The following is a 72,089-nucleotide window of genomic DNA, read 5'->3' as shown; positions in this document are numbered from 1 at the left end:
GGTAAAAGAGATGAAGAAGTAATAACCCTTTTGATTGAACTTATATTCGACCATACACTTCAAAGTGTAAATCGGACGAATATCTTGTTTTATTCATAATTCTTTTCTAGAAAGAAGTCATGAATTAATCTTGCTTTGAATACAAGATTTGCACACATACCAAGAGATTCCCAATCACATGGTTGGGACACTAGTTAAAACTAGTTTCTAAATGCGATTTTCAATAAAGAATTGAAAAATGATTGGGATCACCAACTTGAGTTATAAATATATGACATTTATGTTTAGTTTGAATATAATTACCATGATTTGTATGGTCTCACCATAAACTTAATCGTGGTATGTAAGAGTTCAACGCTTGTTTTAATTGCATAATGGTAAAACCCTTTATCATTTGTACAAAACTTCAAATTATATTCTTATTTAGACATATTATGCATCATAACAATTATTGAGGTATATATCTAATTACAAAACTAAAAAGACTACACTACAACATTCATATGTTCATTGATGAAATGGCAACTACCCTAGTTCTATTCATGCAAATTTTTGAACTTATTCTTGCTAGTCATCATATGATAATGCCAAATATGATGATGAAATCCACTAATCAGTATCAAATACTCATGATGTGGTATTTGGCAAGAATGCTATGTCAATGTCATAGATTAAGAAAGAACATGTTGGTGTCACACGACCAACTTCCTTGATCTTTACTTTATTTAGGAATTTGTCTCTATTAATAGAGTGTCTAACACCTTCTCTTTAAAACCTAGTTCTATCCTTAACAATTAAGATAGATACTTTAGTTCTTATTGCTCCCACTCACTTCAAGAATTTCTACTTGATGAAGACTTATCTTCATATAAATTCTTAGTTAATTCTTCACAAGAATTACTTTTAAAGTGATAATTGGTTAATCTAATCAATTTTATATCGTCATGTGCTTAACAACCTAAGTATTTGATGACAAGTGATTGGTTTGAGCAATAAGACTTTTGAACCATGTATGTATAGAAGATATTATCAAAACATCTTTTGACTAAGTACTACTTGTATTCATATTTCTTCACAAGAAATCATACATAGGTATGTTAGGAATTTAAGATGCTAATCTTGTATTTGCATAGGACGACTCCTATCTAGTTCTATGGAATAGAACAATTCCTATGGAGTTAGTCCACAACCTATGGTACGGTTTAATTTTAGAAAGAGATTCTTTGTCGTTAGGAATAGTGGTTTAATGGAGACTCGTGTTACAATCGAATTGATATCATATATGAGTACGTAGGAGCGATAATAAAGAACAACATAAAACAACGAAATAGTGGGAAAATCAAACATTCATCGTTATATTATAAAACATTTAAGAATATTTTAGCATTTATATAGTGACCTCTACCCAACTATTATAAATGATCCCGAGATCCAAATTCATATCAACTTGGGCACGGTGAGCCGATTCATCCGTTATCAATATAACTCGGTGGATTAACTCTTTAATCGATTCTATTTCTAGAACTCTCGGTCGATAAAATTACTTTAATATTTATCTTTAGCCCGGAACACATGCGACTACGGTCACGAATACTTCCGTTGAGCTCAATCCAAATTTCGATGTAGTAACAATTTACCACCCACTTACCCAACGTAACAAGCTTAGCACCCCGGTGATCCGAGCCTACTTCCTTATGAAATTGGGGCTCATGGTTCTACTATTTGGTAAGGCTAATCCTCAATTATTATTTAGTGAGAGGTCTTGTCAATTTATTATCTATCACGTTTTAAGTGAACTAAAGCGGTGAACTACGATAATTATAATTGACACGGTCGATGACACGATAAAATAATATGCATGTGAAGTTATGGCGATTTGGCTATGCATGCAAACATATAAAACAAATGCAAAGCAAAAACAAAAAAAATCCTAGTATGGCCTTCCTAAAATAGTAAATCAAATAAACTATTTACAAATTCGGAAACCAACTCCTTTGGTCCCTTGAACTTCAATTGGCACGCACTTCAAGGTAACACCGTCTTTGTCGGACCACCTTCTCGAATTACACCGTCTTCAAGGAACTCTGAAATAAATAAATTACATAGCTTTTCTACTTTATACATTATAAAAAGAAAAATAAAACTAAATAAAATAAAAGTGATACGAGATCACATTAATTACAACCAAATCGATATCCCCATTCATTTCGGGAAATACCAATTAAAAACTAAGGCCATACTAAGTACAAATTACATAATTCAAAATTATATAAAATAAAATATGACAATCATACTAAAAATGCAGCATTAATATATGTACAAAACATGCCATGTTATGTGTCAAATCGCCCTATTTAAGCTAATATCGTATATATGGTCCGGTTTTATGGATTATTGTGACAATTAACCTATTAAAATCACAAAATATTACATAAATCGCATCTATGTCCAAGTTAATTACCCCAACCTCTTAGGACTCAAAATTTAGTCTTCACTAAATATTTGACAATAATTCAACTCGATATTTTATTATTGCTCTTTAAACATCTATTATTCATAATAATAAAGAAATAATTCCCAACTAAGTCATAAAAAATTCAAAAATTTCAAAATCATAATTTTGTATATTCTGAAAAATTCCCAACATTCCAAGACTTTAATAAAATTTGCCCTTAGATTATTTTAATTTATTTCACAAATAAATTGTATAAAACATGATTTTATTCCTTTAATTCCAAATTAAACATAAAATTATGCAATAAATCAAAATTAAAATTTTAAATATTCTAAATAAGTTTCTAGAATCTGGAAATGACAAATTTTAAGCCTAAAAGTCGAATTTTATTTTAATGACTATTAAAGTTGCTTTTTATCAACTTATAACCCATAAAAATTGATAACCATTAAAATCATTCGAAATTTAACATGCAACTTTAGATCTGATGTTCATATCATATATACAACATTGAGAAAAAATTTCATGCCATAAAATTTATTTTAGCTATTTTTGCCAAAATTAGTCACTATTTATTCGATTTTTACATCTAAAAATCATAAATCATGCAAAATTAATCCATTTGATCTAAAAATTTACATACAGTGTGTAAATATTGCATATGACAACATACTAAATTTTCATGGGCAGAAACATAAAGTCTAACCATTTTTAACATAAATACCTCTATTATTTAATCGACATTTAATATGTAAAAATCATAAATCATGCTATATAAAACTATTTTATATGAAATTTTAGATACAATTTTTAAAATATGCATGTGAGGTCGTGTAAAAATTTTATGGTCAAAATCATAGTCTAACTATTTTTAGCATTTTAATTGTTATTTTACTCAATAAAATATAATAAAAATACAAATAATCATTTTAAAGAGCAATAAATTACCATAAATCATTAAAATGACCTAAAATCAATTTAGAACCAGAATGTTTAACATGCAAAATTTTCGTGGCAATTATCTTCATAAATCACAAATTTTAAGTTTTATATGTTAACATATTAACTCGGAAAAACAAAACCGATTATGCATGCAACAACTCTTGCTCTGATACCAATTAAAAGATTCATATATCTCTTATTAGACCCTTTTAATAACTAAGTATTTATTAGTTTATTCATAAACTAAAAGGAACTTATGCATGCATAACAAAATTACAAAGCAAGAAAAGAAAATCGATTATTCTTACAATGAGGGCCGAGATAGGGTTTATACTAACTTGGTCTCCTACCAAGTTAGTCTTCTTAAGAATAATCTAAATGCCCCAAAAACCTTAGATCTAATAGAGAGATCTACTCCTCAAGGATTTGTAACAAGGAAATCCTTCTTAATACAAATATTAATTTGATTACTAGAAATTAATATTTGTGACCTTAAAATACTAATATTATGAGATTACTACTTCTAGTAATATAGAAATAATATTATAGATTTTTATGAGTTTTTCTAGTGTTGTTCAAAACTTAAAACTAGAGAGATAAGTTATTCATCAAGTGAATAATCTTATAAGAATGAATTATTAAAAATAGAAGAGAAAACTCTCTCATTTTCATAGGATGGCCGGTTTTTTTTGTATTGGGTAGGATGCCCAATGCTTTTCCAGGCCAATTTGTTCTTCACAAGAGACTAGGCATGCAACCCTATATTAGTAGGGAATGATTGTGTTCCCTTTTAAATAAATAAACAAAACACAACCATCCCCATATCTACCCATTTACACGGCACCCATAAATAAAATGGGTCCATTTTAAGTTTGTCAAATGTCAATTTTGTGTAATGTGACATATTGGACATGTTACTAGACATGTTAATTAAATAATGCATTTTTAACAAATTAAAAAACCATTATATTAACAAAATAAATCACCTACAAAAATTAACTAGTAATTCACAATTACAATTACTTAAAATGGGTCATAGAATTATAAATCATAACTACTTGTACTTATAATAAATAATTCATTATTTATTTTAATTGTTTCATAAATTATAAATAAACCTTAAGTAATAAAACAATTTAATTACTTAGTATGAATCTTATTTAATCGAATTACAATAAGATACGTATTATCACTCACAAAATCATTTGTTCAATTTTAAGGAATTAATTAACTTGTATCGTCATACAATTAATTAATTAATCAATTAAGAATGTTTCCCTAGAGGTATGACCTTAAGGGATCAACTGATCACCACCGTCACACGACAGTAATGTCAAACTCTAGTCAGCCAATCATTACCGATTAATGTGGATCAGTTGACAATAAAATATTACTTTCCCTTATGTATTCTTAACATGAGATTTAACATTTGATCGCATTATTGTCGAGGACACATACTCCAACACTTTTTCCGGTTATACGACGATGATGGAGGCCTACGAGAGACTGGCGGAGGAAGAGAAGACCGTCATCGAGCTGGGAGCCTTCGGATCTTTGGTGGGAGCGTGGAGGGCGATCAAGGAGAGGAAGATTTGGGCTAACCTTTGCCTAATTCGAGCTTTCCTCGATCGGTACTGGGATACGACCTCGACCTTTCACATGCCTTTCTGGGAGGTCGGGGTTACTCTGGAGGACTACCGCATAATTTCTGGTCTGTCGTGTGAAGAGGAGGTTGTGGTGTGGCCGTCGACAGCCATGAGAGTGGACTCGGCCGAGGCGAGGAGGCTGATCGGCTGGAACCTGGCAGCGGGTGCTGCCACCGTTCTTGGGTTGGTGCCGTGTACTTATGTCAGGGACTACTTTGCGGGTAGGACCCCGACAACGGTGATGATGGATGGGAGGAAGGTGGCTCCTCCTGCTTGCACTGCTGAGCAGAGGGCTCGTCTGTGGCTCTGGTGGTTCTTGTCTTCGCTTTACCTCGGAGACAAGGGGGAGAGGTTGTCGATGAAGCTTCTTTCGTTCCTTTCTGGCTTGAGTAACCTGGGTCGGTGGGACTAGATCACTCCTGGCTTTGCGGTCCTCACTCGCTACATGAGGGCCATGGTTCGTCCTGAGCTAATGGAGAAGGGGACTTCTCCTGCTACTGTCGGTCCTGGACTGTTGTTGGAGGTATGAACCTTTATTGTGTATCATAAAAGATCATTACTTCTTCATTGCTATCAAGTTGTGATAGATCATTATCGATTGTCTTGTTTTGCAAGCGTGTGTGCACTCCTACTTTCCGGGCTTCGCGCCCAAGAGGACGAAGCCTGAGCCGAGGGCGTACCCGGTCGTGAGGGACTGGGTGGTGTGTCGTAGGAAGATTCAGCGCTCTTCTTACGATGTTTGTCGACGGGGCGTGAACGCCCTGAAGTTGAGCGACGTAAGTATCTTCAACTACCTTTCTTCATTGTTATCTTCGTTTAGGAGCAATCATAGGAATGACTCCCCTTTCCCGTTTAGGGTCGATCATAGGAATGACCTTTCGTTTGCTTGTTTTAGTGGGTGCCCAGACCTTGGGTGGACTACCCCGACGCTCCGGCCTTCGTGGCTGAGGTCCTTCGACCCAGGAGCTCGAGTCGGTTGCTGTTAAGGACGTCCATGGGACCAGTGTGGTACCTGGGCGAGCGTTTGACTCGTCAGTGCTCTCAGGACACTTTCACGGTTCCCGTCGATCCTCCCCGGACAATGTTTAGGGAGCCTTCAGACGTTGAGAGAGAGGCTGACTTGGCGGACGTTGGTGGTGACGCTCTTCTCCTTCCCGGTGAGGAGTACTCTCTGTTTGTTCGCCAGAGGCTGGCGTACTGGCCAATCGTGGTAAGTATTTTACCTCCCTTTTTTGAATTAATTTGATAAACTGACGACTGATCGTCGAATAAAGAATTCATTTGAACTTTGCAGGAGATCGAGGTGGCAGGCGTCAAACCCCCAGCGTACCCAGAGACCCATGAGTACACTGACGCGGCGGGGATGACGACGATCTCCGAGATCCGTGACTTTGGTGAGGAGGTGACGGATGCTGGCTTGGAGGAGTGGCAACACTTAGTGAGGAGGGTAAGCCCCCAGCTTCGGCTGTCTTTTGCTGTTTTCATTGCATAAGAATGAATTTGTTCTTTTTTAAAACCTTTTGTTTATTGAACTGCAGGTGGCACCGTCTTAGCATGTGGCGTTGTGGAGGGTGGCCAACCGGCTGCGGGCCACGGCCATCGAGGCACTTGCTGGTGGCCGAGGATGACAGGTATGAACCCTCATTCTCTTTATTTTGAATTTTGTTGCAATTTCTCGTGTTTGTTTGAAATGGTTGAATGAAATGGTTGAAATGAGGCATTTCTTTATCACTTGCAGAGGGAGCGAGACCTGGAGCGCGAGCTGGCACAGTCCCAGGAGGAGACAGCTCGCCTGTTAAGGGATTTGGAGGTCAGGGACACTAAGATCGCTGCCCTCGAGGCGACCGTAGCCGAGCTGAGTGGCAACCAGAAGTAGCTGCTTTTCCTTTTAGTTGTTGATTGTCTTGTATACACTTGTACATTTTGGACTTTGTTTTGGACTCTTTAGACCTGTTTTGGGCGAGAGCCCCCGGTTTGATGTATATATTACATTTTGGTTGTATGTATGATGGCTTGAGTGCCTTCGATGTTTGGTTGTATGTTGTTCCTGCAGGTTAGCTTAGAAAACAGGTTTGGTAGATGACGGTTTGTGTCGTCATGCTGCCGAAATTTACACAGAATTTACACGTAGAACACATAATATACACGTGACTTAAATTAGCGCAAAATGAGAAAAAAGCAAAAAAGTGCCCGTAAATGAGCAAAAAATTGCCCAGATATGAGCGAAAATGACAATAAGTGCCCAAAAAATGGGTAAAAATGATCGGACGGTAGGGAGGGCTACCCCCTAAAAAAACGTAAAAAGAAATGTATAAGTTTGAAATGAAATGTGAAATGAGGAGTGAAATGATTCCCCTAAAAAAGAAAATAAAATGAAATGGGTAAGTGTGCTTGCTTTGCTAGAATGTCGATGTTGTCTCGAAAAGTGTGTCCGAAAAATTAGGAAACATAAAATTTGGTAATTTGACGGAATTACCAAAATAATAACCTATAGGAATAGGAAATTATAGTCAAAATAAATTAGGAAAGATCCAAAGCTGAAAACCACAGAAATCAGCCTAGGGAAGAGGCGCAGCTAGGGATGGCAACGAATCCTGGATCCGGTCCAGATCCGCTAGACCCTACCCTGATGGATAGGATACGCATCCTTATATTTCGGACCATACGGATCTGGATCGGAGCTGGATCCACGAGTTTAAAAACGGATCTGGATCTGGATCTGGTTGGCTAGACCCGGATCCGGCTCTAAGACCCGTTTATAATATTTAAAAAAAAGTGATAGTTTGACTGAGTTATGCGAACTTACAAAACACAAAATTAGTACATATAACACAAATCCCTTATTCTCTCCCTTGATGAAAACCTAGTTCCCTTCTCAAACCAACCCTCTCTTATCCTGCCGCCTAAACATCAGCTGATCCAGCGCCTGAATGCTTCTCCCCGACGATCGACCTAGCCAATAATTATCCCCGAAGATCGACGAAGCAAATGTACCTTTTTAATTTGTAAAATATCTTGTTAATTTCGTGATGTTGTTTCAATAATTAGTTTATAATTGTTCTTTTACTGATATACGGATATGTCGGGGTATATAGTTTCGTGTTTGTTAATTTTGCTGTGGGTTCTTTTACTGCTATACGAATAGATATGTCGGGGTACCCTATTATTGTCATTTGCCAGTTTTGTTGTTGTAATTTGCTGTGGGTTGTTAGTTTATAGTTTCGTGTTTGTTAATTTCTTGCTAATTTTGTTATTGTTATTGTTATTATCGGATTTGACAATGAAGATGAGATGAATTGAGGATGGGCCACTAATTCATGCTACTGAGTACTGCCAATTCAATTTTTTTTTTTCATATTTTACACATGGGACCCGCAGGTAACCCGGGCCCTACCCGGATCCATAGGGTTCGGATCTGGATCTGTCCATTTTGGACCCGCCGGATTTGGGTCGGATCTGGATCCCGCTTTCGCATCGCGGATCTGGATCTGGATCCTATTGGACCTTATCCAGATCCGACCCGTTGCCATACCTACGCGCAGCTAGAGCTGCGACTCTTCGAAGAGGTGCAGCAGATGCTGCGCCCCTTCCCCAGCTGCTCAGGCCTGACGAAAATTAGGAAACAGCTTTTAGTATAAATAGAGACGTCGGGGAAGCTTTTATTCACATAATTCCTCCGTCTTTCTTCCATCTATCTCATAAAAACTATCCTATCTTCATAAAAAATTTCAAAATATATGGATGCCTTTGAAAACCGTCTCAAGGAGTGGACAAATGAGTTCACAAATGTTGAGAAACATGACATGGGTGCTTTTAATTTGGGATCGATCTTGAGTCTCAAATTGCTGAAAATTGTGAAACCTTTCTTGGATGCTTATCTTGAATATTGGGACCCTAATTTCCACGTGTTCGCCTTTCCTGGAGGCGATATTTGTCCTTTCCCGGAGGAAATAGCTGCTATTGGAGGATGGTATCCAATAAATGCACCCGCTATACCTTTTAGCTCTCAAGGGTATAAGGGTAAATTTAGAGACTTGCTGGGACTGACTAAGGCTGAGGTTGACCGTCTTGTGACCTCAAAAGAGGTCCGTATGTTTGACTTCATTGACCGATTTATAAGCAGGGAAGACCCTTCTCTTTCTTATGTTGCGAGACGCAGGGCATTCGGGTTTTGTTTACTTCACTGTTATGTCCTTCAAGGGCATGTTGACAAGGAGATGAGAGGAGATCCTCGTTTCTTGAGCTTAGTGGAACAAATGGAGTTGCGCAAGAGCCCAGCATGCCTTTGTTTAGGAGAGATCATTCTGGGGCTGGACAACAGAAAAGCCAACCGCGAGCTTCCTTATTTGGGAAGTCCCATCATTTTACAGGTAAGAACCCGTTTTCCTTTTTATATATATATATATATATACATGTGCCAACAGTTTTTTTTCTTTTCTTTTTTTTTTTTCTTTTTTTCTTTTTCTTTTTCTTTTTCTTTTTATTTTTTTTTGTTGATCATATGGGCATTAATTCCCGTCTTCTTTGCAGGTTTGGCTTATGGAGCATCTGCGATTGATCGAGCCCCCAGTTAATGTGCCAGGATACCATGCTCGGTCAATTGCGATGAGAACCAGGCTCTACATGGTGGACTTCACTCGGGTTTGCAACTATTGGGAGAACAAGTTGAAGAATGAAGGAGGTCCCTTGATCCGATGGATTGTGCCATGGTGGCATCTCAGGTCAGTCATCGGAGTTTCATCTTTAGATCCGACTCGGTCAGTTCGCATCCCTAGCTTGGAATTCATGATTTGCATCTTCCCAGAGAGATTGATGAGGCAAGTGGGCCTTAAGCAGAAGATTCCGAAGCTTGACACGGTTCCTCAGACTGCATTGGCACATACTATAGAGATTCGTCGAGAGTGGGCCCTCAAGTGGGCTCAGAGGAACATGTGGTTCATACTTTCTCCTATTGACTCCTTATGGGTATCTGATTCATACTTACATTGGAGGAAAGCTGGCACTCCCGAAGAGCGTGAGAAATTGAGGAAGCACGAGCCTGTTGACTACAAGATTCGCGAAGTAGCAAAGGAGAACCATAAATACTTGACTGAAGAGGAGGAAGAGGCCGGATTCCGAGTCGTTCAATCCATCGAAAAAACCGAAGACCGCTCCTACCGCAGAGATGGTGGTGGATCGAAAAGGTAAGGCTGGACCGCGAGAGAGACCTTTGGTGATTAGGTCAGAGATAGCACAAGAGCGCCCATGTAATACCCCGCATTTTAGACGATATAATTATATTAAAATGTGTTTTAAATGATATTTAATAATTTAATTAATTGGATAATTAATTTGTAAGACGGAAATAAAATAATTAAATAATACTTGAGACGGAAGAAATGTGGGTCGTGGGCACGAGTAAGCCGTGTATGTTGAGTATATAGTCGGGTTTGTAATCGTATATTATTACTAATACTAATATGGGAGTAATTAAAAAGAAAAGGAAAAATAAAGGTAATTGTTTTAAGGAAACTTCCTCCCTCTTTCCTTCCCACACCTATATAAATAAGCTATTATACCTACCCATAAGCATACAAAAACATAAAAACAGAATAATTGATCTAAGGCAAGGGAGAGAAAGATCTAAGGGAGAAAAATAAGAAAATTCATCCAATTATTATTGTCTCAAGGTAAGACCGTCTCAATTTATATTTATATCGTTTTAATCTATTAATACACCATTCACCATATACATACTACGGATTGTGTAGATGACCGACGTTGACCATGCGTAGACTAACCGTGACTCTTGTACCATCGTTGACCGGTGGTTGACCACCATGGTGGATTGGTGTAGCTGTTAAGTCGGTATATATGTGTCTGGTGTAGGCGTCTACTTGGACCCGTTTTACAGCCGAGTTAGGGGTGTCGAAGGGAATGGGGATTAATGGTGGACGAGTCGAGTCATGAATGCAGTGGTGGTCACAGTGTATCGTGGGTTGCGCAGTTGTTGAGTCGTTTTACAGGGGACTGCTGGTGGTGGTTGCGGTTTGTATATGGGGTTAGGGCTTCAGGTTTTGTCGGGCTGTGGGTGGTCGAGTCTGTTGATGGATCAGTGGTATTGGTGGCGGTGGCAGGAGCCTGGTGGTGGTAATGGTTAGGTGTTGTGGTGGCTGACGGATGTTCAAGTGGGTATTCGTTGGTGTAGGTATCGGGTTTTTGTGTTTGGTGGCTGCGGTTGGGGTATTTATCCCTGGGCCGGTTGTGGGAGGTTATCGGGGTGTCGGTTCGGCGATGGTGGTGCTGGGGACGGCGTGAGGTGGTGGTTTTTGGTGAGGGTGATGGTAATGTCGGGAATGGGGGGTATGTATAAGTGTGGTTTGCTGTGTTTTATGTTCATCCGTTTACACAGGATTATATGGGCCATGGGGTGTATGGGTTGGTTGGTGTCCATATATTAATATGTCGGGTTACGTAATCGTTATACGGAGAATTAATTAATTAAACTAAATTGCAATTAATTAAATTAATATAATGAATTGAATAATTAATAATTAAATTATATTATTCGTTTAGGTGACGGTTTTGAAGTGGAGTATTTCTGATTATTTTATTGGACTGCTTTATTGGAGTTGCCGCTGAGGTAAGTTATCTACTCAACTCGAATATGCATTGGTGTGATTTATTAAATAATTGTTAGTTGGAATTGGATGTTTGATTGTTGAATGTTGTGTTTGTTAATTTATTACTACCCATATTGTATATTGTATTGATGTTTTGAAGGCCCGGTCCACGGGTGGCGGGTAAAATGAAGAACCGGTCCACGGGTGGCGGTATATAAAAGGGTGTATCGGGATTGATGTTGATATTGTTTATAATGGTGTCTCGGGTTACTGATAAGGGTGTCTCGGGTTATTTATATGGGTGTCTCGGGTTGTGTATGGAGGATGTGTGGAGATTTGGAGTTGTGATCGGGATTGATCATTTACATGTTTATTCTGTATTATTGTTGTACTGTTCTTTTTGTTTAGATATTCCTACTCAACCGTTGAGTTGACCGTCTATTCGTTAAACACCTGTGATGAATCAATAATTGGGGAGTAGATTGATTTTAGGTAATTGAGCAGGCTTAGAAGGGGATCTGAAGGGCGAGAGGATATGGCATTTACTTAGCTGTCTAGATCACCTTATAAGAACAAACAATAATTATTAATTGTATTATTTAGTTTTCCCCTGCAGTTGTATTTATTAATTTAATTATTTATTTTGGATTATCTAATAAGGCCATTTAAACATTATATTTATTTAAAGTACTGTGGTTCCGCTTACCTTTGTATTCACTACCTCAGGAGACTGAGATGGTAACACGTTTATTTATCTAGGAATGCCTAGTAAAGGCTCTTAAATAAATAGAGGTGTTACAGCTCAGCTCGTGGTCGAGACAAGAAGTATGATAGAAATGACAAAGGCAAAGGAAAGATGGAAGAGTAGCCTTAGTCGTAGTACTATTTATTATTATTATTATTTGTAATAAATGGCGGGGTTTTTAGAATCTTTGCCTAGCATTTATTTTTCAGCATTTTATATTATGTTAATGAAACTATTGTGATTTTTCTTTTATTATTCTTGTCGAATTTCAAATGCAAATGCAAATGTTCTTCTATTTACATTTAAAATAATGGGTTGTATCCTGTAAAGGATTGCCTACGTGTTCATTTAAAAAAATAAAATCAAACCCTTGCGCGTAGTTCGAATAAATGTAAAAGAATAATTATTCTAAGCAAAAGCTTGTAGTGAACTAGAAAATAAGCATGAGCTTTACTTACTCCTAAAATACAACTCAATTTATTTGATGATATGAGGATGACGAATTGTCAAAATGCAAGAGCAAAGTGACATGAGCTTTATTTCAGCGGGCCAAGGGCCATTTTTATTCCGTGCCGTAAGAGCGGCACGTAGGCGTCACGCGAGGCGCGTGTCTTGTCCTACACTAGGCATAATATCATTTCAGTTGATCGAGGTTGGTTGGGTTAGAAAATTCATTCCCATCTAAGTCTGTAATCCTAACCGCACCCCCAGAGAGTGTGGACTTGACTAAGAATGGTCCAGCCCAGTTGGGTTTAAATTTTCCACGTGGATCGACAGGTAGTAGAGCTCTGACTGATTTAAGGCCTAAGTCTCCTTCTTTGATGTTTCTGGGCTTAACCCGTTTATTGAAGGCTCCTTTGATACGTGCCTGATATGTTTGCACATTATGCAATGCGCGCAATCTTCGTTCATCCAAGAGGATGAGTTCTTCATATCTGTCCCTTTTTCCAATCAGCTTCTGGAATTTAACTTTCGAGAAGAATGCGTAAGGATGGGATTTCTAGTTCAACTGATTGTACAGCTTCCATGCCGTATGTCAAGTAGAAAGGAGTAGCCCCAGTGGGCGTCCTAACTGATGTGCGATAACCCCACAAAGCTAATGGTATTTTGCTGGGCCAATCGCGATGATTGTCGATCATTTTCTTGAGGATAGTGACGACATTCTTGTTAACTGCCTCTACCACACCATTAGTTTGAGGTCTGTATGGCGAGGAATGGTGGTTTTTGATCTTATATTTGGCTAGTAATTGCATAGTCTCAGCCTGGAAATATGATCCATTGTCACTGATGATCTCATGTGGGCAACCATATCGACAGATGACATTGGTTTGTATGAACTTTGCCACGTTCTTGGCGGTGAGACTAGTGTAAGATGCCGCTTCGACCCATTTAGTAAAATAGTCGATAGCTACCAAAATGAAACAGTGACCTCCTGTTCCGGCTGGAGTGATTTTCCCAATGATATCGATTCCCCAAGCAAAAAATGGCCAAGGACATGTCATGGTATAAAGTAGTGAAGGAGGAACATGTTGCACATTCCCGAAGATTTGACAGTTATGGCAATGTCTTACATATTTGATACAATCCGACTCCATCGTGGTCCAGTAATATCCCAGACGCATGATTTTCTTTGCCATCATTGGTCCACTCATGTGAGGGCCACATTCTCCATCATGAACTTCTTCCATCACTTTTTGTGCCTGTGAATGATCAAGGCAGCGCAAGACTACACCAAGAGGTGTTCTTTTGTACAATTCTTCTTGCATAAGGAGGTATTGAGAGGCTAGTAGGCGTATGGCACGTTGTCCCCTCTTATCTATATCTGGTGGATATGTACCATTGAGCTTGAAGTTTAGAATGGCTTGAAACCAAGGTTCTCCTAGATTTTCTTCCTCATCTGTAATTTGGTGCACATAGGCTGGTTCTGACCGCCGTTCGATGCATAAAGGCATTTCTACCATGTCATCTGGCATATTAATCAAAGATGCAAGTTTTGCAAGAGCGTCTGCAAATTGATTCTCTTTGCGAAGTAGGTGTAGATAAGTGACCTGATCGAAGAATTGGGCAATTTGATCTATCCTAGCCTGATAGAGTGTTAGACTTTCACTTCGAATTTTTCAAGATCCAGTAATTTGGTTGATGATCAAGGATGAGTCTCCGTGAACTCGAAGATTCTTGATGCCTAAACTTACTGCTGCTTGTAGCCCAATGAGGCAAGCTTCATATTCCGTTGCGCTATTTGTCACCTCGAATTCGAGTTTGACAGAGAGTGGTGTATGCTCACCTTCAGGAGAAATGAGCAACACTCCTATTCCAAATCCTCTTAGATTCGATGCTCCATCAAAATAAAGGTCCCAAGAGTCTACGCTAGTTTGTAGTATGTCCTCGTCTGGAAATGACAACGTGTCTACTGCTTGGGTGTCGTTGATAGGATTTTCTGTGAAGAACTTGGCAATGGCGCGCCCCTTTATAACCTTCAGAGGTACATACTTGAGATCGAAATCTGAGAGCATTAAGGTCCATCTTGCCAAGCGTTCGTTGAGAACGGGTTTTTCGAAGAGGTATTTGACGAGATCTATTTTGGAATACACCTTGACAGAGTAGCTAAGCATGTAGTGGCGTAGCTTCATTGTTGCCCACACAAGAGCGAGGCATGTCTTTTCGAGAGGTGTGTACTTGCACTCATACGCTAAGAACTTCTTACTAAGGTAGTAGATAGCTCTTTCTTCTTTCCACATAGTTTGTGCGAGCATAGCCTCCATGGCTGTTTTGGTCACTGTGAGATATAAACCAAGAGGTTGATCTAGCTGAGGAGGCATGAGCACTGGTGGCTTGGCTAATATCTCCTTAATTCTGTCAAATGCCTTTTGACAATCATCGTCTCATATGGTATGATCTATTTTCTTGAGCTTTTTGAAAATGGGTTCGCAGATCATAGTAAGCTTCGATATGAATCGGCTTATATATTGCACCTTGCCTAAGAATCCTCTAACCTCCTTCTCTTTTTGAGGTTGTGGCATTTCGATCAAAGCCTTAATCTTGGACGGATCAATTTCTATTCCCCTTTGACTGACGACATATCCCAGGAGTTTACCTGATGTTACCCCGAACGCACACTTTTGTGGGTTGAGCCTCATATTGTATTTTCACAGTCTTAGGACGAATTTGCGAAGGTTGTCAATGTGCCCCTTCCTATCCTTGGACTTGACAATCATATCATCAACGTACACTTCTACTTATTTATGTATCATGTCATATAGCAATGTGGTCGCAGTGCGTTGATATGTAGCTCCAGCATTGATTAGCCCAAATGACATAACGGTATAGCAATAGGTTCCCCATTGAGTGACGAAGGCGGTCTTATGCATATCTTCTATGGCCATTTTGATCTGATTATACCCTGCATACCCGTCCATGAAGGACAACAACGCGTGGTCTGCTGTATTGTCTACCAATATGTCGATGTGTGGTAGAGGGAAATCGTCCTTGGGACTTGCTTTGTTTAAGTCTCTGAAATCAACAAAAACTCGGATTCGCCCATCCTTTTTGGGTATGGGTACTATGTTAGCCACCCAGTCTGAATACTCGGAAAATTTGATGAACCCGGCTTTGAATTATTTATCGACTTCTTCTTTGATTTTAAGAGCCCATTTGGTCCTCATTCGATGAGGCTTCTGCTTTACAGGTTTGAAACCTGGTTTAATTGCAATTCTGTGTTCTGTAATATCCCTGTCGATTCCTGGCATGTCTTTGTAGGACCAAGCAAAAACGTCCTTGAACTCGTGTAGAAGGTCTATGAAATTGGCCTTTTCAGTTGGGTTTAAGGTTGTCCCTATCCTCAGTTCTTGGGGTTCTAGTTCGGTTCCTACGTCGATGGGCTCGATGTTCTCTATAACTGGTGCCCTTTCCCCCTCTTGTAATATTTCTTTAGCTATGTAGGGAGGTAATTCGATTGAGTCTGGGTCAGGATCATCCTCATTATCATCGTAAATAGAATTGCATTCAGAATAAAACAAAGAGTAAGCAGAATCTGATTTATTCATATTAAATTTTGAAAAGGGTTAAAACAAAGAAGCCATCTATTCAGTAGTCAGTGGCGGTAGAGGGACCACTGCTGGGGCATTTCCCGAGCTACTGTTACTACTCGATGTTATGCCAGGAGAAACAAGGGGATTGGGAGTGACGACAGGAGGAGACTCTCTAGGGACTTCTCTAGACTCCGACTCTGATTCCGACTCCGACTCCGACTCTAACTCGAATTCGTTGTCTTTAGGTTCTCCTTTAAACATCTCTCCTTCTCAAGTGGTGACTTTGAAGAGCTTTCCTTGGTTGTTTGTCCACTTGATCGACTTTCTCCATCCTTTCTGCTGATTCGAACTGGTTTAGGTGATTAACGCTGTAGGGTTGAAATGGTCATCCTGAAGTATCATGGTAATGATCTCATCCTGTGCAGCTCTAACAAATCGGTCCTCCCCAAACAGAAGACTAACATCCTATTCATTTAAGCAAGGTGCTTGACGAGTTTTGACGGTAGGAACCGTTTCTGAAGGAATGAAGTAGCAATCGTGGAAGACCTCGATTCCAGCTAGTTGCACTCCTTTATAGTGCCAAGGTTCGGGAAACCCGTGGAAGTACTCCTGATTCCCTTCTCTAAAGAAGTATCCATTCAGGGTAGGGAGGTAGGGTCACATTTGGATTCCCTTATTCTTTCGATTTTGAAATTGGGTGAGCATCTCCAAAGCTTCTTCTTTCGTGGGTTTGTATCCCAATCCCAATGGTATCCTTTGAGAGTTTTCTTCTTTGTAAGGTGCAAAGGTATTTTTCTTGGCAGGATTCAGTGGCATTCCCGGGAAGTATCCCTGAGACTTGAGTATGTGGTTGACAACTAAATTGGAGTATGGATCGAAGTATAGAGGTGCCAGTTCACTCTCTACGAGGTTTATGCTATGAAAGCCCCCAAGCTCGTATACTGGATATGTGACTACTTGGTTGCTTGACATCTTCTCTATTACTGCCTTGATAGGTGACGAAGTGATCGTCACTACTTTGCCATCTAGTGGAATTTTGATTTTCTGGTGCAAGGTGGATGCTACTGCTTTGGAAGCATGAATCCAAGGCCTTCCCAGAAGTATATTGAATGATGCTTCGATACCCACTATTTGAAAGTTAACCTTTCGCTCAATCGGCCATGTGACTATGGTGAGGTTGACTAGCCCTACCACTTTACGCCGTGTTCCATCGAATGCTTGAACACCTTGGTTAGTAGGAGTCCAATCTAATTCTTTCATGCCCAATTTGTATGCTGTCTTTAGTGGTATGACATTGACTGCAGAGCCATCGTCTACCAATGTCATTGGCACGTTCTTCTTTAAGCATATGACGGTAATATACAGAGCTAGGTTGTGATTGGCGCCGAAGGGAGGTAAATCCTCATCTGAGAAAGTAACTGGGTTACTTAGCTTAGTTGAATCTTGGAAGACCAAGTTGACTACGTCGTCAGGCGTAGAGTTGTGCGCTACGTTCAATTTAGCCAAGGCTTGCAGTAAAGCCTGGCGATGAGGAAATGAACTTGCCACTAGTTGCCAAACTGAAAGATCAGCCTTTGTCTTCTGTAGTTGCTTTAGCAAGTGGTCAGTAGATGTATCTTCTCCATCATTTGGTGTGATGACATTGGTGTTAGTAACTGGACCATTTGTTATAGGACCATTTTGATATGGACGCCCTGAACGAGTAAGGTGGTCTATATATTGATCTTTGCTAGCTTTGACTATATCCTCACTAATCTTGACTAGATATTGTTCAGTGAGGTATTCATCGTCATCGGCCCATATTCCGTTGACGTTAGTAAGCTCTCTCAATCTGATTATCTCGGCTTCTAAACGGATTATTTGGTCGACTAGACTGTCAAGTACAGCGACTACCTCTTGCATTGTAAAATTTTGAGATAGATTTAGTGGCATGCTCTCCTGGGGTATGGTGCTTGGATTGCGGAGGGATGCTACTACATCTTCCAGTTCTGAAACTTGCCTACTTACACTCTTTGTCCATGCAATAAAATCGGTGATGGTAGGAGAAATGGTGGAGTAACTCCTCTCATCTTCTAATGCATAAATCTCGTCTTCGATTGGAGAAATGAGGTGTGAACAATCCAAGGTGGATTCTTCATCTGTAATCATCAGAACTCAAAGAGGATTTTGAGTATTGTTAGGCTTACCTCTAGGAGGTATAGGTAAACGACCATCTTCGATCATGTCCTGAAGGACATGTTTAAGCTTGAAGCATTTCTCTGTACCGTGTCCCTTACCTCTATGATATTCGCAGTATGTATTTTCGTCCCAGAACTTGGACTTCTTTTCTGGGTCAGGTGTAGGTCCTATGGGTTGGAACTTACCCTGTTTCATCAACCTTTTCAGAGCATTGGAGTATGTATCGCCAATGTTCGTGAACTTCCTTTGTGGGTTATTCTTCTTTGATGATTCGAGAAGGTTAACCTCATCAGTCTTGCTAGTAGAGCCATAATAACGACTTGTTGAGCCTTGATATCCACGACCTACCGTTTTGGACAAGAGCCCTTTACGGATGTCGTCTTCAATTCTCATCCCTAGCACAGTTAGTTCTTTGAAGGTCTTAATGTTTTGGTACCTCAAGTGGTTTGCATAAATGGGTCTCAAGTTATCCACGAATTTTTCCACAAGGGTAGCTTCATCTGGACGTTAACCTAATTGTGTGCTAGTCTTCCTCCACCTACTTAGGAAGTCGGTGAAGCCTTCTTTTTCATTTTGGGTAAGAACCTCTATAGTGCGCATGTTGACTTGGATTTCAGCATTATCCGCGTATTGTTTAGTGAATTCAATTGCGGCGTCATCCCAAGTGGCAATCTTCTTGTGCTCCAAAGAGTATAACCATTTCTTAGGAAGGGTGTCGAGAGATGAAGGAAAGATCCTTAAGAACATCTCAGGTTTGATGCTTTTAATAGACATGTGGTCTTTGAAAGCACGAATATGGTTCAAAGGGTTTTCATGCCCCTTGAATTTCGAGATGTCAGTCATGTTGAAGTTGGTTGGAAATTGAGCATTCACGACCTCATACTTGTGATTATTCTCCCTGTAGATGTCATCTCCCTTAAGGTACATTAGTTGCTCCTCCAAATATTGGAGTCGCTTTTAAGCTTCAGTAAGACCTATTGGAGGGTTGGTTTCTTGTTGTCCAACAAAGGGTGGAAGGTTGTCATGCACAACTTCGCTAGGAATATCGTCTTCTGCAGGAGGGAGCCTAGTTTCTACAGCAACAATTCGGCCTTCAATAGCGTTGAGGCGATCATAGGCTTGGTCTTGGCTTGTTTGGAGACGAGCGAGCGCAGCTAGGATTTTATCATTACCATTTGGGGGTTGACCACTAGCACTTGTGGTACTAGTTTCAGGCATCTTGAGAACTGGTTAAGAGATTGACGACAAATCAAAATACGATCGACCATTCTATCACACTTACTCAAAAAAAAAGACTCGACTTGTGAAGTGGGAGTGTGCCACTGTGTTAAATGGGGTTTAAAAGTGACAAAGGTTTGAAATGCTTGTCTTAGACAACTGTAGTGTAGTTGTAGGAGTGCTGACTCGAGGTGAGATTTTGAAATGGGTTTTGAGGCCCAGATTTTGACTGGAGATTTGGACAGAGTTTCGACTCATTTTGCGATAATTTCAGCCATTTTGAAAGTGTTTACATTTTAAAAAGGTTCTTGATTTTACAAAATTCGTCATGGTTTTGTTTAAAAATGGTGATCACATATGATATAAGCATTCATACAGTTATTATAACTGTATGTTGAGTGCATTTAGAAGGATTTTCGCTTAAAAAGGTGGGTTGCCATACCGAGCAATCAAACCCTGGTCTGTGGAGAGGTCCGTGCCAAACATGAGTAAGGTCGGTTCCTAGTCCATTTCCTCGAGTAGTGAAATCCCTTAATACAAACATGAGTAAGCATCACGGTATGGTTGACATCAATCGCTATCTATCCTTAGGCCCAGATAAGAATTTGGACCGTCCAGACGGGACGATTAGTCGAATGGGTTGGGTTGGGCCTAGGAAGGCCGAATAAAACGACCGAAAAAGGTCGAGTAATGAAAACCGAAAACTGTCTCATATAAACTATTCCCTAACCTTGTTCAAGTTTCACCCTTGGCAACACGTAAGTGTATTACTCCCCAGCAGAGTCACCAAACTGTGGACACGGAAGGCCCACGGGAGCGCTTGGGAAACAAGCGTTTGCATTTGTGGAGTCGCCACCAATTTATTGTGGAAAATTGGAAACCGTTCGAATACCTCGTGCCATGTCAAGACACAAATTAGTGACATGAACACTAAGAACTCGTTACCCTTAGCATTCTATGTCTATAATGACTCTCGTGGATGCCAATGAACACGGATGTTCATAGAGATCTGGAGTAAGGGGTGAGGGTACGTATTGGGAAGTCCTTTTGATGAACACCTAATCCCGCCTGCCTCGATAGCGGCTTCTACTAATGATTAGGGAAATCATTTGTACTCGATATGTTGCCGATTATATGCATGCAATGCAACATCCAACATTTTGATCCTAACATGTGAATTAATACTAAGTCGGTGAACAAATAATTAGCACTTAATTATGTCGAAGTAGGTTTAGAATTAATTATATGTGAAAACAAATAAAAAATCATACATAATAAAATACAACAAATAAATAAATGCAATAATTAAAATTATAATAATTACAACGAATTAATTGATTTACGTCAAAAATATATTTAAGACGGATAATTTGAGAAAAATACAAGAGAAAATAAATTAGGTTAGAAAATACGGACAGGTTAAAGGTGATATTATGGGTTAATAGTTAATTAATACATAAACTAATGAATTAGGTCAAAGCAAGAACGGAAGTTCAGAGACAGAAATCAACCGGAACAAAGCAAAGAATGCTGCGTCCCTGGAAGAGGTGCGGTGGTCACGCGTTCATTTCGAGGTGAGTTCTGGCTGTGAAGTCAGAACTGCTATTCGTTAATGTTCGTTGGTACATTTAATGATTGATTATGGATATTTGACTCGGATGAAAGTGATTTAGCGTATTATTTACATATGAATTTGTCATGAAAGCGATAAAAACGAATTAAAAACGAATTATAAACTAGTTACAAATTAATTAGGGTTATTTATAGAGACGGAAACGAATTAGAAAAACTGGAAATATGTACAAAGGCGATCTTCAGAAACTTGATATGAACGAATCGAGTCTCTAAAAATACGGGTTTGATTTAGTGACGAAAACCCGCAAATATCGATTATAAGGGATTTAAGTCGGAATTAAAGGCGATAATTATTAAGAATACGTGTTAAAATTATTATATACGAATGGAAGAGAAGAAAATAAGAAAAAGAAAACAAAAGAGGACGGATTAACAGAGAGGAGAGGAAGAAGAAAAAAAGCAGGAACTGTGGCAGCCTCTGGACGAGGCGCAGCAGATGCTACGACTCTTCGAAGAGGCGCAGCAGTTGCTGCGTTTCTTCTCGACGTCTACCAACTGTTAATCCGTAAAAACAGTTTAACAAAAGGGTTTTAGAAATCGGTTTTAAGTATACTTTTGACGTAAATCTTATATTAATTAGTACAAAAATAAAATACAGTAATAAAAGATGGGATTTACACCCTCAGACTTACATCTTTGACGAAACTAACTAAGTTAACGTTTAGTGATTGCACGACTCGAATGTATGAATAAAGTGCCCTCGTAAGAGGATTTAGATTAAATTGATTGATTAATTGAGGCGCAGTTGGTCAAATTGGTCGGTCATGCAACGTGACTGGTACTCATAAGGATCCGAGCTTACGTGGTCGATTGATCAAGCACGTAAACTTCAATAAGCTTAGAGCACGGTCTTAAAATGCAAAGGGAGAAGACAAGGGCGGACACTCGCGTGACAAATATGAGGAACGAAGGTCCCTATTTATACTAATCACGCGGAGGAATTATGGAATGACTCAAACTTTGGAATCAAATCTCGAAAAAATCTGAAAATACGCAGAAAAGAGCTGGGGAAGAGGCGCAGCAGCTGCTGCGACTCTTGGAAGAGGTCCAAGAGTCGCGGCAGCTGCTGCGTCCTTTCCCCAGAGGTTTCCTCCTGCGGAAGAAAGATTTCCGCGTTTCTTTTATGGAATTGCGGTAGATCTCGACTTCCTTATTCCTTAAAATAAGATTTTTGGGATATATTTTACCAAAAGGATATAAAATCAAATTATGGAATAAAAATAGCCGGAATATTTTAGAACATTCTGACTCGGCATTTTAAACGGTTTATTAGAAAATACAGCGGTTTTTGACCCGGACTCCAAATGAACTCTAATTACTGTCAAAACGATCGTAATGGAGCGTAGATGACGACCAAGGGGTAGACATAAGTATTTGAGCTATCCCTTGATGATAAACTTACGAACTGTCATAAATCGTTTCGTATACCAAACATGCGGCCCAATCATCACCGGGTGGCTTGCGAGAGGTGCATAAATGAGGTATCTACAGAAGTAAGGAATATGAGAAAATAGTGAGAGTTGTGAAGAAGTAGTGAGAATTGAACACCGAACTTTGGGAAGAGAGTACACATGAGATTTGAGGAAATAGTCGGAAAAGGAAGAGTGAGGTGAAACTTCGGGGACGAAGTTTATTTTAAGGGGGAAAGATTTTAATACTCCGTATTTAATAATTATATAATAATAATATTTTATTGTAATTATACGAGTTATGTTGAGACGGAATAATAATAATAATAATATAATAATATAATATACAAGTATTTATACACTCACCTATACTACACTCACCCCACATATATACTCCCTCATACCTTATCCACCCAACCCTATCCATTTGCAATCCACCAAAAATCCACCATCAAACATTAGTGAGAAAAGAGAGAAAGAGAGAAAGGAAGAGAAAGACCGTCTTTTGCCATCCACCTTGAGATCGTAAGGTAAACCGTCTTATACTAGCTTTTATATTATTTTATTCATATCGTTGACTCGCCTTGACCCCGACTCATCTTTGACTTGTGTCTTTGACCTCCGTTGACCGCCCAAATAGGGATTTGACCGTGGGTTTTAAAGGGGATTTTTGAGGTTTTGGGTCGCAGGTTAGGGCTTCAGTTTGGGGGCTGTTACGGGTTGGTTTGGGTCTGATTTTGGCGGATCTAGTTTGAGGGAAGAGAGGGGAGTCGAATGGTGGTTGTGGGTGGTCGTGAGGGCGGCTGTAGGTGGCAAAAAAGGGGAGAGAAAGAGGAATGTCGAGTGTTGTTGTTTGTTGTTATTGTTGTATTGTTGTGGTTGTTGCTGCGGTCGTTGCTACTGTTGTTGGTGGTGGCTGCCGGTATGGTGGCCACACTTGGACCCACCGTGGTCAGGGCAGCACCATGGTGGTGGTGGCAGCCGCGGTGGTGTTGGGTTGTGCGTGAGATGGGTGGCACGAGTGGTGTTGTTGGTGTTTGTTGGTGTTGTTGTGGTGTCGGTTGTGGTGGGGCCGTGGGTGGCTACTGCTGGTCGTGGCCACCACGGCTAGTGGTGGTGGTCCACGGTGGCAGCAGAGGTGGTGTAGTGGGGTTGGGTTGAGTTAGGGTTTTGGGTAAATGTATAAGACGGGTTTAATTAGTTGTATACGTATTCATATACGTATTAGATTAGTATGTTTGTACGTATACGTATTAGATTGGTATATTTATATATATTTGTATTATTATCGTATTTTAGGAAATGGGTTTTTTGAGACGGTTTTACGAGATGGACCTAGCTTGTGTGACGGTTGCTTATGCGGATTTGTTGTGAGGTAGGTTTATCCTACTCAGTTTCATTGTTGCTTTTATTTATAAAATGAGTCTTTTATCATTCATTTGCATTGAGTTAGTCGGTAATTAGCATGTTATGTGGTATATCGTATTTGTTGTGTTGTCTTGTCTTGTCTTGTATGTCGGAGGACATGGTGGTTTGTTTGGTTACTTGTTTTGGAGACGTAAGACGGTTGGGAGACCGTCTTGCGCTTAAGTCGCCTCTTGGAGCTTCCCACTCCAAGAGGGATGTCCATATTAATGGATTGAGTAATGGAGGGACTCGTGTGGTTGAGACACGACATCTGGCAGGGGGTCCGGTTGGCTTCCGGACCCGGTACGTCTGGGCGTGTCCCAGTACCTGTTTGTGGTTATCGGTATGTCTGGGTGTGTCCCGGTACCAGTGTGGTGATCGGTATGTCTGGGTCCCGGTACTAGTGTGGTTGTCGGTATGTCTGGGCATGTCCCGGTACCGCGGTGGTGGTTGTTGATGGTGATTCATTCATATCATAGTCATGTTGTACGTTAACACACTCGAGTCGAGTCACACTTTATTTATTTAATGAAACTGACGTTTGTGTGTCTATGCATTGTCACCTATCTCTTTTTGGGTGGCCTATGTCGATCCATATGATATCCTTTGGTCATATGGGGAGCAGGTTATGTTCAGGTTGTTTGGATAGCACGCGGGAGACGGGACGAGCTTGATGATATCACGAGACAAGTCTAGTTGGCTAGAAGAGTATAGAAGTCACGAGTTGTATTTTATTTATTCATTTGTTTACGTTTATGTAATTCACTAAACATTACATTAATAAAATGTCCTTTGATTGGAGTTTTGAAACCCTGCCTCGGAAAACCGAGATGGTAACGCTCCAATTATCTTGGCCGGATAGTTGGGGTGTTTCACCATGGTGGGCGCCAAACTGTTTTGGTATATTTATACCAAATAGGGTTAAAGTGGTCTTAGTGCCTAATCAATATTACGGTCTATATGTGATGATATTTTGTATGTTATAATAAGTTGTATGTAAGTCTATGCAAGTATAAGTAAAGAACACAAGGAATTTTGGTTACGCGGAAAACCCGATATGGGAAACAACCACAGGGGGAGACGGAATCCCACCAAGATTTTCACTATAATTTGATTGGAGAGTACAACGAAGAACGAGGCTAAAAACGATGATACTTTGGAGGCTAGGGTTTCTCGTGTGTATTTCTGAATGAATCTTTGGTATTGCGTTATAGCCCTTATATAGGGAAGCTTTGCATCTAGGGTTCTTTACTTGCTTCCCAAGTCTTCGGAATTTGGTAATAACTTGGACTTTCCTTATTCAGAATTTGGAAACAACTTGGACTTCCTTATTTCACCCGTGGTCTCGTCAGCATCTCAGTCCAAATCAAATTCTTCCTCGCCTGCTGTCCCGCCCAAGATTATCCTGCTCCCGGCCTGCTTCCCTGGCTCAGCCCATATCCAGAAATTTGGCCTAATATCAAATTAATTTCTTTTTGATAATTTTTTTGGCCCATATTTACTTACTTTTGAACCTATTGTTAGGAGTTAATCTCATGTTCCATTTTTAATTTTATAAACTTGATTAATAAAATAAATAGCTATTGATTTAGAATAAATATTAGCAATGAGACATTATAACACAAAGTACGTATATATCATAATCATGAGAAATAGAATAAATTGGTTCAAAATAAATAGCGTTCCATATAAGAAAATTGTTAACTCTACAATAAGAAAAAACAAATTTGATCAAAAGGAAAATCTATCACAATAGTCCAATTATATCTCTTTTGTCTTGGATGCAGCAAATATAAATAAAGTTTCAGAGTCAAACTGAATTTTAAATCATGTCAACCATGGGGGTTAGCTAGACATGGGTAAATAAAATATTAGAAATATTTGAAAACTATAGAATAAGCGAGAATATAACATTTATATGGAACGAACTATTTTAAGATCTACACAAGTTGATCAATGGTTTTAAAAATTTTTCCTTGTGACAACAAAGGTGATGAGAGTGTCGTTGGGGCTCTCAATCAAACATATTTATATTTTCAACAAACAACTAGTTAGTGGTTAAGTCGAGGTCGATCCATGGGACGGTGTGCTTTGGGTTCTAAGTCTATCTATCTCAATTCATGCTAGTGTCACAATTGATTTGGGTTTGTAGTTGGTGAGTCTGAACTAATGCAAGCAATAAAGTAAAACAAGCAATAAAAGGAAGGATGTAAACAAATGATTAAGAGTGCTAGGATATCATGGGTTCATAGGGGACTCATGGGAGTTGATCATACGAACATATTCTCAAGTTATAAGCAAGCAATTATTGTTGTGATGGGATCGAGTTAGTGTATATCTTACAATCCCTAAGAAGATTTAGGTCCCGGAGCCAAATCGATTGGATTGTACAACACCTACTATGAACGCGGGCCCACGGGGGCGCTTGAGAAACAAGCGTTAGCATTTGTAGAGTCGCCACCAATTTATTGTGGAAAATTGGAAACCGTTCAAATACCTCGTGCCATCTCAAGACACAAAGTAGTGACATGAACACCAAGAACTCGTTACCCTTAGCATTCTATGTCTAGAATGACTCTCGTGGATGCCAATGAACACGGATGTTCACAGAGATCTGGAGTAAGGGGTGAGGGTACGTATTAGGAAGCTCTTTTGATCGAACACCTAATCCCGCCCGCCTCGATAGCGGCCTCAACTAATGATTAGGGGAGTTATTCATACTCGATATATTGTCGATTATATGCATGCAATGCAACATCCATTAAATTAATCCTAACATGTGAGAATTAACTAAGTCGGTTAACACATAATTTAACATACAATTAATGTCGAGGTAGAAATTTAGGTTAATTACATATGAGAGCATACAAGCAATAATAAAGAAATACAATAAAAATACAATAAAGGAAAATTACAATAATTACATCCGATTCATTGATTTATGGCGAGAATACATTTAAAACGGATAATTTTTGAAAAGAAAGAATAAATGAATTAACGAACAGGAATTAAGGTGATAATACGAGTAATAGTTAATTACATACGTAATTAATAACTAGGTCAAGGCAAAACGGGAGTTCAGAGACGGAAATCAACCAGGAACAGGCGCAGCAGAGCTGCGCCCTCTGGAAGAGGCGCATTAGTTGTTGCGTCCGTTCCTTGGCTCCGTTCTGGCTGTGAAGCCGGAATTGCATCTCGTTAATGTTCATTGGTGATTTTAATGATCGATTATGAATAATTGACTCGGATCAAAGTGATTAACAGATTATTTACATGCGATAGAGGTGATAAAAGATGAACAACATTAATTAAAACGAATTATTACAAGATTAAAAAGATTATTTACAAATATAAACAAACTAATTAAATTAAACAAGTTACTAATGATGAATTAATGATGGTGACGATAAACAAAAGGTGAAAAATATATCAATGACGAATTTCAGAGACTCAATATTGATGAATCGAACCTCTAAAACCCGAATTTGATTTTAATGACGAAAACCCGCAAATATGAATTACTTGGGATTTAAGTCGGGATATTAATAATGAATTAAATACTAATGACGATTAATGATATGTCAGATTATTATGCTTAAGTTATTATGTCAAAGAAACAACGAACGATTGAAAACAAAAGAAAAACAAACAAATTAACAAAAGACGAAGGAAGAAGAAAGGAAGCAGGAACTACGGCAGCCTCACGAAGAGGCGCAGCAGGTGCTGTGTCCCTTCGAAGAGGCACAGCAGTTGCTGCGTCCTTTCTCGACGTCTGTCTTCTGGTAATCCGTAAAAAGGGCTTTAAACAAGGTTTTAGAAATCGGTTTTAAGTGTGCTTTCGACATAAATCTAACAATATGATATAAAAAAAAATAAAGAACAATAATAAAATAGGGATTTACACCCTCAGACTTATATGTTTGACGAAACGAGATGAACTAAGTTAACGTTTAGTGATGCTCGACTCGAATGTACGACGAAAGTGCCCTCGTAAGAGGAAAACGAATAAGATTGATTAAGTTGATTGATTGTGGAGTTGGTCAAATTGGTCGGTCATGCAAAACTAGGCAGGTACTCAGAAAGATCTGAGCTTACGTGGTCGAATGTTTAAGCACGTAGACGCTAAAATGTAAGAACGTGGTCTAGAATGCAAAGGGAGAAGAGAAGGGTGGACACTCGTGTGAAAAATATGTGAGACCGAAGGTCTCTATTTATACTAATCACACGAAGGAAATTAGGATTTTCGGAGAAACTTTGGAAGTGAATCTCGAAAATATATGAAAACATACGAAAAATACGCAGAAAAGGACTTGGGAAGAGGCGCAGCAGGCACTGCGTCTCTTGGAAGAGGCGCAGCACTTGCTGCGTCCTTTCCCAAGTGGTTTCCTCCTGCGGAAGAAAGATTTCCGTGTTTTGGTTATGGAATAACGGATTAATCTTGTTTTCCTTAATATTTTGTGTGAATATTACGGGAAATTCTTTGCCAAAGATTAAAAGATTGCGAAATATGGAATAGAAATATCCGGAACATTCCAAAACATTCTGACTCGGTTTTAGAAAATGAAGACGGTTTTTAACCCGGACTCCAAATGTACTCTAATTACTGCCAAAACGACCGTATCGACACGTAGATGACAACTAACAGGTAGACTCAAGTGTTTGAGTGATCACTTAACGATAAACTTACGAACTGTCACAAATCGTTCCGCGTACTAAACATGCGGCCCAATCATCACCGGGTGGCTTGCGGGAGGTGCAGAAATAATGTATCTACAGAGCCCCCACTTTGACTGAGGCTTGGACAAGGCGAAAGTCAAAGTATAGCCATCAGGTCAATCGAAGATTACAACCTGACGACTATGGCGACGCGAGGCGGCTCAAGGGGTCTGAGCCAAGGACCTGTCGTCGGGAACATTTTTGAGTCTTTTGACTATCGGGTAGGGTTGTTTAAAGTCCATTAGACTACTTAAAAAAACTCTCGCTGGAGGAACATAATCGGGAACTGATCTCCATGTCTCGAGAGGGAGTGTCTATCCGTGTACTCTCGCTGGGGGAACATAATAAAGGTGTGTCGAAACACCTGTTAAAGAAGAACCGCTCGTCGTGACAAGCTAGGTCTTGGTAGAAAATAGGGCAACAGTTTTCTGCTGGCTTAAAAATACAGATCCGGGCGAAGAATATACGTCGAACGGATCAAATATGTGATATGGCATCGAAGAAGAGGCGCACCAAAGATGGGCCCACAAAATAACGAACTTGTAACGAATCTTCGAAAATTCCTATAAAGGGAAATTGAGGAAGAGGCGCAGCAAGAGCTGTGTCCCTTGGAAGAGACGCAGCACCTGCCGCGTCTTTTCCTGAGTGCGGCATTCCTGCGTAAAAACCCGATGAAACAGAGGGGTTTGTTTCATTATTTCGAAACATAAATCCTTAGATTCTCTCTCAAATTCCAACCATTTTCGTCAAAATTTGATCCAAAAGCTTGCATTTGCCATGACTAATAAAGGTATGTGTATCAATCTTGCATTTCTCTTCCGTATTTGATCAAATGGGACCGACAAAATTAGGGTTTTCGACCCTAATTAGTCGAAAATTTGGGGCTTTTCCCCCAAATGATTTTGCCTTGCAAAATTGACTTTATAAACAGCTAATTGGTAATATAAGGATCATAACCATGTATTTGTTTCGAATTTTCATTGAGTTTTGAGCATTTGAGTGAAATTGAGATGGTTTCACAGCTAAACCGTAAATCGCTTCGAAAATAGCCTTATGATTGCCCATTTGTGAGGAAACTTGGTATTTGGAATCCTTGTATGATGGGTAAACTTCCTACCATCTCGGAATTTTGATTTGTGACGGCTTTTTCAGGACACTTCCTAGGGCATAATCGCCGTTATACGAAATGCTGTCGAAATTCCGACTCGAACCCATGACTAGGCTTCAACTTAGGCTTGACTTGACCCAAATTACCACATGAGCAGATGGGTTTGTGGGAAAATTGCCAAAGATGGCGAGAAAAGAGCGATTTCGGAGCTCCGAAAACTCAAAAATCCCCTAATTAAGGCTTGTCGTCACTTGACGCGGCCTAAATTCACTTTAATTTTGCAGGTGACGAGGCTTCTACATCAGGGAGAGATCCCATGGATGTGGACACCGCTATTAACTCTTCTCAGATGTTTGAGGAGGCTTTCACTGTTGCGGTGACGGCTGCTGAGGACGAGGTCCTCGAGGAGGAGGCTATTAAGGAGGAGGAGGCCCCGAGACGGGCCAACGTTGGACGGGGTGGTCGCCAGCTGAGGGGAGCACCTGCGTGGGCTGAGACCTGGGCCAGTAGGCACCTGCTTTGGGCTGCGGAGGGTCACCTGTCCTATAGGACGGGGAAGAGCTTGGTAAATCGAATTCATCGCTCTTAATTCATCTCCTTTCATTTCTGTTTGTCATTCCTTTTCTTCTTCATCTGAGCTAAAGATAGCTTTTGTTTCAATCAACATAGGAGGCCGGGAATATCAGATCATTCCCGGGCTATACGACGGCGATGGGGTGCTACGAGAGGCTGTCAGCTGAGGAGCGAGCCATGATCGAGCAGGGAGCGTTCGGCACCCTGGTGCAGGCGTAGAGGGATATCGCGAGGAGGAAGCTTCGGGCTAACCTCAGTCTCGCCCGAGCTTTCTTGGACCGGTTTTGGGACACGACCTCCACGTTTCACATGCCTTTCGGCGAGGTGGGGGTCACTTTGGAGGATTACGGCATGATTTCTGGCCTGCCGTGTGGAACTGAGGTGGTGGAGTGGCCGGAGACAGCGATGAGGGTTGACTCGGCTGAGGCTAGGAGGCTGATCGGCTGGAACTTGGCACCGAAGGCGGCTGCGGTACCTGGTTTGGTGCCTAGTTCTTACGTTCGGGACTACTTCGCGGGGAAGACCCTGACGTCAGTGGTGATCGAGGGGAGGGAGACAGCTCCTCCTCCCTGCACTGCAGAGCAGAGGGTCCATTTGTGGCTCTGGTGGTTTCTGTCTTTGATCTACCTCGGAGACAAGGGAGAGAGGCTTTCGACGAAGCTCCTTCCCTTTCTTTCTGACCTGAGCTCCCTAGGCCGTTGGGACTGGGTCACTGCTGGTTTTGCGGTCCTCTTCCGCTTTATGAGGGCCATGGTTCGTCCGGAGTTGATGGAGAAGGGGACTTCTCCTGCTGCTGTCGGCCATGGACTGCTGTTGGAGGTATGAACCTTCATCTTATTTCATGAAAGATCATTTCCTTTTATTTATCGAATCACGAAAGATCGTTGTTGACTACCCTGTTTTACAGGCGTGGGTGTATTCCTACTTTACGGGCCTCGCGCCCAAGAGGACGGAGCCGGTGGAGAAGGCCTATCCCGTTGTGAGGGATTGGGTGATTTGTCGTACGAGGAGCCGGCGTTCCTTCCACGATGTCTGTCGACGGGAGGTGAACGCTCTTCAGCTGGACGGCGTGAATACTTTACCTTGCATTGTTTGTCTTTCTTCTTTAGTTTAGAACTGGTCATAAGAATGACCCTTCGTTTGCCTTTCTAGTGGGTGCCCAGGCCTTGGGAGGAGTACGCTGGCGCTCCTCCTTTTGTGGCTGAGGTCCTTCGACCTAGGAGCTCGAGCCGGTTGCTGCTGAGGACGTCGATGGGTCCTGTGTGGTACTTGGGTGAGCGCTTGGCTCGTCAGTGCTCTCGGGATGCCTTGACGATTCCCATCGATCCTCCTCAGACGATGTTTAGGGAGCCTTCTGAGGCTGAAAGGGAGGCTGACCTGGCTGGCGTCGGTGGCGACACCCTCCTTCTTCCTGGTGAGGACTACTCGGCGTTCCTCTACGGGAGGTTGGCGTACTGGCCGGTTGTGGTAAGTGCTTTATCCTTTCTTATTTTTTATTATTTTGAGAACACGATGAATGATCATCGGTTAATGGAAATCACTTGACCTTGCAGGAGGTCGAGGCGGCGGGCATCGAGCCCCCAGAGTACCCCGAGACCCTTGAGTATACTGACGCGACGGGATGACGACGATCTCCGAGCTACGTGACTTTGATGTGGCGGTGAGAAATGTTGGCTTGGACGAGTGGCAGCATCTGATTCGGAGGGTGAGTCTCCTAACTTGTATAATTTTGTGTAAGAGCACATTTGCTCGATTTTGTCCAATCGTTGAGATTTTTCCTTTTGAAACGCAGGTTGGGCCATCCCGGTTCGTGGTTTTATGGAGGGTAGCTAACTGGCTGTGGGCTACTGCCGTCGAGGCAGTTGCTGGCGGCCGAGGACGTCAGGTATGAACCTTCCGTTTTACTTTGTTTTCGAATTTTCTAATCTTACTTATGTTTGAAATGATTCTTGTTGTTTGCAGAGGGAGCGCGAGCTGGAACGAGAGCTTGCCCAGTCCCGGGAAGAGACAGCTCGCCTGCTGAGGGAGCTCGAGGTCCGTGACGCCGAGGTTGCTGCTCTCGAGCGAGAGTTGCTGAGCTAGACGGCGAGCAGCAGTAGCTTTTTTGTTGCTTCTTGTTTTTTGCTGTGTTTTATACATCTGTACATTTTTTGGGGCTTACATTTTAGGCATTCAGACTTTGTTTTGGGGCTCGAGCCCCCAGTTTGGTGTACATGTACTCTCTTGGTTGTGTATATGATGGCCTGAGTGCCTTTGCTGCTGGGTTGCTTTGTACCTGCAGGTTAGCTATGAACAGGTTTGGTAGATGACGGTTTGCGCCGTCATGCTGCCGAAATTTACACAGAAATCTCATAGAACATATATTTGTACACATGGCCTAAATTAGCGCGAAACCATGACTCGGAAACGCGAAAATTGCAAAAATTTGGTCGGAAATGACCGGACGGTAGGGAGGGTTACCCCCTAAAAAAAGAAAAAATAAAAAACATATAAGTTAAAGTGGGATGGGAGTGAAATGATTCCCCAAAAAAGAAAAATAAAAAGAAATGTATAAGTTTGAAAATTAATAAATTAAATTAAATTGGTGAAATGATTCCCCAAAAAAGAAAAATAAAAAGAAATGTATAACTGTGCTAAAATGATGAAAATGTCGATATCGTCTCGAAATGCTTGTCCGTGAATTTAGGAAACACGAAATATGGCAACTTGACTTTTTTACCAAAATAATAACCTGTATGAATAGGAAATTATTCGTTGAGGAATTTAGGAAAGATCCAACGCGGAAAATCACAGAAAGAAGGCTGAGGAAGAGGCGCAGCAAGAGCCGTGTCCCTTCGAAGAGGTGCAAAGACTGCGCGCACTGTTCCCAAAGATGCATCCGTCTGTGATTTTAGGAAACAACTTTTAGTATAAATAGAGACGTCGAGGGAGGTTTTATTCACATAATTCTTCAGTCTCTCTTCGTCTTATTACATAAAGCTCCCAAAATAAGCATACATCATGAATACTCTTGAAATTCGTCTAAAAGAATGGACAAATGAGTTCTCTAATGTGGGGAAACAAGACATGGGTGCTTATAATTTTGGATCGCTTTTGAGCTTGAAGTTGATCAAGGTAGTCAAACCATTTCTAGATGCTTGTCTTGACTATTGGGACCCGAATTATCACGTATTTGCCTTCCCTGGAGGCGACATTTGCCCATTTCCCGAAGAAATTGCTGCGATTGGTGGTTGGGACCCGGAACATTTGCCTGCTATTCCCTCCACTTCTCAAGGGTATAAGAACAAGTTTAGGGACTTGCTTGGGTTGGCAAGAGCTGATGTTGACCGTCTTGTGACCTCTAAAGGAGTGCGAATGTTAGACTTCATTGATCGACTCATCAATAGGGCAGATCCCACCATCTCATGTTGCGAGGCGAAGGGCATTCGGGTTTTACCTATTGCATTTATATGTCCTTCAAGGGCATGTTGATGAGGATTTGAGAGGCGACCCTCGTTACTTGAGCGTGATTGAGCAGACGGAGCTGCGCAGGAGCCCAGCTTGTCTGTGTTTAGGAGAGATCCTTTTGGGTTTAGATAACAGGAAAGCCAATCGCAACCTTCCTTATTTGGGAAGTCCCATTATATGGCGGGTAAAAGAATTTTTTTTCTTCTTTTTTTTTCTTTCTTTTTTTTTCGTTTTTTTTCGTTTTTTTTTCTTTCTTTTTTTTTCGTTTTTTTTTGTTTTCTAATACCCGCTTTTGTTAGGTCTGGCTTATGGAGCGTATTTGATTGATCGAGCCCCCAATTAATGTTCCTGCTTATCATGCTCGCTCGATTGCAATGAGGACTAGGCTCTACATGGTGGACTTCACTCGAGTTTGCAATTACTGGGAAAACAAATTGAAGAGTGAAGATGGCCCCTTAATTAGATGGATCGTACCATAGTGGCATCTCAAATCTGTCACTGGAGTATCTTCTTTGGATCCAACCCGATCTGTTCGCATTCCCGGCTTGGAGTTTATGACATGCATCTTCCCGGAGAGGTTGATGAGGCAGGTCGGATTGAAGCAGATGATTCTGAAGCTTGACACTGTCCCGCAGACTGCCATGGCGCTTACTACTGAGAGTCGAAGGGAATGGGCCATCAAATGGGCGTAGAGGAACATTTGGTTCCTAAATTCTTCTATTAGTGCTTTATGGGCGTCAGATTCCTATCTGCGGTGGAGGAAAGCTTTTACTCCGGAGGAGCGCGAGAGACTGAGGAAACGCGAACCTGTTGATTACAAGGTTCGTGAGGTAGAAAAGGAGAAAGAGAAGCATCTGACCGAGGGAGAGGAAGAAGCCGGGTTTCGAGTTGTTCATCCTTCAAAGAAACCGAAGACTTCTCCTGTCGTCGAGATGGTGGTTGACAAGAATGGCAAAGCAAGACCACGAGAGAGACCATTGGTGATTAGGTCGGAAGTGCCGCAAGAGCGTCCGGCTCGAGGTCAGGACAAGAAATATGATAGAAATGACAAAGGCAAAGGGAAAATGGAAGAATAGCCTGAGTCTTTATTATTATTTATTATTATTATTATTATAAGAAGAAGTTGGGGTTTTTAGAATTCTAGCCATTATTTTTAGCATTATTTTATTATGTAACGTACTATTATTAGAAATGAAATAAAAGAGGTTAATTGGTTATGAAACCGTTGTGATTTTCTTTTCATTATTCTTGTCGAATTTCAAATGCATTCGCAAATGTCCTTCTATTTACATTTAAGATAATTAAATGGGTTGTATCCCGTGAAGGATTGCCTACGTATTCATTTAAAAAAATGAAATCAAACCCTTGCGCGTAGTTCGAGTAAATATAAAAGAATAAATGTTCCAAGCAAGAGCTTGTGGCGAACTTAGAAAATAAGCATGAGCTTTTACTTACTCCTAAAATGCAATTTAGTTTGTTTGATGATATGAGGATGACAAATTGTCAACGTGCAAGACCAAGATGACATTAGCTTAATTCAGCTTGGCCAGGGGCCGTTTATTTCGTGCCACAATAGCGACACATGAGGTTACGCGAGGCGCGTTTTTGCTCCTATTCTAGGCATAGCAACGTTTCAGTTGGTCGAGGTTTGTCGGGTTGGCAAATTCGTTCCCATCTAGGTCTGTGATCCTAACCGCACCCCTTGGAAGTATGGACTTTAATAAAAATGGCCCGGCCCAATTGGGTTTGAATTTTCCTCGTGGATCGACAGGAAAAAGAGCTCTAATTGATTTGAGGACCAAGTCTCCTTCCTTAATGTTCCTTGGCTTAACCCTTTTGTTGAAGGCTCGTTTGATACGTGCCTGATATGTTTGCACATTATGTAATGCACGTAACCTTCGTTCATCCAGGAGGATGAGTTCTTCATATCTATCCCTCTTCCACTCGGCTTCTGGGATTTGACTTTCGAGTAAAATACGAAAGGATGGTACTTCTAGCTCGACTGGTTGTACGACATGGAAGCCAATCTCTATAGTTGTCAATCATTTTCTTGATAATCGTGACAACATTTTTGTTTCCTGCCTCTACCGCGCCATTGGTTTGTGGTCTATATGGCGAGGAGTGGTGATGCTTAATTTTGTTCAGTCTCAGGTTGGAAATGTGATCCATTGTCACTAATGATCTCATGTGGGCAACCATATCGACAGATAATATTGGTTTGTATGAACTTTGCCACGTTCTTGGCCGTAAGACTGGTGTAGGAAGCCGCTTCTACGCACTTGGTGAAATAATCGATTGCTACTAGGATGAAACAGTGACCTCCTGTTCCGGCTGGAGTGATCTTGCCGATGATGTCAATTCTCCAAGCAGAAAATGGCCAGGGAGATGTCATGGTGTAAAGCAATGAAGGAGGGACATGTTGCACATTCCCAAAGATTTGGCAATTATGGCAATGTCTTACATATTTGATGCAATCAGATTCCATCGTGGTCCAATAATACCCTAAACGTGTGATTTTCTTTGCCATCATAGGTCCACTCATGTGTGGGCCACATTCTCCATCATGGACTTCTTCCATCACATTCCGTGCCTGTGAATGATTAAGACAACGTAGGATTACACCAAGAGGTGTTCTTTTGTATAGTTCTCCTTACATGAGAACGTATTGGGAAGCTAGCAAGCGGATAGTGCGTTGTCCCCTTTTGTCCATTTCTGGTGGATAGGTGCCATTGAGCTTGAAGTTTAGGATTGCTTGGAACCAAGGTTCCTCCACAATTTCCTCTTCATCGGTGATTTGGTGCACATAAGCTGGCTCTGATCGTCGTTCGATGCATAAAGGCATTTCTACCATGCTATCCGGCATATTAATCAAAGATGCAAGTTTTGTAAGAGCATCTGCAAATTGATTTTCTTCTCGAGGTAGATGTAGGTAGGTCACTTGATCGAAGAATTGGGCTACTTGGTCTATTTTGGCTTGATAAGGTGATAAGCTTTCACTTCGGATTTTCCAAGATCCCATAATTTGATTGATGATCAAAGATGAATCCCCATTTACTCGAAGATTCTTGATGCCTAAACTTACTGCCGCTTGCAATCCAATGAGACAGACTTCGTATTCTGCAGCGTTATTTGTCACCTCGAAGTCGAGTTTGACAGAGATTGGTGTATGCTCACCTTCAGGAGAAATGAGCAACACTCCTATTCCAAATCCTCTTAAGTTCGATGCCCCATCAAAATAGAGGTCCCAGGAGTCTACATCCATTTGGAGTATATCCTCATCTGGAAACGACCAGGTGTCTATCGTTTGTGTATCATTGATGGGATTTTCTGCGAAGAATTCGGCAACGGCGCGTCCCTTTATAACTTTCAAAGATACATATTTGAGATCGAACTCTGAGGGCATCAAAGTCCATCTTGCTAAACGTCCATTGAGAATGGGTTTCTCGAAGAGGTATTTGACAGGATCCATTTTAGAGAATATTTTGACGGAGTAGCTAAGCATGTAATGGCGTAGCTTCTTCGTTGCCCACACAAGAGCGAGGCATGTCTTCTCGAGTGGTGTGTATTTGCACTCGTACTCCAAGAACTTCTTACTAAGGTAGTAGATGGCTCTTTCTTCTTTTCCTACAGTTTGAGTTAGCATGGCGCTTATGGCCGTTTCAGTTACCGTGAGATATAAACCAAGAGGTTGATCTCGTTGAGGTGGCATGAGCACTGGTGGTTTGGCTAGTATTTCCTTGATTCGGTCGAAAGTCTTCTGACAGTCATCATCCCACATGGTGTGATCTGTTTTCTTTAACTTCTTGAAGATAGGTTCGCATATCATGGTGATTTTTTATATGAATCGACTTATGTATTGCACCTTGCCTAGGAATCCTCTAACTTCTTTCTCTGTTTGAGCTTGCGGCATTTTGATTAGAGCTTTGATCTTGGAAGGGTCTATTTCTATACCTCGTTGGCTAACAACGTATCCTAGGAGTTTGCCAGATGTTACTCCGAATGCGCACTTCTGAGGATTGAGCCTCATGTTATACTTCCGTAGCCTTGAGAAGAATTTGCGAAGGTTCACAATGTGTCCCTCTCTTTCCTTGGACTTGACAATCATGTCATCTACGTATACCTCAACTTCTTTATGCATCATGTCATGGAATAGCGTAGTTGCAGTGCGTTGATATGTAGCTCCGGCGTTGAATAACCCAAATGGCATAACCGTGTAGCAATAGGTTCCCCATTGAGTGACGAAGGCGGTCTTATGCATGTCTTCTATGGCCATTTTGATTTGGTTATATCCTGCGTATCCGTCCATGAAGGATAGCAACGCGTGATCCGCCATATTATCCACTAATATGTCGATATGTGGTAGAGGAAAGTCATCCTTAGGACTCGCTTTGTTTAAGTCTCTAAAGTCAACACAAACGCGGATTCTCCCATCCTTTTCGGGTACGGGTGCTATGTTAGCTACCCAGTCTGAGTACTCAGAAACTTTGATGAACCCGGCTTTGAATTGTTTATCGACTTCTTCTTTGATCTTGAGAGCCCATTCTGTCCTCATTCGACGAAGCTTCTGTTTCACGGGTTTGAAACCTGGTTTGATTGGGATTCTATGCTCTACGATATCCCTGTCGATCCCTGGCATATCTTTGTAGGACCAAGCAAAAACGTCTTTGAACTCGTGCAGGAGGTCTATGAAATTGGCCCTTTCAGTGGGGCTCAAGGTTGTCCTTATCCTAAGTTCTTGGGGTTCTAGTTCAGTTCCTACATTGATGGGTTCAGTAGTTTTTATCACTGGCCCCCCTTCCCCCTCTTGTAGTATTTCTTTGGCTATGTAGGGAGGTATTTCGATTGAGTCTGGGTCTGGGTCATCCTCAGTATCATCGTAAACAGAATTGAATTCAAGATAACACAAAGGGTAAGCAGAACCTGATTTATTCATATTAAAATTTGAGAAAAGTTGAAACAAAGAAGCCATATGATCTGTAGTCAGTGGCGGTAAAGGGACAGCGGTTAGGACATTTCCCGAACTACTATTGCTATTCGACACTAAGCTAGGAGAAACGAGGGGAGTGGGGATGACGACAGGAGGAGACTCTCTAGGAACTTCTCTAGACTCCGACTCTGACTCCGACTCTGACTCTGGCTCGAATTCATCATCTTCGGGTTCTCCTTTGAACATCTCTCCTTCTCCAGGGGTGAGCTTGAAGAGTCTTCCTTGATTGTTTGTCCACTTGATCGATTTTCTCCATCCTTTCTGCTGATTGGTGTTGGTTTCTATGATTACCGCGGTAGGGTTGAAGTGATCGTCTTGAAGTATCATGGTAATGATCTCATTCTGCGCGGCTCTAACAAATCGATCTTCTCCAAATAGTAGACTCACGGCTTGTTCGTCCAGGCAAGGTGCTTGACGAGTCTTGACGGTAGGAACCGTTTCTGGAGGAATGAAGTAGCAGTCGTGAAAGATCTCGATTCCGGCTAGCTTCCTTTTGAGATAGTGCCAAGGCTCAGGAAATCCGTGAAAGATATCTTGACTTCCTTCCCTAACGAAGTGTCCATTTAGGGTAGGGAGGTAGGGTCACATTTGGATTCCCACGTCCTTACGGTTTTGCACTTGAGCGAGCATCTCGATAACTTCCTCTTTAGTGGGTTTGTATCCTAGTCCAAGGGGTATTCTTTGTGAGTTACCCTCTTTGTAGGGTGCAAAGGTGTTTCTTCGGATAGGATTCAAAGGCATTACCGGGAAGTATCCCTGGGTTTTGAGTATATGGTTGACCACTAAGTTAGAGTAGGGATTGAAGTATAAGGGTGCCAACTCACTTTCTATGACATTTATGATATGGAAGCCCCCAAGTTCATGTACTGGATCTGCAAGGACTTGATTACTTGACTTCTTTTCGATTACTGCCTTGATGGGCGACGAAGTGATCATCACCACCTTACCATTTAGTAGGATTTTGATTTTCTGGTGGAGTGTGGATGTTACCGCTTTGGAAGCGTGAATCCAGGGTCTTCCCAGAAGTATGTTAAAGGATGCCTCAATGTCCACTATTTGGAAGTTGACCTTTCGCTCAATTGGCCCTGTGACTACGGTTAGGTTAACAAGTCCTACTACCTTTCGTCGTGTACCCTCATATGCGCGAACACCTTGGTTGGTAGGGGTCCAATCCGACTCTTTCATGCCCAATTTGTATGCCGTTTTCAAGGGTATGACGTTGACTACGGAGCCATCATATACCAAAGTCATTGTCACATTCTTCTTTAAGCAAATGACAGTGATATAAAGAGCCAAGTTATGACTAGCACCGAAGGGTGGCAAATCTTCATCCGAGAAAGTAATAGGATTACTTAGCTTTGGTGATTCTTGGAAGACCAAGTTGATCACGTCGTCGCGTGTGGAGTTATGTGCCACATTTAGTTTGGCCAAGGCTTGCAGTAAAGCTTGGCGATGTGGTCGGTAGAGCCTTTGTCTTCTGTAGGTGCTTTAGCAAGTGGTCGGTAGAGCCTTCTTCATTATCATTTGGTATGACCACATTGGTTGGACCGTTCGCTATGGGACCATTTTGAGAAGTGTTTTGGTATGGGCGTCCCGAACGAGTAAGGTGGTCTACATCTTGATCTTCACAATTTTGGACTATTTCCTCACTGAATTTGACTAAGTAGTGTTCAGTGAGATACTCGTCTTCATCATCGGCCCATATCCCATTGATGGCAGCAAGTTCTCTCATTCTCATGATTTCAGCCTCTTAATGGATAATTTGGTTGACTAGCTCATCAACCACGACTAAAACTTCTTTCATTGTAGTGTTTTGAGAGAATACTAGTGGTGCACGTTCTTCAGGTGTTGCGTTCGAATCACGTAAGGTTGCCACTGCACTCTCTAGTTCCATGACTTGCCTATTCACACTTCTTGCCCATGCAATGAAATCAGTGATGGTTGGAGAAATGGTAGAGTAGTTCCCTTCATTTTGTATTGCATGAATTTCATCTTCAACTGGAGAAATGAGGTGTGAACAATCTATGGTAGATTCTTCACTTGTAATCACTAGAATTCCAAGAGGATTCTGAGTGTTGTTAGGCTTACCTCCAGGTGGTATTGGAAGGCGACCGTCTTCAATCATATCTTGAAGTACATTTTTCAGTTTGTAGCATTTTTCTGTATCATTTCCCTTACCTCTATGGTATTCGCAGTACGAATTCTCATCCCAGAACTTGGATTTCTTTTCTGGTTCGGGTGTAGGGCCTATGGGTTGAAGTTTACCCAGCTTCATCAACCTTTTTAGAGCGTTGGAATATGTGTCCCCTAGATTTGTGAATTTCCTTGGAGGGGTACTCTTCTTAGATGGCTCGAGGAGGTTAACTTCATCAGTTTTGCTAGTAGAGCCGTAAGAACGACTTGTTGAGCCTTGATATCCACGACCTATCGTTTTAGACAAGAGCCCTTTACGGATGTCATCTTCGATCCTCGTCCCTAGTACGGTTAAATCTTTTAAGGTCTTGATGTTTTGATACCTCAAATGATTTGCATAGATGGGCTTTAGGTTGTCCACGAATTTCTCCACAAGGGTAGCTTCATCCGGACGTTCAACAAGTTGAGTACTAGTCTTCCTCCACCGACTTAGGAAGTCGGTGAAACCTTCTTTGTCATTTTGGGTAAGAACCTCTAAAGTGCGCATGTTGACTTGAATTTCAGCATTATCCGCATATTGTTTAGCAAACTCGATTGCGTCATCATCCCAGGTAGCGATTTTCTTGTGCTCTAGCGAATAGAACCATTGTTTTGGGATGGTGTCAAGAGATGAAGGAAAGATCCTTAAGAACATCTCGGGTTTAATGCCTTTGACAGACATGTAATCCTTGAAAGCACGAATATGGTTCAAAGGGTTTTCATGCCCCTTGAATTTAGGGATATCCGTCATGTTGAAGTTGGTTGGCAACTTGGAACTCACGGCCTCATATTTGTGATTGTTCTCCCTATAAATGTCATCCCCTTTTAGATACATCAATTGCTCCTCCAAGTATTGGAGTCGTTTCTCAGCTGCAGTCATACCTATGGGAGGGTTTTCGTCCCCGAAGTTGTTCACAAATTCATCAGACACTTCACTTTCTCAAGGAGGCATCCTTGTTTCTACGGCATATATTCGGCCCTCAATGGTGTCAAGGCGATCATACACTTGGTCTTGAGTAACTTGGAGACGAGCTAGCGCGGCTAGGATTTGATCATTACCATTCTAGAGTTGGTTGAAGTTCACGTCGCTTGTTTCAGGCATCTTGGAAACTAAATAAGAGATCGACGACGAATCAAAACACGATTGACCATTCTAGCACACTTACTCGAAAAGAAATGTTTTGACTCGTGAAGTGGGAGTGTGCCGCTTGTGTCAAGTGAGTTTTCAGGAAATGACAAAGTTTGAAAAAAAATGTTGGTCCTAGTCAACTTTAGTGTAGTTGTAAGAGTGGACTCGAAGTGAGGTTTTGAAATGGGTTTTAAAGCCCGAATTTTGACTCGACAAATGGATAGAGTTTCGACTGGTTTTGCGCTAATATTAGGCCCAAGTTTCGAAATTTTTACTTTTTTTAGAGAAGGATTTTGATTTTACAAAAAATCGTCATGGTTTGTTTTAGAAATGGTGATCACATATGGTACAAACATTATACAAGCATTATAACGGGATTCTGAGTGCATTTAAAAGGGTTTTGGTTTAAAGGGTGGGTTGCCATACCGAACAATCAAACCCGAAGTTGGTGGAGAGGCTCGTACCAAACAAGAGTAAGGCCGATTCCTAGTCCATTTCCTCAAGTACTGAAAGTCCTTGATACAAACAAGAGTAAGTACTATGGTATGGATGACGTCAATCGCTATCCATCCTTAGGCCCAAATAAGAATTAGGACCGTTTAGACGGGATGATTGGTCGAATTGGTTGGGTTGGGCCTAGGAAGGCCGAATAAACGATCTAGGAAGACCGAGTTATGAAAACCGACAATTGACTTGTACAAACTATTCCCTAACCTTGTTCAAGTTTCACCCTTTTGGCTACACGTAAGTGTATTATCCCCAGCGGAGTCGCCAAACTGTGGACGCGGGCCCACGGGGGCGCTTGGGAAACAAGCGTTTGCATTTGTGGAGTCGCTACCAATTTATTGTGGAAAATTGGAAACCGTTCGAATACCTCGTGCCATGTCAAGACACAAAGTAGTGATATGAACACCAAGAACTCGTTACCCTTAGCATTCTATGTCTAGAATGACTCTCGTGGATGCCAATGAACACGGATGTTCACAGAGATCAGGAGTAAGGGGTGAGGGTACGTATTAGGAAGCTCTTTTGATCGAACACCTAATCCCGCCCGCCTCGATAGCGGCCTCTACTAATGATAAGGGAACTTATTCATACTCGATATATTGTCGATTATATGCATGCAATGCAACATCCATTAAATTAATCCTAACATGTGAGAATTAACTAAGTCGGTTAACACGTAATTTAACATACAATTAATGTCGAGGTAGAAATTTAGTTTAATTACATATGAGAGCATATAAGCAATAATAAAGAAATACAATAAAGGAAAATTACAATAATTACATCGGATTCAATGATTTATGTCGAGAATACATTTAAAACGGATAATTTTGGAAAAGAAAGAATAAATGAATTAACGAACAGGAATTAAGGTGATAATACGAGTAATAGTTAATTAAATACGTAATTAATAACTAGGTCAAGGCAAAACGGGAGTTCAGAGACAGAAATCAACCAGGAACAGGCGCAGCAGAGCTGCGCCCTCTGGAAGAGGCGCATCAATTGCTGCGTCCGTTCCTTGGCTCAGTTCTGGCTGTGAAGCCGGAATTGCATCTCGTTAATGTTCGTTGGTGATTTTAATGATCGATTATGAATAATTGACTCGGATGAAAGTGATTAACAGATTATTTACATGCGATTGAGGTGATAAAACATGAACAACATTAATTAAAACGAATTATTACAAGATTAAAAAGATTATTTAAAAATATAAACAAACTAATTAAATTAAACAAGTTACTAATGATGAATTAATGATGGTGACGATAAACAAAAGGTGAAAAATATATCAATGACGAATTCCAGAGACTCAATATTGATGAATCGAACCTCTAAAACCCGAATTTGATTTTAATGATGAAAACCCGCAAATATGAATTACTTGGGATTAAGTCGGGATATTAATAATGAATTAAATACTAATGACGATTAATGATATGTCATATTATTATGCTTAAGTTATTATGTCAAAGAAACAACGAACGATTGAAAACAAAAGAAAAACAAACAAATTAACAAAAGACGAAGGAAGAAGAAAGGAAGCAGAATCTGCTGGCGGCCCTCGAAGAGGCGAAGAAAGCAGTGCTGCGTCCCTTCGAAGAGGCGCAGCAATTGCTGCGTCCTTTCTCGATGTCTGTCTTCTGATAATCCGTAAAAAGGGTTTTAAACAAGGTTTTAGAAATCGGTTTTAAGTGTGCTTTCGACATAAATCTTACAATATGATACAAAAAAAAATAAAGAACAATAATAGAATAGGGATTTACACCCTCAGACTTACATGTTTGACGAAACGAGATGAACTAAGTTAACGTTTAGTGATGCTCGACTCGAATGTACGACGAAAGTGCCCTCGTAAGAGGAAAACGAATAAGATTGATTAAGTTGATTGATTGTGGAGTTGGTCAAATTGGTCGGTCATGCAAAACGAGGCTAGTACTCAGAAAGATCCGAGCTTACGTGGTCAAATGTTCAAGCACGTAGACGCCAAAAAGTAAGAATGTGGTCTAGAATGCAAAGGGAGAAGAGAAAGGCGGACACTCGCGTGAGAAATATGTGAGACCGAAGGTCTCTATTTATTCTAATCACACGAAAGAAATTAGGGTTTTCGGAGAAACTTTGGAAGTGAATCTCGAAAATATATGAAAAGATACGAAAAATACGCAGAAAAGGACTTGGGAAGAGGCATATCAGGCACTGCGTCTCTTGGAAGAGGCGTAGCACTTGCTGCGTCCTTTCCCAAGTGGTTTCCTCCTGCGGAAGAAAAATTTCCATGTTTTGGTTATGGAATAACGAATTAATCTTATTTTCCTTAATATTTTGTGTGAATATTACGGGAAATTCTTTGCCAAAGATTAAAAGATTGCGAAATATGGAATAGAAATATCCGGAACATTCCAGAACATTCTGACTCGGTTTTAGAAAATGAAGACGGTTTTTGACCCGGACTCCAAATGTACTCTAATTACTGCCAAAACGACCGTATCGGCACGTAGATGACAATTAAGAGGTAGAAACAAGTGTTTAAGCGATCACTTAACGATAAACTTACGAACTGTCACAAATCGTTCCGCGTACCAAACATGCGGCCCAATCATCACCGGGTGGCTTGCGGGAGGTGCAGAAATAAGGTATCTACACCTACAAGTCGACTTAGTCTCCTCCTATTAAACTTTACGCATGGTCTAATGAGGCTCGAGTTGGTTTATGTCTTACAAGCCTCATTGAAGAGATAAGTGATGGGTAAAAATGCAAGGACTCATAGGCTCGCATTTCATCAAACATAACATGTGCATAAGTTAAAATCACAACAAGCAAGCAATTTAATTATGAAAACATATTAGATTAAGCATGAATCATTCCCCATGTTGGTTTCCCTTAATTACCCATTAATCCTAGCTAAAAGACTACTCACTTATTATCAAGTTCAACATGCTAATAAGATTGTCAATCATATTAACAAAGCAAAATATGATGAATAAATGAAAGTGATTAACAATAATTAAACAAGAGTAAAAGAGAATTATACCTATGAAGATGATTCCAAATAATAAAGCAAAGAATAAAAGAAGAGAACTTGATTGGTGGAGAGTTGTCAATTCTCCAATAATAACCCAATAATCTTCAATTACTCAATAATAACAATACTTGAACAATGATTAAGGAAAGATTAAAGTGGAATGGTTGAGATTAAACTATCCTAATCTACTCCTAGTCTAATGGTTGTCTAATTGACCTCCCTTGGACCCCCTTGTGATTATTTACAAATGGGGTATATATAGTAGTACATCATTAGGTTAAGTAAGGATAGATTAGTAAATAACAATGCTAAGTTTTAAAGTAGGGAAATGCAAGTCTTGCGAGGAGATGAGCATATCACGCTAGTGCTGCCACGAGACGCTCGGACCAGGAGGGGAGACGCTCGGATTGTGAGGGAAGGATCCGAGCGTCTTCAGCACGGGACGCTCGGATCATAAGGGGAGGATCCGCTCGTTTTGTGCCTAAGCCGCTCGGATTGTTGCACAGTGTGATCCTTGCTTCACGGCCTTTAGTCTTTGCATACTCCTTATTCTTGCTTTGTCGGTTGTCGTTCTTGCCTCTTCTTCATACTAGTCCATCTAAGGTCGTCATCAACCTTCCAATTATGCACGGGGGACGGAAATTCCGCCTCATTGTCCTCTTTCCTACAAGTCATACAAAATGCACTAGGAAAGCAAAGTAGAAAGGATTTGACGGACATAATGGCCTTGAAATGTTATAATAGTATGCAAAATAGGTTCAATTAGGGGACTAAATGTGTACAATTAAGAGTCACATCAAACATCCCCAAACCGAACCTTTACTCGTCCCGAGTAAAGAGGTGACTAAAACTAGACCTTTATTTAAACTATCCTAATAATATAACCGATGTGAGACAATTAGCGGGTCTCACTCCGCCCCTTCAACTCACAACAAGACAACTATGAGGTAGGATGCCTTCTTGCAAGGCAAGGTGGGTCTTGCCAAAATGGCGATACATCCAAGCATTAAAGCACATAAAAGCAAGTAGTGGATGCATCTACAAAAATGAATAGCCACTTTCCTCATCTAAGTGGCGGAAATTATCTACAAGGGAAGCAATCTAAGGGTACACATTCCATCATAGATACGGTTTCTTCAAACTACTAAGCCTAAAAGGATACCAATAAATCACCTCCAAGTTGTGTCAAGCTAGGGTACCTTTGTCCTCAATTGTTAAATGCTTTCGTCAAGAGTAGTCTCCCTATGGTGTTAGAAACACTAGAGGATCGCGTAATTCCCCTTCTTGCCTAAACAAGAAGAAGGGTCGTCCCCTCTCTACCATGCACAAAAGTGGATATGATGGATAAAGGGATCATTTGTATTTGAGTTTCATATGGGAGTTTGCTTTTGTTGTTGTTTTTCCCCCCAAATTTCTTGTGGCATTTGACATTTGAGAACACTTTCTTTTTGCCATTTCTTTTGATGTTTGGCATTTCAAAACTTGACAACTTTCAACTTTTTGCATTTTCTTTTTGAACATTTTCAAAGTCACCCCAATTAGTAACGAGGGTGCCTTATTTTTGAAGCATAGGAGTTTTCATTTTGGTTGCTCCTCTTTTCTTTTGATGCAATTGCAAACTTTTTTACTTTTCTTTTCATTTCTTGAACTCAAAGTTTGAACAATTTTTGTGCCCATTCCCTTTTATTGACAAAATGTGGTAGAACATGGATGATGGTTTTATGGTTTCAAGGGTCACCTTGGAATAAACGGTAGCCAATGAGTTATCACACCACAAGGTACTCTTGACTAGGTCTTAATACATGGGTCAAAGGATACTAGCATGATACATCCTAGGGTGTTTTACAAGTATTCTAACAAGCAAAGTCTCAAGAAGAAAATGTATTTACAAGGGCTTTATATACACTTGTCAAGCTTCCCAAATAGATCTTTTCACAAAAAATTTCTAAATGCAACTATATGCCATGATGCAACTAACATATATACATCCTAATGCATATGCTTCTACCAACTAGTATGCCAAATAATCTAAATGCAATCCTATAATCACATTGTTTATACCGCATCGATTAAAATAAAGCCACATAGTCATTAACATAAAGAGGAAAAAGGAGATTGGAAAGATCATACCATGCGGTCTTCAATATCCTCATGTCTCGGATGTGGCGTAGTCGATCAATGTGAAAAAGGATAAACAAATAAGCAAACAAACAAGTATATACAATATATACAATTCTACACTAAAAAGGAATGAACATGTTTTTGATTTTTTCAATTTTTCAAATTTTTATGGTTTTTATATTTATGAAATAAAAAGACATGTTTTTGTATTTTTCAAAAAATTTCAATTATTATCATTTTTGTTTTATAAGTCATGTTAGAATTTCCTATCCTCACATTAGTATGGGCATTGTCCTCAATGGCCAATACGATAGGAAATTATGCAAGCTATATGAAAATGCATGATTCCTAAGCTAAATGCAAACTATATGATATATATACAAAAGTGAATGCAAACTAAGCTATGCTATATGATGCATGAATTTTTGTTTGGTTGGAGAGCATAATTTAAATTAACTCCCAATGCGTATGCTTTAACTTCCCCAAACCAAATGAGAGTGGGGGAGTTCATGCATAAAAGATGATATGCATGCAACTAAACTTGTCATTTTGGATTTTTCATGTGGGAACAATAAAAGACACCTCAATGAGACCGAGGTGGGAGTCATCTATGTGGTGCTAGGACTTAATACTCATGATCAAGAATAAATTAAAAATGTTATAAAGACAAAGATAAAAGGAGGGGTAGGAAACTCACAATGGGTAGTGGTATCCTCCAAAAGCTTGTCTAATCCTCAGTCGTCGCTCATAGCGACATCACTACCATCTCCACCATCATCATCATCCTCACTAGCATCATTATCATCATCTACCTCCATAGACCCGGAGGCTTCACCACTATCACTTGATCTTTCTTCTTCTTCTTCCTCACTTCCCTCTTCTTCTTCACCTTCTTCATCTTCTTCTTCACCACTCTCAACAACAACCTCCTCATCACCCATGCTAGCATCCCTAGGAGCATTAGGAAAGAAAACTTCCCTATCCGCCCAACTAGACAAAGGACATGATGGGTCAAGAAGTCCTTGCCTAGCTAGGTGTAAGAGGGGAGGATATTGAGCTCTATATGCATTGACTCGGTCTTCACGGGCTTGCCTATGCATTTCTTGTATCAAAAAAGTCAAGTAATCATTCCCCACCGTAACATTTTCGGGTCGAAATTCATGGTAAGTGAACGGGTAGGGTGGAGTGACAATAGAGGAGGAGGGCTCGGCAATGGCCTCCCTATGATGTTGCATTACGGAATCGGCTTCCTCGGAGAGTGGGAGAAGATAGTGCGGGCTTCGGACATTTAGTCGGCAAATTTTGTTCGGTAGAATGAAGGACTTGGCATCTTTTGTAAGCCACTCAAATTTGTTGTCAAGGGTGTCATTCTTGACTCAATGGAATTTGTGAACCATAGTGGCTAGATCAATGAGGTGGCCTCCCTTAACCGGCTTATAAGTGTCATCTTTGTTGAAATTCCGGTTGAAGTGCTTTGCCAACCATGTTACCAATCCCCCATTTACTATAAAGGCCACGCCTTCCTTGCCATGATCGATATTAAGCCACCTTTCGATTAAAAGTTGAAGGATATTGTATTTCTTGGTGAACTTCTTATCGACATTCAAGGTTGACTCGAGATAGATGAAATCAAATTCGGTGAAGTGATTAGTCCCCTTCCTAGCAATAAGAGTATTTCCCACAACCTTGTGCCACACCCTTATGCCCGGGTGATGAACATAAAGGGCACGACATTCATGGAAGGACTCGAATTTCCTCCCGGTAATAGCTTTCCACAAAGGGGCGGGATCATATTTTGTTGAAGGTTTCTTCACATAAGTCAAGTCATTATCAAGACCGAAAACTTTGTCAAACTCATTAAAGGACATCTTCCAATCCACATTCTCAAGGCGGAATTCAATATTCGTTCGAGTCTCCACCTTTGTAACTTTCAATGAACTTAGAAATTCCAAGGTGAGGGAGGGGTAGGTCAATTCTTGCATATTAAACAATGTAAGCAACCCCATAGACTCAAAGAAATTCTTGGTTCTTTCAAGGACACCCAATTTGGTCAAGGCATCTTGGCAAATAATCTTGGTGGGTAAAATCGATTTCTTAGCAAGAGACACAAAATTTTTCCTATGAGAATCGGATGTGAAAGTTACCTCCTGATATTTTTCTAGTTGCTCAATAACCAGGATAGAAGTAGTAGCTTCCACCATAGGAATAGGAGTTTCTTGAGTTTCCATTCTTGTTTGTTGAACCACCAAAGCCTTGGAAGCTTGAAGTGCTTGTTGCCTTTTGGAAAGGTTTGGTTTTGTGGGTGCCTTGCTTCCACCTTTGGTCCTAGCCATTGTTCTTCTCCTTGTATGTATCAACAACCAATGATTTGCTTGAATTCTTCTAGTATCCTCAAGCTTCAATAAAACCTAAATCGATTTAGGATTTTTGAAATTTTCCTTTAACCCTAGAAAATCGATTCAATTTTTGAGGATTTGGATGTTTGAATGGCTTTTTGTTGATAGAGGAGTGATTTGTTTGAGCTTTGGGGAAGTTTGGAATTGATTTGGGTGAATTTGGTTGGGAAAATTGATTTTTATGGATGGAGGAATTGAGGGTTTTGAGGGTGTGTTTATGTTTTGAATGAATGAAATGAAATGGGAAAGGGAAAGGGGGTTTTAATTCCGTGTTTTTGAATTTCAGCAGAGGGAGACGAGCGTCTGCAGCACGGGACGCTCGGATTATTGCCCAGTCAGTTTTATAAAATGTAACCCGTGCTGAGACGAGCGTCTTCATCAGGAGACGAGCGTATTTTGCCTGGAGACGAGCGGATTCTTTTGAGGATGCTCGGATTCAAGGTCAAGGTGAAATCCCAGATTCTGATATAACCAAGACGAGCGGATCTTTGCTGAGATGGGCGTCTTTTGTTTGAGACGAGCGGATTCCTGAGGAGACGCTCGGATTCATACCCAGTGCAAAATTTTCCTTTTCAGCTCTGCCAGGACGAGCGTATTTCAGTCAGGACGCTCGGATTTTCAGCCAGGACGAGCGGGTTCTTTTGAGGACGCTCGTATTGCTCCTGTACCTCACGGGTTCAGTTCCATCCGTGGGTATTTTCATAACCCAAGTCATTCCGTCTTCGTTCCTTTGGTCTTCATTGTGGGGGCACTACGAAAGCTTGGATAGCCTAGGCAATTGCTATCCCCACACTAAGTCAAAACACTACACATCAAGAAACATTTAAGTCCCTCCCTCACTTTCTCTCAAAATGATAATCTTGGTCAAAGTAAAATGGTAAATCTAAAAATTGACAAAAATACAATAAGTAAAATGCAAGTTAAGGGGTTAGAATATTTACAAATGGTGGTTTAGGGAGGACTCCCCCAAACTCTCATTCATGTATGAGATTTCAAAGGGGCATAGCCAAGGTGTTGTTGATGTTGCTTAACACCTTGAAGAAGTAGTCGAAGGCTTGTTCATTGTCATTATAAAGATCTTCAATAGACATTTGCATATGTTGTTCTTCATTGTGATGATTTGAGTTAACATGATCACCAAAGCATTGGTCTTGGGTCATAGCATTACCAATATAAGGATTGAATAACCCTTCGAACTCATCATCCCATAAACCGCATACTTCATTAGCTTGTTTCCTAATAGTATCATTAGTTGATGAGAACAACTCCTCTTCCATCTTGTCATTATGGCCAATGATGCCTTCTTCTTCTCTTGTCATGAGTGGTGGTGAGCTATTCAAGCTTTCATTCTTGTTGAAACTTTCTTGCTCTTTGGATGGAGCATATTGGAGATTATCCACTTTCTTCTCCCATATGGGTGGTGATTCTTTACCCATAGCTTGTTCTTTGCGTTGAGATGCCAACTTCTTCCTATCACTTTCTCGGGTATAATGATCAACCATGAAACATGGCTCATGTAAGCGGGGAGCTCTCATTGTCTTGTCAAGGTTAAAAGTGATTGTTTCATCTCCCACTTCAAGTATGAGCTCTCCATGTTTCACATCAATCACCGCTCCCGCGGTGTGTAAGAATGGTCTTCCTAAAATGATAGGAATGTTGGAGTCTTCCTCCATGTCAACAATAACAAAGTCCACAGGGATGAAGAACTTGCCAATTCTTACCGGCACATCCTCCCATACCCCTAAAGGTGTCTTTGTTGATCGATCCGCCATTTGAAGTATGATATTAGTGCACTTGAGTTCTCCCATTCCTAGCCTCTTGCATACCGAGTATGGCATGACACTTACACTTGCTCCAAGGTCACATAGAGCTTTGTTGATCGTAGTGTCACCAATGGTGCATGGAATAGAGAAACTTCCCGAATCTTTGAGTTTTGGAGGGGAACTTCCTTGTAGGATGGCACTACTCACCTTAGTGAACGCAATAGTCTCTAGCCTCCAGATGGATTTCTTCTTTGTAAGAATATCTTTCATGTATTTCGCATAGGCCGGAACATGGTTAATCAATTCGGTGAATGGGATTGAGACTTCCAAGTTCTTCACAATCTCCATGAACTTTCCAAGTTGTTCATCGAACTTAGGCTTAGCTTGTCAACTTGGAAATGGAAGTCTAATCACAATAGGCTCTTTCTCCTTAGCCTTCTCTTCATTCTTCTTCTTTGAAACTTCTTGAATGGTGGTGGGTTCTTCTTCTTTCTTAGAGTTTTCAACTCTTTCCTTGTCACTAGCATTCACAACATCTTCATCAATGGGCCTCTTCGGCCCTTCATACCTTGTACCACTCCTCAAATGGATGGCACTCACCGACTCATGTCTTGGGGGATTACCTTGAGGTGGTAATTGCCCCTTTTGTCTTTGAGAACTAGAAGATGCTAATTGAGACATTTGGGTTTCCAACATCTTTGTGTGAGCTAGTATGTTGTTGATGGTGATGTCTTTTGCTTGGCTATCCTTTTGCATTTGAGTGAAAAATTCTTGTTGGTTCTTTTGCATTTGGAGGACCGCTTTTTGAACATCAAAACCTTGGTCATTTGTTTGATTGTATGGAGGTTGATTTAGATAACTTTGGTTTTGATTGTAAAAGGGTCTTTGAGCTTGGTTTCTCATTGGAGGTGGGGTGTATGCTTGAGGGTTTTGAACATTTTGACTTTTGTATGAAAGATTGGGGTGGAATTTGGTATTCTCATTGTAATAGTTGGAATAAGGGGTGCCACTTTTGTATGCTTGGAAAGCACACACTTGTTCACTTGTTCCCCTACATTCACTTTGGTCATGTCCCAAAGTTCCACAACTCTCACATACTCTATTGGAATTGATGATGATGCCACCATAGCATTAACATGTTGCTTGGGTGATTTGGATGCCTCTTAAAGTTTAGCCATGGCCTTCTCAAACTTCAAATTAATGGTATCAATATGAGCGCTAAGTTGAGCACCCAATTGAGTAATGGAATCCACCCTCATGCCTTCCTCCTCTAGTAGCCTTCCGAGGTTTACTATATTGTGAGTTATGGACTGCCATTTCTTCAATTTTGTTCCATGTTTGATTCTCATCAACTTCGGTGAACATATCATTTGATCCCATATTGAGAATGTTTCGGGAGTCTTCAAATAGACCATTCCAAAATTGTTGTACAAGGAACCACTCGCTAAGTCCATGGTGTGGACAAGATCGACAAGTGTCCTTGAATCTCTCTCATGCTTCATACAAAGATTCCCCATCCCTTTGTTTGAACCCGGTGATTTGGGCTCTCAACATGTTAGTCTTTTCCGGAGGATAGAACTTCTTATAGAAAGCAAGTGCCGATTTCTTCCAAGAATCAATACTAAGAGTAGCCTTATCTAGTCTCTTCAACCATTGTTTCGCGGTACCAATCAAAGAAAAAGGAAATAAGACCCATCGAATTTTGTCTTGAGTAACTCTGGTTTGAGAAATTGCATCACAATAGTCACAAAAAGTCTCCATATGAGAATGAGGGTCTTCACTAGGCATCCCTCCAAATTGACTTCTCTCAACCAATTGTATGAATGCGGATTTGGCAATGAAATTACCGGTTAAACGTTGTGTTGTAGGAGTACCATTTGGTAGGTTCTCCTCGGTTGGTACGGAATGTGATGAAAATTTTGGCATTGTGGGTTGATTTTATGGTGGGTTTTGTATTGGGTTATCCTCTCCTTATCTTGCAAAAGGGTTTATGAACTCAATGTTATTTGGTTTAATATTCACAATCTCACCAATACCTCTCAAAGTATTCATAGCAAGCCTTCTATTGTTGGTCAAAGTTCTTTCGATTTCAAGATCAATGGGTAACAAGTTACCTTGTGATCTCCTATACATGTAAAATATCAAACAACTCGAAAACAATTAGAACAACCTTGAGGAGATTGACTTCCCCAAGGTAAAGAAAGACACAACTAAAAATAATTAGAGAAAATCAAATCAAGTTAACACCGTCCCCGGCAACGGCGCCATTTTGATGAGAGTGTCGTTGGGGCTCTCAATCAAACATATTTATATTCTCAACAAACAACTAGTTAGTGGTTAAGTCGAGGTCGATCCATGGGACGGTGTGTTTTGGGTTCTAAGTCTATATCTATCTCAATTCATGCTAGTGTCACAATTGATTTGGGTTTGTAGTTGATGAGTCTAAACTAATGCAAGCAATAAAGTAAAACAAGTAATAAAAGGAAGATGTAAACAAATGATTAAGATTGCTAGGATATCATGGGTTCATAGGGGACTCATGGGTGTTGATCATACGAACATATTCTCAAGTTATAAGCAAGCAATTATTGTTGTGATGGGATCGAGTTAGTGTATATCTTACAATCCCTAAGAAGATTTAGGTCCCGGAGCCGAATCTATTGGATTGTACAACACCTACAAGTCGACTTAGTCTCCTCCTATTCAACTTTATGCAAGGTCTAATGAGACTCGAGTTGGTTTATGTCTTACAAGCCTCATTGAAGAGATAAGTGATGGGTAAAAATGCAAGGACTCATAGGCTCACATTTCATCATACATAACATGTGCATAAGTTAAAATCACAACAAGCAAGCAATTTAATTATGAAAACATATTAGATTAAGCATGAATCATTCCCCATGTTGGTTTTCCTTAATTACCCATTAATCCTAACTAAAAGACTACTCACTTATTATCAAGTTCAACATGCTAATAAGGTTGCCAATCATATTAACAAAGCAAAACATGATGAATAAATGAAAGTGATTAACAATAATTAAACAAGAGTAAAAGAGAATTATACCTATGAAGATGATTCCAAATAATAAAGCAAAGAATAAAAGAAGAGAACTTGATTGGTGGAGAGTTGTCAATTCTCCAATAATAACCCAATAATCTTCAATTACCCAATAATAACAATAATTGAACAATGATTAAGGAAAGATTAAAGTGGAATGGTTGAGATTAAACTATCTTAATCTACTCCTAGTCTAATGGTTGTCTAATTGACTTCCCTTGGACCCCCTTGTGATTATTTACAAATGGGGTATATATAGTAGTACATCATTAGGTTAAGGAAGGATAGATTAGTAAATAACAATGCTAAGTTTTAAAGTAGGGAAATGCAAGTCTTGCGAGGAGATGAGCATATCACGCTAGTACTGCCACGAGACGCTCGGACTAGGAGAGTAGACGCTCGGATTGTGAGGGAAGGATCCGAGCGTCTTCATCATGGGACGCTCGGATCATAAGGGGAGGATCCGCTCGTTTTGTGCCTAAGCTGCTCGGATTGTTGCACAGTGTGATCCTTGCTTCACGGCCTTTAGTCTTTGCATACTCCTTATTCTTGCTTTGTCGGTTGTCGTTCTTGCCTCTTCTTCATACTAGTCCATCTAAGGTCGTCATCAACCTTCCAATTATGCACGGGGGACGGAAATTCCGCCTCATTGTCCTCTTTCCTACAAGTCATACAAAATGCACTAGGAAAGCAAAGTAGAAAGGATTTGACGGACATAATGGCCATGAAATGTTATAATAGTATGCAAAATAGGTTCGATTAGGGGACTAAATTTGTACAATTAAGAGTCACATCAAAGAGTATTTTAGTCCCTTTAGAATTTGAGAACAAAATTCATTATCTTGTAGGAATTTCACACTAAATGTACGTCATCCTCTTCGCAATGATCCTATGTATTGCTTTTGCAGAGTCGTCAATACATTAGTTTCACCATGATTTTTGACATATTAATGGTCAAAGTTATAAACGATGTTTGATCCTTGAGAAGCAATGGGAAAGATGTTTATTAAGAAAGGAATGGAGTATACATGATGTATTTTTTAACATAACTCATAATAGTATGTTCTACCAAGTGTAGTATGTCGGCTATGTTGTTGAGTAATATCAACTCCGTAAGAAGACTATCTAAAGAGGCGTTGTCTTATTATCAATCGCCTTGGGAAATTTGAAATAGAAAGGAAGATAATTACGGGTTCCAAAGTTGGCAAAAGGTACTAAACCAAACATAGGAATGACTTCCTCGGATACAAAGATTCCTTTAGTTCTTAAGCGGGGACAATATACATTGAGGCTATGCTACGCTAGACAATAAACAAGAGTCAGAGACAATCACTTAATCATGTTGGAATTTATGTGCTAAAACCGATTTTTAGTAATGATCACTTTTACGTAGAAGCGTCAAGAACAACGTTATCCAAGGGATTAAGGTTCTCATCGTGATAGAGACCAAATATATCAAGGCCAAACGAAGGACATTCTTTACAAAGAAATTTTCACAAATTTATCAAATTATGTGTCGTATTATATATTTTGCATGAAACTTTTAAGGACAAGTAGTCTTAATTGTAAATAGTCAAAGACTATTTCTGTTAAAAACCGATGACGCGCGAGATTATAAGAATAATAACTCTACAATCCAATTATATATGTGAATGTTATACAACTGATATAGTCAATACCAAATGCCAACTTTTTTATTGCGTTTTTGTGAGGAGAACTGATGATTAATCACTCCTCATTTTAAGCAACTCCCGAAATTTCGTTTGCTCTCATTTTCAGCATGGTTTGACTTTTTGTTAAATTTAATAGTTTTTTATTACCAAATTATGGTAACGTAAACCAACGTTTCGGCATTGCCATAAAATACTAACTTGGTAACTCAACGATTTTAAATGATGTCATAAAACTAATAAATGATGTTGTCCCGTGCATTCTGTGCAATAGAATCACAGATATTTTTTTATTGTTGTTTAGAGACTAATATTCTATTGGAATTCAGTTTAGATTTGATGTTGCGAGAAGTTTATAAGGAGCAAATACTCTTAATTGTAAATATATATAATCAAGGTAAAATTATGTTTAAGAGATCTAAAATTCTCTTTGAACACACTATATATAATTATGATAATTGTTGTTTTACGTAACATTATTCAGTTTTACGTAGTTGTTGTAGGTTAAAATAATTAGAAGACTCATAAAGGCCTGTCTCCTTTATTAAGGATTCATTTTGGTGAGTTGCACCATGTTTACATATTATAACTAAATCACTTGATGTTATAAGTACTATTGAATGTCAAATTTTTACGGTAATTTATCAATCAACTATACCAATCACGAATTTTTTCCATCAATGATTCAACATAGTTGAACTTTTTTTTGTTAACTTAAGAATATATTTTTACAATAATCCTAATAGGAGCCCCGTGTATCGCACGGGCTTTCCAACTAGTTAACTTATGGTTTTATCGTAATACTTGTGTAAAATTATAAGATTGCTATTATTCAACAACTCGAATTATTTTCCAATTGAATTTAACATAATCCTCTCTATCCAACCCAAATACTCAAAATACTCGCGTCAAACTAACCCGGCCCAAACCCCACTCAATTCGAACACCTCGTTTAACAGCTCCATTCCCTACACGAGTACGAGTGTATGAGTTTATCACCTATTCAACCCTTCTTTACCCGAAGCTCTTATCCTTCCTTTCGACAACCACCAAACGCGCCACCGTGTACGGCGGAGCGAATAACGAAACGAACAGAGAATGAGCAGAACTCTTCTCTCTCACCTCTTCGCTCTCCCTAACTCTTCTCCTCGCTTCACTTCTTCTCTGTACTTTCTGTCTCTTACTTTCTCTGTTATGTGGTCTTATTTCCGATTTCTGGAGTTTGATGAATTTCAATTCTATGCAGTTCTTGTGGTTCGATTTTCAAGCGCAATTCTCATGACGGTTTTCGTTGCTTTTGTGCCAACGTTTCGCTGTCTGAAACGCCGTCGTCGCCGCCATTGAAGTAATTTCTGCTTCTTCTGTATAGTTTGATTCGTGATTGAATTGTTTCGTTTCTTGTGCGACATGATTATGTTATTGTTTTGGCATTATGAGTTTGTTGAGTGTTGATGTAAATTGGAAGTTCTTCGGCTAAAGCGAAAAATGCCATACGCATGCGATTAAGTGTGCTGCCATTTTCACATTTGCTTCTTGTTAGTTGTAGACTGTACACGATCTGTACGAGTAGTGAGGGACTGAGGGGAGCTCGATTTCTAGAAACTATTGAGAATAGTCAAATTGTTACTATGGGGAGCTGGTATTAATTATCATGTACTGTGGATTGCATTTATGAGAGCTATATTTTGAATTTCGAGTTGAGATACTAGGATATTGTAAACTATACTCTTAAACAAGCTACATCAGCTTGTTTGAGGTAACTGTGTTACTTCTCGAGTGTTGAGATTCAACTTTTCAAGGTTTCCTCCCTTGACGTGATAAATTGAGATGGTATTCTTATCATATTCTTCTAATTCTTGTGAAGTGAATACCAAATAGGCTAATTGGAATTGGCATTTAATAAATATATGAACCACAGGCGAGAGATTATAGTGAAGAATTTTGTAACTGATAACTGGGTAATATGCGAGGAGTTATAGTAATAGTTCTGCAACTGACAGCTGGCTAATGGCCTAATATGTGATCACTAGCACCAATAGAGCTACTGTGGTCAACTCGTGATTGCAATGCGTCTTTTATAAAGTATCAAACTTCCAGATCAAATGTGCACGCTAGTTCTTCACCTTGTATTAAAGTGATTAACGGACACTTTTTTTCTAAATATTCTGAAATCTTCATTGCGATTAAAGTATTTTGTCTTTCAATAATCAAACATGATTTTGACCAATCGACAGGAAACGAGTTGTTTCAGGTGTTCAGCCAACAGGAGCTTTACATCTAGGGAATTACCTCGGGGCGATAAAAAATTGGATTTCACTTCAGGTTGGTCCTGAAATCAATTAACAGTATTTGTGTTTTCCTTTCTTTATTCTGGTTCCTGCTTTAGATCCAGTTCTTTTTTTTTTACCTAACTTTGCCCGTTGCTGGTCATCAATCTCCGATATCAATTCCGAATTTCTGGGGCTTTTTTGGTCCTATTAATAAAACATCCTCCGTGCGTTTGGGATTGAATTCTTGGGTGGTGCCTCCCGTGTATTGGTTTTGTAGATTATATAAAAAACAGCTTTTTTCCCCCTAACAAGTAGGCAACTAGTATGGCTAGTATGCATCCGCGTCGGTGCAGAGTGGCTTGATGACATGATACAATTGTCAGCACAATTTTCATTGTGCCTCATTGAAAAACTGTCAATTCGTGTTCTCGACCTTGCGTAAAGTCGCGTAGGTCCAACCCTCTGTCTCTCTGTGCTATAGGTGGAAACCTTGAGCTATGTGGTAACATTGTTGCAATGAAAAAAGTCCCGCAAATGGGCTTCAATTCTTGTTCCCCTTTCTGTAGTATTGATGAGCTAGCAATTACTTCAGTGAGTTTAGTCTTTAGCTCTATCTACATGACTACAAGACTACAAGACTCTACTGATACTTCCTTACTTCTCTTGCAGGATACCTATGAAACATTGTTCTTCATTGTTGATCTTCATGCGGTATATTTTTGGCAAATGTATTTCATATATGCATACAATTAGAGTTGCAAGGTTACAGTAGTCCAACTACTAACAGTGACCAAGGGAAGAATTATTTCATTCATAGATTCTGCAAATTTCCCTGTATGTTGTCGAGATTATGAAGTTTGGATATTGGATGAATTTTTTGATGTAAAGATTTTTTCTTGAAGCAAGCTTTACAGTAAAGTCACATTTTTATCTGCTTCACAATGAGGATGTTGATGTAAATGGGTTTGTACAGCTCTTGATTTTAAGATTTTTAGGAACGCGAACTCACAAAACTTACTTGTAGCACTATAGCATGAACAGCAATCAGAGCCGTGTCTGTTGATATGAACTGTCCCATACTCATAACTCAATATCCCTAATTCGTATCGCTAGTTTTACAGAGAAGCATTCATGTTCCTTGCAGATAACGTTGCCTTATGAAACTCAGCAATTAGCTAAATCAACTAGGGATACTGCAGCTATTTACTTGGCATGTGGTGTCGATGCTTCCAAGGTAACTGGTCTATATTTCTAAGGTCTCCCTTGATAATTTTGTTTGTTGGCTCAATATTTACCTTCTTGGCATTTCAAATACAGGCCTCAATTTTTGTACAGTCACATGTTCGTGCCCATGTGGAACTTATGTGGTTGCTCAGTTCCACCACGCCAATTGGTTGGCTGAATAGAATGATACAGTTCAAGGAGAAATCACTCAAATCGGTGTGGCTTTTTGATTCAGTTTTATTTTTGCTCTGTTATCTATGAGATTAATGCCTGTACGATATGTTACATAGGATCCATTTTATATATATTGTCATTGCTAAGAGGTGTATTAGTTATAATTTTCATGACTGTCCTTGCTTCTTGTGATGAATTATAAACTGACTAATGTTCTTTTTTTTTTGCATATATGTCAATAGGAATCCAGAAGACATCTAGAAAACCGCTATATATTGTTTTTCCTTTCGAATGCATATGGAGGGTCAAAAATCTATTATTTTATTTGGACAGCCAAGCTTTCTGTTTATAATTGGTAGTCTTGTTGACCATGAGATGCATCCTTGTTGTAATGCTCCGATGGTTCTTGATGACCCGTCATGTCAGCTATCGTCATCTTATTCTGGGACTAAGCGCTTCTTTGTGACTATCAATGATTTAATGCTAGTTGCCCCAAATTGTTCTAATTTATTCTTTTATATTCTGAAGTTAATCTTCGCGTCGTAATGAGCCGTTTGGCTGTAATGGCAGAATCAAGATACCAGTTTCAAAGAATCTTGTAACCTCTTATAGTCTTGACATTCAGAAATGTGAAAAATGTAATATTTCTTATGGTAGCCCAACACTGTAGGTCTTAGAAGCATGAGAAATAACTATTGTGAACGGCCATTTTGTAAACGACTATTGATCATGGTATCAGATTAAGGCTTCAACACAAAAACATGTATGCGTTGTAAAGGTTTTAAAGATCACGGTGGTCACATTTTAGGGTGATATTGGCTGCATAGCTGCATTTAACAAGACTAGGCTGCCACTGCTTATACCGTGAACGTGACTGTATTCAAGATAAACTGCTATGCATATTACATTTAGAGCTCTACCCCATGCCCTTTCATTCGATGAATGCAGAAGTTTAATATTTATTTTGCTGCTTTTAATATGTTATTTGTAGCAATTTGGTGTAGTCAAGTTTTCCTTCATGGAACATTGTGTACTATGGCCTGTTCTCAGTTTATCACATAGGTTACGTTACAGCTTGTTAAAACTTATTGCACGTCCTAGTTTCTTTTCTTTTAGACTCAATTGTAATTCTCGGAGTGTTAGCTTGTGTTCTATGGTCCATCGAGTCTATGTTCCTGAAGAATGATCGAGTGGTATCATATTCTTTCCTTAAGTGAACGTTTTATGGTAATATTCGTTTCAATTCAAACTCTTTAATAGATCTCATCTTCAGGGGGATGAAAATGTAGGGGTTGCACTTTTGACATATCCTGTTCTCATGGCTGCTGATATCCTTCTATATCAGGTTCAATTTATTTTCTCCTAATTCGTCTAGTCTATTCTGGTGATATATCATGTTTATGTGTGAATAATTATTGATGCGAGATAAATGGTTATATTTGGAAAATGTAGCTTGTATATTATGAAACTGTGGAACATTTATTGAGGGGCAATCTTTAAAATTCATATGTGAAGTACAAACTTATGTTTAGAATAGTATTGGATTGAGTAGGGGTCTAACCAAACATTGAGGAAAATAACTGGTATCTGATATTGTTTTTCCCCCAAAAAAAATCTGAACCAAACATGCTCTAGAACTTTAGAAGTATCATCTTATATGAACAAAAGAAGAATTTGTAAAAAAATGAATGGTGAGAAACACACTTAAAGAGCGAATAGTAACCTTTACTTCAATCATTTTGGGATTAAGGCTCTGATGTTGTTCTTTGTGTATTCAGAGATTCCAGTAGCCTAGCTACTAAACATGGGCAAGGATAAGGCAGCATTCGGTGCCTAGGTTGATTGTCTAGAACTTTGTCTTTAAATATGGAGATGGGGCCTGTAAAATGTATATCCTTCTTTCTAAAGTTGTTAGGCTATTTGAGGTTGTGGTGGATTGTGGATATTATGATCGTGGTCATTAATATTTCTAACTTTTTTTATGAAGAAAATAATCAACAGATTTTTTATGGTGTACTCTGGTAATAGAATATAAGCAACTATCAATAGTAAGTTGGGAATTTTCCACTGCCTCAACCTTCGTTCACATCAATAGTAGCAGCTTTCTTTCCCTTGCATGTTTTACCATGTCTGCTTGGATCTTCAAACTCGTCTATTTTATGCAGCTTCTCCATAAGCTGAATTGTATTTGTTCTCAATTTGCTATGTACTCTGATATTTTTTTAATGAATAGTTCAGATCACTTGAGCTGTGTTTTTTCTTGGCTCGCTAGTTCTTTGTTGCGAGTATATAATGTACATTTTGCTTGAACTTGGCATAATTCTTATCCTATGGCAGCCTGCCTTTGCAGTCCGATTTTGTACCTGTTGGAGATGATCAGAAGCAGCATCTGGAATTGACACGTCATCTGGCTGAACGTGTCAATAATATGTATGGAGGAAGAAAGTGGAAGAAAATGGGAGGGTAAACATGTTTGTACTGATCTGATATCTCTATGTAAATTTCTCATCTCTGGTTAATTAATGTGCTTATTACATACATATTTTGGTTGTAGGAGAGGAGGTTCAATTTTCAAGGTGATTCCTATACTCTCAAAGTTTATGCTATTGTCCCATCTATTTGTCGAGTAGTTTATCTCAACATGTTTCTATGTATTCTTTATTTTGCAGATACCCGAACCTCTTATTCCACCAGCTGGAGCTCGAGTGATGTCTCTGACAGATGGTCTATCTAAGGTGATAGGAATTCACATATTTGTGTACAATTACTGCTTTGATAGTCTCCAAGTCGATGCCTGACCATAATTTGCTGATGATATAATCCTCCGTGGCATTGCTGGTGGAATGTTGATCATATTCCTATCATGTTGTTTTGGTCTATTTTATCTCTCAGAAGAGTTACTTTGATGAACAAGTATGCCAGAACAAGTATACTTCGATGCTTGACCATAGTTTGATCAAGTCTATGACAAGGATACATTTGTTACTTTGATGAACATAAAAGGAGAATAAGAGACGTGACAGTCTCTACTAACTTCACAGATGAGTATACTTTATGTTTGGTTCATGGCTGTATTTATATAACCGTCTCTATTATCCAGGAATTTGGTAAATGAGATTGTGTCACTCGGTTTCAGGTACAAGTGCGCAATAGGGGTCAGTGTATGGTGTCGTACTCAGCTATAGAAATAAAATTTTTTATGATATTTGGTTTGGAATGAAGTAAAGGAAACACAATCTCCTTAATAACTTAAATAGGACAAGGAACTTAAATATAAGGTGTTAAGTTCTTGAATTTGTCTGTTATGTTGTTGAAGTTGGGTGAATGTTGCTACTGATTTTTGAGCTTTACCAAAAGGCTGATACCTTTAGAGCTCTTGTAGAATTTAGGTTGCTTGAGAATGTGTTAGTATAACTTTTACTAGAATGTTGGCATGTGCTGATTGAATAAGGGGCATTTGCCAGTGGGCGTGATATGCCGATGTCAATAATCACAATTCCCACTTATCGAGCTTTTTCAAGACACACACCATAAAACTTTGTAGATTTTCTGATGCATACTTCTTTTCTGTAGATGTCAAAGTCCGCGCCCTCTGATCTGTCTCGAATAAATCTACTGGATCCTAAAGATGTGAGTGGTTTAATTTTTTCAGTTAACCTGCCTGTTTCATGATACATGTGTTTAACATCTGGTAGAACAACTGGAGCCATCTTTTGCAAACATCATCTTGTAGGGAAAGAACAGGAAGTAACATCATTTTCATCACTAATACTTCACATCCATATTTTAATAATCTCTTGAAGAATATGAAGATAACAATACCTGCATCTGCAAACTCATAACTTATTGATAATCTATGTATGGGAGATAAAGAAGGTTTTAGCATGTTAGTTAGTAGCTAATTTGGATTCTTCTCACATTAAATAACGCAGATAAATCAATCATATTTCTACTGCATCTAATGCTTGACTTCAAGTCTTTGTTAATTTAATTTGGTTGTCATTTTTTCTGTTCTGTTAAACACTTGTTTGAATTTTAGCCTTGACTTCTCATTTCGATGCTACTTACCCCATACAGGTTATTAATAACAAGATCAAACGTTGCAAAACCGATTCTTTTGTAGGGTTAGTTTTTGTTTATACGTTTTTAAAAAAATTGATTAATGATTTAGCAATGCCGACCTTATATCCATATAAAAACACATTAGCTATTTTTATCTCAATTTGCAGGTTGGAGTTTGACAATCCTGAAAGACCTGAATGCAATAATCTTCTTTCTGTTTATCAGCTTGTCTCAGGGAAGAGAAAAGAGGTAACATGATCTCTAAATTTATGTCATCTTACCTTCAAATTTAAATTTCGTTTTTGCTTCAATAGTATGAATGTCCCTCTTTTGTTATGATCATTATGTGTGTACATTACCCATGTCCATTTCCTATGGAGCCCAATACTCGTTATTCTTTGGGTTCGAAATTATGAAGAAATAGAGCAAAATGGCATACTAAATTGGTTTACTTCTTATAATTGTGAAGAATCAGTCATTCAGTACAATCATCATTTTGGGTCCTTCGGAGATAGTTTATTTGTGTAATTAACACTTAACTTAGGGCTAGGGTTGCATTATCCGACGCCCCCTATCCTGCCATTTGCGGGAGCCCTTGAGGCACTATGGCAATTGTTTAATATTTATTTTGCCACTCCTAACCAGCTTATGGACTTTATACTATGTTTATCGCAGGAGGTTGCCCAAGAATGCCAAGATATGAGCTGGGGAACATTTAAACCACTCCTAACAGATGCTTTGATAGAGCATCTACAACCCATCCAGGTGCTTTTGTCGCCCTATGTAATTGGTTTGATCTTATGACAATTTTTTACTGGCTTCAATGCTGTGTATTTGTGTATGCTTAAAATTCCAACAGAGAATAGTTTGGATGGTGGTGAAGCCATGTTATCAAATCACTTCAAATTGTGGTCACTATAATCTTCAAAATTCTATATCTGGCTTGTGATGCAGTAACACAGCCCATATTTAATACCATCGGTGAAGACGTGAGGGCCTGAGGCCGTATGCTAAGAAAGGGAGCAAGAATTAATTGGCAATCAAGACTGTTCAAAGTATTACATCAAAAGATAATAGAGTTGTCTTTTTAATTTTAATCTTGTTTGGGATAAAGTGGAGAGGAAATTTGGGGGTTATTGCAATAAATTAACCATTAGTCTGAATGTAACTATAGCATTCTTTCTAAACATTCAGTCAGTGAGAGGATGATGGAAAAGAGGTGAAAATTCTGAAAGAGTAATACATGTCCTGCACTCAACATGGTGTTCATGGTTATTAGCAGTGCTGTTATTCTGAATGTCTTACACAGAGGTCGTAAACTCTCTTAACACGTTTAATGTGTACTCCCTACGAATAGAATACGAAAACTACTTTATTAGTTGGTGTACTACAATTTCCATGAAGCATTTCTAATCAGATTTTCATTTCATGCTCATGTAGATGCGTTACGAAGAAATCATGTCGGACCCGGCTTATTTGGATGAGATACTAGCAAATGGTAGCGCAAGAGCTACAGAGATAGCAGATGCAACTGTTAATAATGTTTATCAAGCTATGGGGTTCCTTCGACGATGATTTCAGGACATTCTACTTCAAACGCAGCTAATTCACTTTTAACTTTGCGTTTCACAGGATTCTCTTGGATACTTTTTGGACAAGGAGATTTTCCCTGTCAATTCATTATTACAACTCACCATCTTGAAATTCTTGTTCACTAACAAAGAATGTTAGTGTGGGTGCAACGGATGTTTTTCAATATTAAATCATTCTTTGTTAACTATACAACATTCTTTGTTAATGAAATTTGACGTACTCTACAAATAAGTAGTCCAGTACAAACTGGGTCAATATGATTTTCCAATACGCACTTCACAAATTTTTGTTGAAGTTGGACATGTTTGTCGAAACTTAATTAGGTCAAATATGATGAGAAAAGAGTTTATTCCATTTATTCAATTGGGATAGGGTATTGCTTTTTCACATACGAATTTTATTCTCACATATGTCATTTATAATTTTACCCTTGTCATTTTTTCATACATACACCCACTTAATTTTTTTTTTCTCTTTCGCTCATCTCCCTTCATCACTGAGAAGGAGGATGATGATGACATTGGGTTATGTGACTTTTGTTCGGATTTATCTCCACGTTTCAAGGACGAACTTTCATAATGACAAAAATAAGTATAAGATGATTAATAATGGGTCCTAATTAAAAACTAAGAAAAAGTTCTTCCATTGTGGTGTAAAGTTCTTAAACTTAGTAATTAGTAAAAAATGACTTGGGAATGAAGTTCTTCCATTGCAATTGCTCTAAATAATTATTTTATTTTTATTAATAATCTAAACACATAGATCTCATATCACATCAATTTGTCAATTTGCTTTTTTTTTTTTTTATCAAATTTCCAAAAGATAAAAATATACTCATTGTATGATAGATGAAAGAAGAATGTGGTGGCCTGAGGACACTTATGTTAAATAATAAAATAATTTACTTTCAACTATAGGCTGACACATCACCTTTGTAATTGTTCTTTTAATATATAAGATAAATAAATAATGGGCTACTAATTGGCGTTCCATTATCCCATCTTATATAAACTATACATAAATTTTACTCACATTTTTGAATTAGTGTATGTTTTAACAAAAATTACAATAATAGTTATACACTTCACTGAAATATTTTATATGGATAAAAAAGAATCATGTGTTATTTATGTTAATCTGACAATCTTATTTATAATAAATAACGTTTTTAATAAAAAAAATTAGTTCAAGTATCAATTTCATTCAGGTTAAAAATGTCTAATTTTATCTTTGTTACCTCTTATTACTACACATTATTAAAATTTATTTTTACAGTCAATTTAATTGTTAAATTCTCTATAAAAAAAACAATCTAAAAAACCGCGCTTTCGCGCGGGATCTACACTAATAATATTAATTAAGTCACTAATCACCCACTTAGGCCACATTCTCCATTTTCTATTTATGCAAATGGTTATAAGAGTTGTGGTTAAGTGGCTTTTGCCCACAATTCCACAAACACACGTTAGACTACAAATTAGGAAAATGCAAATTAAATAGTCATATCTTTTGGTATAACTCGACTCAAACTTGTTATCTCTTCTGTTGTTTCAGACACCCAGAGGCTTTTGTTCCTTCAAGGCTTATGTCGGATGGCTATCTTATTACATATGAAATTATGCACCATTTAAATAAGATAAAGAAAGGCACTGTTTCTTATGCTGCTCTGAAGCTTGACATGCACAAAGCGTTTGACCGTGTTTCCTGGCCTTTCCTCATTGCTGTTTTGAAGAAATTTGGTTTCCTTATTTTTTGGCAGAATATTATCTGGGAATGCATATCCACGGTTACTTACAATATCCTGATTAATGGTGAACCATCTGCTACCTTTCGACCTTCTTGCGGCCTGAGGCAGGGTGATCCGCTTTCCCCCTATTTGTTTATTTTGTGTATGGATCTATACATGGTCTCAAGATTTCACGATATGCTCCTCCTATCACCCATCTTTTTTATGTCGACGATGCTTTTATTTGATGTAAAGCTACTCCAGATTCTTTTGAGGCTCTCCGGGATTTGTTTCGTTTTTTCGAGCTTGCCTCTGGCCAGATGATTAATCTTGATAAATCCTTTATTAAATTCAGTCCAAATGCACCGCCTGATTTCAAATCACATATGTCTTCCATACTCAAGATGAGGACATCTACTTGCTTTGGGAATTATTTAGGTGTCCCTGTCGATCTTCCTTCAAAGAAATCTGTAGTGTTTCAGCCTCTCGTGGACAAGATGACAACTCGTGTTATTGCTTGGTCTTCTCTTCATCTCAGTCAACCTTGTAAACTGCTCATCATCAACTCGATTCTTCTGGGTTCGATCCGCTATTTGATGACTTCCATTCCTTTTCCAATTGGGATTTGTAAGAATATTGACTCTTTAATTGCGGCTTTTTGGTGGCGTAAAGATATTCGCCATCGTTCTATTCATTGGCATTCTAGAGACTCTTTACAGCTTCCGCGTGAGAATGGTGGGTTTGATTTCAAGTCTATCTCACTGTTAAGTCAGGCTTCCCTTATGAAGAATTTTTGGCGTATTCATCATCAACCCTCTGGTTTACTGGCGAAGTTTATGATCCCCAGTAGAGGAAGGATTTACCAATTCCAACTTTGAAATCGAAAGTCTCTCATGTTGGTGATTTTGATCACGAGTACATTTAAGTGCATTCGGGTTTTCGTGTCAAAATTGGTTTGAGCTCGGAATCGATATAATATGAGTAGGAGAGTACGGAGGGTACGCTCATATAATCGGAATTATCGAGTTCATGGTTAAAGTGGATAAGGAACACTACTTAAAAGTGTGGTCGTAGTATATTATGTCCCCTATCGGGGTTATATACTCGGGGTTAAAGTATTTCATATACTTAACGAAAATTAAGAAGCAAAATTTGAGACTCGTGAAAATTGGTCACGTCCCCGATCGGGTTTGCATGTCCCCGACAGGGGCTGTATGACTTCTCTGTTTCACGTGTGATTGTCTATTATTTGACAGTTGCATTTGCTTTTGATTGGTTGGTAACAAACCAACATGTTAGTTGGTACGTACTTATCCTCTAATTTTATATTTTGTATGTTTAATTAACATGCATATATATATATATAGTGTGCGAGGAAGAGACGAACACACTGATTTTGATTTTTCGTGCTTTTGACATTTTACAAAGTAAAATCTAAACTCTTTTATTGTTCATTGTTCTTTGTTCTTGCCTTAGACAAAGGAATCGTCTTATCCTACAGAGATTTCGTGTAACCCAAAGGCTATAGGGTCGAAATACTCTAAGGAAAGTGTGTTCAACACGATTCGATTGGGTGTAATAAACCGTATTATATTGTTTTCATTTCTGTTTTAGTGCCTTTGTTTGTATAAATTACTTGTTTGTAATCTTTGTAATACAAAAAATACAACATTCTTAGAGTATTTTCTGCATTTGGAAATGGATTCAATCAAGGACATGACTACCAAGTTTGGAAAGTTGGAGAAATTCGAGGGTGTCGATTTCCGTCGTTGGCAAAAGAAGATGCACTTCCTTCTCACCGCTTTGAAGGTTGTGTATGTCTTGAGTACTCCTATGCCGGAGATTGTGGGGGATGAAACTCTTGCGGAAATTCAACGAAAGAGAAGCAAGTGGGAGAATGATGACTACATTTGTCGTGGTCACATCTTGAATGGTATGTCCGACTCTCTTTTTGACATTTATCAAAATGTTGAGTCCGCTAAAGATTTATGGGATCAACTTGAGTCTAAATATATGGATGAGGATGCTTCTAGTAAGAAGTTCCTTGTTGGAAATTTCATGAATTATAAAATGGTTGATTCTAGACCGGTAATGGAACAATATAATGAATTGCTCCGGATTTTGGGGCAATTTGCACAACATAAGATGGAGATGGATGAATCTATCTTGGTGTCTAGTATAATAGACAAGTTGCCTCCTTCATGGAAGGATTTTAAACATATGCTTAAACATAAAAAGGAAGAGTTGACTCTTGTTCAACTCGGTAGCCATTTGCGCATAGAGGAATCTCTAAGGGTGCAAGATAGTGGCAAAGGAAAAGGTAAGGATGTCATGGGATCCTCTTCCGTCAATATGATGGAAAAGGGAGAGGGTTTCAAGAACAAATATAAGGGGAAGAAACGCCCTTTTAACAACACCAATGATGAGTCTAACAAGACACCGAAAGGTGCTTGTTGGATTTGTGGAAAGACCGGGCATTTGAAAGCAAATTGCAAGGTTGGAAAGCACAAAAAGAAAAAGGGTGCAAGTACTAGCCAAGGAGGACAAGGGTCTAATGACCAAGGTCCACCCACTAATCAAGGTCAGATTTTAGACATTGGTTTTAATTCGGTTGTGAATTATGTACCATTAATTTCTGAGGCATTTTATGTGCAGGATGATGTAGTGGCATGGTGGATAGACTCGGGTGCAACCAATCATGTTTGCAAGGATCGACATTGGTTCAAGGATTATGAACTAGTGAAGGATGGATCCGTTCTATTTATGGGCAACGAGTCTACCGCTCCTATTGTAGGTCGTGGCATGGTGGTGTTGGAATTTAGTTCCGGAAATGTTGTAAAATTAAATAATGTATTACATGTACCCGGAATTAGAAAGAACCTTGTATCCGGTAGTTGTTTAAGTAAACTTGGTTATAAACAAGTGTATGAATCTAATAAGTATGTTTTATCTAAACATGGTGTATTTATTGGATTTGGTTATTATTGTAATGGCATGTTTATGTTGAATGTTGTTCCAAATGAAAGTTCCATATTTATTGCTTCCTCTATGAATGATACTTCATATCTTTGGCATGTGAGATTAGGACATGTACATTATAAAAGATTGGAAACTATGTCTAAAGATGGTTTAATTCCATCATTTAACATGAACATTAACAAGCGTAATACTTGTATGTTGACAAAAATCACAAGGCAATCATTTGGTAATGTGTCTAGGATCTCACATGTGCTTGAACTTATACATAGTGATTTATGTGATTTTCGTAATTATCCGTCTTTAGGTGGTAAAAAATATGTAGTGACTTTTATTGATGATTTTAGTCGGTTTTGTTACATATATTTACTTCACACTAAAGATGAGGCAATTGATAAGTTTAAGGTCTTTAAAAATGAAGTGGAATTGCAACAATCGGTTTTTATTAAAAGGTTGCGTTCCGATAGAGATGGTGAATATTATGACCCGTTGTATTTTGAGTCAAGTGGTATCATTCATGAAGTAACTCCTCCCTATACACCACAATTAAATGGTGTAGCGGAAAGGAAAAATAGAGTCCTAAAAGAAATGGTTAATTCCATGTTGTCTTACTCGGGTTTGAGTGACGGATTTTGGGGTGAAGCCATGTTGACGGCTTGCTATTTATTAAATAGGATTCCTAACAAAAGGAATAAAGACACTCCATATGAACTTTGGTACAAAAAGAAACCAAGCTTGAATTATCTTCGAGTTTGGGGTTGTCGGGCTGTTGTAAGACTACCCGATCCCAAGATTAAAACCTTGGGGGAAAGGGGCATCGATTGCATATTCATTGGATATGCTGCGCATTCAAAGGCTTATAGGTTCTATGTAATTGAACCTAATGATTCTGTTTCGGTTCACACCGTAATTGAGTCAAGGGATGCGATATTTGATGAGAGTCGTTTCTCATCAATGCCGAAGCCAAGGGATCTAGTACCTAGTTCTAGTGGAGCTATTGAGGGAAGTGGCAATGTCACAACTCAAGAAGCAACACCTGAAATTCGTAGGAGTAAGAGAAAAAGGATTGCTAAATCCTTTGGTCCCGATTTTCATACCTATTTGGTTGAAGGTTCAAGGGATGGATGTGAAAACTA

General features: G+C 39.4%; 1 protein-coding gene and 1 non-coding gene across 2 annotated transcripts; both read left to right on the top strand.

The window, feature by feature from the left end:
* Window positions 1-53,647: 53,647 nt before the first annotated feature.
* LOC141620136 (small nucleolar RNA R71) lies at window positions 53,648-53,754 on the top strand. The gene has a single exon (XR_012531894.1). It is a non-coding gene; the product is annotated as a small nucleolar RNA R71 (small nucleolar RNA).
* Window positions 53,755-57,896: 4,142 nt separating this feature from the next.
* On the top strand, window positions 57,897-66,475 carry LOC141607929 (tryptophan--tRNA ligase, chloroplastic/mitochondrial). The gene is made up of 15 exons (XM_074427280.1): window positions 57,897-58,094; window positions 58,175-58,273; window positions 59,163-59,250; window positions 59,868-59,909; window positions 60,343-60,432; window positions 60,516-60,638; window positions 61,870-61,941; window positions 62,947-63,059; window positions 63,151-63,172; window positions 63,266-63,331; window positions 64,170-64,226; window positions 64,674-64,720; window positions 64,826-64,907; window positions 65,334-65,423; window positions 66,099-66,475. The coding sequence occupies exons 1-15, from the start codon at window positions 58,027-58,029 to the stop codon at window positions 66,231-66,233; spliced, it is 1,194 nt and encodes a 397-aa protein (XP_074283381.1). The 5' UTR covers window positions 57,897-58,026; the 3' UTR covers window positions 66,234-66,475.
* The last annotated feature ends 5,614 nt before the right edge of the window (window positions 66,476-72,089 follow it).

This window comes from Silene latifolia, chromosome 1 (genome assembly GCF_048544455.1).
Source record: "Silene latifolia isolate original U9 population chromosome 1, ASM4854445v1, whole genome shotgun sequence".
NCBI classification, from domain to species: Eukaryota; Viridiplantae; Streptophyta; class Magnoliopsida; order Caryophyllales; family Caryophyllaceae; genus Silene; species Silene latifolia.
This window is presented reverse-complemented; position numbering and strand designations above follow the sequence as displayed.

Excerpts from the sequence above, each read along its gene's own strand:
- LOC141607929 (XM_074427280.1), top strand. The coding sequence starts at position 58,027 with ATGAGCAGAACTCTTCTCTCTCACCTCTTCGCTCTCCCTAACTCTTCT. Across the intron at positions 58,095-58,174 it reads CCTCGCTTCACTTCTTCTCT|TTCTTGTGGTTCGATTTTCA; the intron begins GTACTTTCTGTC and ends AATTCTATGCAG. Across the intron at positions 58,274-59,162 it reads CCGTCGTCGCCGCCATTGAA|GAAACGAGTTGTTTCAGGTG; the intron begins GTAATTTCTGCT and ends ACCAATCGACAG.